The sequence below is a fragment of the Coregonus clupeaformis genome, chromosome 36, assembly GCF_020615455.1.
Source record: "Coregonus clupeaformis isolate EN_2021a chromosome 36, ASM2061545v1, whole genome shotgun sequence".
NCBI lineage: Eukaryota > Metazoa > Chordata > Actinopteri > Salmoniformes > Salmonidae > Coregonus > Coregonus clupeaformis.
In genome coordinates this window covers 36,216,465-36,288,553 of record NC_059227.1, presented here as the reverse complement: position 1 = coordinate 36,288,553, position 72,089 = coordinate 36,216,465, and the positions used below count along the sequence as shown (strand labels likewise).

The following is a 72,089-nucleotide window of genomic DNA, read 5'->3' as shown; positions in this document are numbered from 1 at the left end:
TGACATTTTCAACATGTCCCTGACTGAGTCTGTAATACCAACATGTTTCAAGCAGACCACCATAGTCCCCGTGCCCAAGGACTCTAAGATAACCTGCCTAAGTCTCATGAGTGGCGCAGTGGCGCAGTGGTCTAAGGCACTGCATCGCAGTGCTAACTGTGCCACTAGAGATCCTGGTTCGAATCCAGGCTCTGTCGCAGCCGGCCGCGACCGGGAGACTCATGGGCGGCGCACAATTGGCCCAGCGTCGTCCAGGGTAGGGGAGGGAATGGCCGGCAGGGATGTAGCTCAGTTGATAGAGCATGGCGTTTGCAACGCCAGGGTTGTGGGTTTGATTCCCACGGGGGGCCAGTATAAAAAAAATATGTATTCACTAACTGTAAGTCGCTCTGGATAATTTAGCTAAATGACTACCGACCCGTAGCCATGAAGTGCTTTGAAAGGCTGGTCATGGCTCACATCAACAGCATTATCCCAGAAACCCTAGACCCACTCCAATTTGCATACCGCCCCAACAGATCCACAGATGATGCAATCTCTATTGCACTCCACACTGCCCTTTCCCACCTGGACAAGAGGAACACCTACGTGAGAATGCTATTCATTGACTACAGCTCAGCATTCAATACCATAGTGCCCTCAAAGCTCATCACTAAGCTAAGGATCCTGGGACTAAACACCTCCCTCTGCAACTGGATCCTGGACTTCCTGACGGGCCGCCCCCAGGTGGTAAGGGTAGGTAACAACACATCTGCCACACTGATCCTCAACACGGGGGCCCCTCAGGGGTGCGTGCTCAGTCCCCTCCTGTACTCCCTGTTCACCAATGACTGCATAGCCAGGCACGACTCCAATACCATCATTAAGTTTGCCGACGACACAACAGTGGTAGGCCTGATCACCGACAACGATGAGACAGCCTATAGGGAGGAGGTCAGAGACCTGGCCGTTTGGTGCCAGGATAACAACCTCTCCCTCAACGTGACCAAGACAAAGGAGATGATTGTGGACTACAGTAAAAAAAAGAGGACTGAGCACGCCCCCATTCTCATCGACGGGGCTGTAGTGGAACAGGTTGAGAGCTTCAAGTGCCTTGGTGTCCACATCACCAACGAACTATCATGGTCCAAACACACCAAGACAGTCGTGAAGAGGGCACGACAAAGCCTATTCCCCCTCAGGAGACTGAAAAGATTTGGCATGGGTCCTCAGATCCTCAAAAAATTCTACAGCTGCACCATCGAGAGCATCCTGACTGGTTGCATCACTGCCTGGTATGGCAACTGCTTGGCCTCCGACCGCAAGGCACTACAGAGGGTAGTGTATACGGCCCAGTACATCACTGGGGCCAAGCTTCCTGCCATCCAGGACCTCTATACCAGGCGGTGTCAGAGGAAGGCCTCAAAATTGTCAAAGACTCCAGCCACCCTAGTAATAGACTGTTCTCTCTGCTACCGCACGGCAAGCGGTACCGGAGTGCCAAGTCTAGGTCCAAAAGACTTCTCAACAGCTTCTACCCCCAAGCCATAAGACTCCTGAACAGCTAATCATGGCTACCCGGACTATTTGCACTGCCCCCCCACCCCATCCTTTTACGCTGCTGCTACTCTGTTAATTATTTATGCATAGTCACAACTCTACCCACATGTACATATTACTTCAACTACCTCAACTAGCCGGTGCCCCCTCACATTGACTCTGCACCGGTACCCCCCTGTATATATAGCCTCCCTACTGTTATTTTATTTTACTTCTGCTCTTTTTTTCTCAACACTTTTTTTGTTGTTGTTTTATTTTTATTACTCTTTTGTTAAAAATAAATGCACTGTTGGTTAAGGGCTGTAAGTAAGCATTTCACTGTAATGTCTGCACTTGTTGTATTCGGCGCATGTGGCCAATACAATTTGATTTGATTTGATTTGATTGCTCGTGTTTCTTGGCCCAAGCAAGTCTCTTCTTCTTATTGGTGTCCTTTAGTAGTGGTTGCTTTGCAGCAATTTGACCATGAAGGCCTGATTCACACAGTCCCCTCTGAACAGTTGATGTTGAGATGTGTTTGTGACTTGAACTCTGTGAAGCATTTATTTGGGCTGCAATTTCTGAGGCTGGTAACTCTAATGAACTTATCCTCTGCAGCAGAGGTAACTCTGGGTCTTCCATTCCTGTGGCGGTCCACATGAGACAGTTTCATCATAGCGCTTTATGCTTTTAGCGACTTCACTTGAAGAAACTTTCAAAGTTCTTGAAATGTTCCGTATTGTCTGACCTTCATGTCTTAAAATACTGATGGACTGTCGTTTCTCTTTGCTTATTTGAGCTGTTCTTGCCATAATATGGACTTGGTCTTTTACCAAATAGGGCTATCTTCTGTATACCCCCCTACCTTGTCACAACACAAGAAAATCCACAAATTAACTTTTAAGAAGGCACACCAGTTAATTGAAATGCATTCCAGGTGACTACCTCATGAAGCTGGTTGAGAGAATGCCAACTTGCTATTAGCCACCCTTAGCGTCTTCACCATTGTCCGTGGCCTGCACTACCCACCAGCCAGCACAAGCTCTAGCCTGGACAATTTGTCGGCCAGTCTGCACAGCGTGCTATCGACCCAGAGCATATCGGATTTTCTGCCGAAATCACTGGACCCTAGCGCCGGATCATCGCAACTAGCTAGCTGTAACCGAATGGCTGTTGTCGTTGGCTAATTACCATTGCCCCTTAGCAAGCACCAGTTAGCCTTGAGCTAGCCTCGAGCCAGGCCCATCTCCCGGCTATCTACCTCTCTGTCAACCGGACGGGACCTCCTAGTGTTGACACGGAGCCCCGACGATCCAACACGACTGGTCTGCCGACGAAATCGTCTGATGTGGTTTCAACAGGCTTCCCGTTACGACGTCGACCACGAAGATCCATCTGCTAGCCCCGGCCCGCTAGCACACGCAAGCCGTGGCCTCTTGCTCGCCAGTGCTGTAGCAGCCACCGAACTACCTCCGAACTCTCCTATTGCTGTTCACCGGACCTTATGATAACTCAGCTATACAGCTGATGCCTGCTGAACTGTTCCTTTATACGGTACCGCATCCTGTTTATGTTTAGTCTCAGCCCAAACTTTGTCGCCATTACCAGCTGTTGTCTTAGCTCTCTCAAATAACACCTGTGATTGCTTTATGCCTCTCTCCCATGTCAATATGCCTTGCTTATTGCTGTTTCGGTTATTTCTTATTGTACTATTTCACTGTAGATCCCCCAGCCCAGCTCAACCTGCCTTAGATAGCTCCTTTGTCCCACCCCCCATACATGCGGAGACAGACTCAATCGGTGCCTCCAGTGATGCTATCTCTTTCATCGTTACCCAATGCTTAGGTTTACCTCCACTGTACTCATATCCTTCCATATCTTTGTCTGTACATGATACCCTGAATCTATTCTACAACGCCCGGAAATCTGCCCCTTTTTTTCTTTGTACCCAATGCACTAGAAGACCAGTTCTTAAAGCCTTTAGCCGTATCCTTATTCTACTCCTCCTCTGTTCCTCTGGTGATGTAGAGGTTAACCCAGGCCCCGTAGCCCCAGTATCAATCCTACTCCCCAGGCCTTATCATTTGTTGACTTCTGTAACCGTAAAAGCCTTGGTTTCTTGCACGTTAACATCCGAAGCCTCCTCCCTAAGTTTGAGTTATTCACTGCGTTAGCACACTCCGCCAACCTTGATGTTCTAGCAGTGTCTGAATCCTGGCTTAGGAAGGCCACCAAAAATGCAGAAATGTCCATCCCTAACTACAACATTTTCCGTCTCGATAGAACTGCCAAAGGGGGTGGGGTTGCAATCTACTGTAGAGATAGCCTGCAGAGCTCTATCATACTATCCAGTTCTGTGCCCAAACAGTTTGAGCTTCTACTTCTAAAAATCCGCCTTTCCAGAAATAAGTCTCTCACTGTTGCCGCTTGCTACAGACCCCCCCTCAGCCCGAGCTGTGCCCTGGACACCATATGTGAACTGATTGCCCCCCATCTATCCTCAGAGTTCGTACTGCTTGGTGACCTAAACTGGGATATGCTTAACACCCCGGCCAACCTACAATCTAAACTAGATGCCCTCAATCTCACACAAATTATCAACGAACCTACCAGGTACAACCCTAAATCTGTAAACATGGGCACCCTCATAGATATCAACCTGACAAATTTACCCTCTAAATACACCTCTGCTGTCTTCAACCATGATCTCAGTGATCACTGCCTTATGCCTGCGTCCGTAATGGGTCCGCGGTCAAATGACCACCTCTCATCACTGTCAAACGCTCCCTAAAACTCTTTAGCGAGCAGGCCTTTCTAATTGTCCTGGCCCGGGTATCCTGGATGGATATTGACCTCATTCCGTCAGTAGAGGATGCCTGGTTATTCTTTAAAAGTGCTTTCCTCTCAATCTTAAATAAGCATGCCCCATTCAAAAAATTCAGAACTAAGAACAGATATAGCCCCTGGTTCTCCTCAGACTTGACTGCCCTTGACCAGCACAAAAACATCCTGTGGAGTACTGCATTATCGTCGAATAGTATCTGCGCCCGTCGACAGTTATCTATAAACAGAAATGTATGGTTCACCTGGAGCCATGCTACAACCCAAATGGTACCCTATTCCCTTTATAGTGCACTATCCTAGTTGTGACCTTTAAGGTACCAGGGAAATCCTCTAGGACTTGGCCAATGAAAAGGCAATACAGAGACAAGTAGAGATGCGTGTGTGTGTGCGTGTGTGTGTGTGTGTGTGGGGGGGCTACTACATGGCATTTCGGTCACTTTAACCCTTGAGGTAAAGGACTAACTAAAGGACAAACTGGCTGGATAAAGCCTGGATATAACATGGATATAACCTGGATATAACCTGGACACAACCTTGGCCAGGATCTGGAGTCAGATGGGGATGTAGTAACAAAGTATTATACATCTACACATTCACCACACATTTTCAGTGAACCTTCCTGATCAAAACGAAGTGAGTGATTCATCATAAATGCACTTGCCAAGAGTAGAAGGCAAATTGTCAGATCTGACGGTCTATTAATGTTGTTTTTTGATTGTTTGCATGTCCTATCGTGGTAATTTTCTAAAACTGTAATAACAAAATACATTATTTCAATGTCAAAAACATAACAATCTGAGGAATCCAGTTTGTAAAATATCAAAACAAAATTGTACTTCATAATCAAGCTTTAGCTTTGAGCTCACACAGAAAGGCTGGCTATGTGAAACAAAATGTGAGATCAGGCTGGTTAAACTAGGCTAGACTAGCAGAGGACTGACATTTATACTGAACCTCTGCGATACAGGGAAGTTAACTGGCACGATTAAGGGTCTCTTAAAAGTTCATTGGATACCCCAGCCCAGCAGGCCTAGCTGTCTACATCACTAACAATGATCTGACAGATAAAGGGTAGCACTCTCAAAGGAGCAAAATTAACACACACTCCAGGGCTTTTATTTAGTCATAAAGCCTTGAGGGATTAACAAGAGCTGCCAGCTCAGAGTACCATGACACAACTGTATTTGAGGCTGTAGGCTATTTGAGGGAGAAGAACAAGTGAAAGTATTACAAATGTAAATGTGATTTCCACAGTTACAATCTTGTATTAAATCAGAGTTTAGACTACTTCCTTATATTATTATATACAGTGCCTTCAGAAAGTATTCATACCCCTTGACCTTTTACACATTTTGTTGTTACAAAGTGGGATTAAAATTGATTTAAGTTTCATTTTTTGTCAACGATCTACACAAAATACTCTGTAATGTCAAACTGAAAGAAACATTTGAACATTAGTCAAATATATATTTAAAATAAAATATTAATATATATATCTTGATTACAAACGTTTTCAACCCCATGAGTCGATACATTTTAGAATCACCTTTGGCAGTGATTATAGCTGTGAGTCTTTCTGGGTAAGTCTCTAAGAGCTTTCCACACCTGGATTGTGCAACATTTGCACATTACTCTTTAAAAAATCTTCAAGCTCTGTCAAATTGGTAGTTGATCATTGCTAGACAACCATTTTCAGGTCTTGCCATAGATTTTCAAGCAGATTTAAGTAAAAACTGTAACTCGGCCACTAAGGAACATTCACTGTCTTCTTGGTAAGCAACTCCAGTGTAGATTTGGCCTTGTGTTTTAGGTTATTGTCCTACTGAAAGGTGAATTCATCTCCCAGTGTCTGGTGGAAAGCAAACTGAACCAGGTTTTCCTCTAGGATTTTGCCTGTGCTTAGCTCCATTTCATGTCTTTTTTATCCTGAAAAAATCCCCAGTCCTTAACGATTACAAGCAAACACATAACATGATGCAGCCACCACTATGTTTAAAAATATGGAGAGTGGTAATCAGTAACATACCACGTTGTATTCAGGACCAAAAGTGAATTGCTTTGCCAGATTTTTCGCAGTATTACTTTACTGCCTTGTTGGAAACAGGATGCATGTTCTGGAATATTTGTATTCTGTACAGGCTTCCTTCTTTTCACTCTGTCAATTAGGTTAGTATTGTGGATTAACTACAATGTCGTGGATCCATCCTCAGTTTTCTCCTATCACAGCCATTAAACTCTGTAACTGTTTTAAAGTCACCATTGGCCTCATGGTGAAATCCCTGAGCGGTTTCCTTCCTCTCCGGCAACTGAGTTAGGAAGGATGCCTGTATCTTTGTAGTGACTGGGTGCATTGATACACCATCCAGAGTGTTATAAATAACTTCACCATGTTCAAAGGAATATTCTATGTCTGTTTTGTTTTTTTACCCATCTACCAAAGGTGCCCTTCTTTACGAGGCATTGGAAAACCTCCCTCGTCTTTGTGGTTGAATCCGTGTTTGAAATTCACTGCTCGACTGAGGGACCTTACAGATCATTGTATATGTAGGGTACAGAGATGAGGTAGTCATTTAAAAAATCATGTTAAACACTATTATTGCACACAGAGTCCATGCAACTTATTATGTCACTTCTTAAGCACATTTTTACTCCTGAACATAATTAGGCTTGCCATAACAAAGGGGTTGAATGCTTATTGACAAGACATTTCAGTTTACATTTTTTAAATTAATTTGTAAACATTTCTAAAAACAGTAACACAACAACATTTTGAAAAAGTAAAGGGGTGTGAATACTTGCTGAAGGCGCTGTATTCCAGGCTTTGCATCTGGTTACCTTGACATTCAGCCTCTTAGTGCAGCATCACCTGGCCGATGACTCCACCACAGAATTACAATGATAATATAATTAATTATATTTGTAAATTCTACAGACTCTACCTTCACTGCGGTTTGCTTTTGCCGTATTAACGGAAGAGAATGCCTCTGCACAAAGAGAGCGCCATAGAGATCATGCAGTTCAGTGTTCTATGTAATTCTATGAATTAGCTCAGCTGGTAGAGCACGGCGCTTGTAACGCCAAGGTAGTGGGTTCGATCCCCGGGACCACCCATACACAAAAAATGTATGCACGCATGACTGTAAGTCGCTTTGGATAAAAGCGTCTGCTAAATGGTATATTATGAAGAGTGTGGCCTAACAATGACGCAAGTAGCAACCGTGTACGTCTTTTGCCCATAGAGATGTGTTTTATCTTAGCGCCTTCGCTATTGCATGTACGTATGCAATGAGATATTTCTGCCTGCCTGCTTTATATTTCCCCCTTATATTTCTGTCTCCCTTTGAACTGAAACACATTAGATGTCTAGGCACGTAAAAGCTGTCGATTTTTTCTCTGCAGGCAGATCCTTCCTGGCCCTGCTAGCAACAGGATATGAAAGATGAGGCGATCACAGGCAGTGAGGCAGGCAGGGACACAGAGACAGAAACAATGGGAGTAATGCCTACCAGCAGAGCCAGGGCTTCTCAGAGAGCTAGTCATTATCCATGCACCGCCGCAAACTGCACCCTACTCCCTATATACTTTTGACAAGAGCCCTGGTAATGCACTATATAGGGAATACACTCTTAGAGAAAAAGGTGCTATCTAGGTTATTTGGCTTTCCCCATAGGAGAACCTTATGAAGAACCCCTGTTGGTTCCAATTAGAACCCTTTTGGTTCCAGGTAAAACCTTTTTGGAGTTCTACCCAAAATAGTTTTACCTGGAACCAAAAAGTGTTCTCCTATGGGGACAGCCGCAGAACCCTTTTGGAACAAGAGTGTAGGGTGCCATTTGGGATGCAAATGTATTAGGTTCTACAGCCATTTGGACTCATATCTCATGGCCATTAATTACACACATAACACAAATAAACTGGATTACAGCCGGGGAAAACATAGCAGAGCTGGCAGTCATCACAGGCAGTCTGCCTCGCCTCTCCTCCCGGCTATTTAGGAGAGGATAACAGACTGGGGAGGGTGATGCAGCACTCATTTAACCTGTTCAGTCTGTTAGGACATAGCCATCGCTGCTATAGAACGTGGCAGTAAATCAGACTTACTGTATTCCTCATATAGAACACTACAACAAGTCAGACTTACTGTATCGCTGCTCTAGAACATCACAGTAAGTCAGACTCTAATGTCACTGACAATCTCTGTACAATCATGTCTTAAATATCAGTACATATTTCTATAAACACTTCATCGATCAATCAAAGTCTACTAACTAAATATTTACATGGACTTGAATCAAGGATACAATCTGGAATATGAACATTTTGGGTTTCATTTCTTTTCAAATTCTTTTGTAAAAATGCTTCATTACATCTTGCTAATAGAATCAACAAATGAACATGTAAATGCATAAAAACCTTCTGTAAGATATTCCTGTAAATAGCTTCTCATACAGCACTCAGTATGTACATTCTACATCTACACAGTCTGTAAATAAAACTATTCTCATAAAAAATGCAATGCTTTCCATTGTGTTTCTAATGCCAGCCACAGCAGTCTATTTCACATTATAAACTGGGTGGTTCGAGCCCTGAATGCTGATTGGCTGAAAGCTGTGGTATATCAGACCTTATAACACAGGCATGACAAAACAATTATTTTTTTATTGTGCTCTAATTACCTTGGTAACCAATTTATAATTGTGACGAGTACTGAGGATACGAAGAGGCAGGACGCAGACGCAGGAATCAACAAGATAAATGTTTACTTAACAATGAGAAAGAGAATAACAAAGAGCGAGTAAATGACACGACGCTAACAATTACACAGTCCAGGGGTTTATAGTGGTGGTGATGAGATGATGAGGTGCAGGTGTGCTGGAGGTGATTAGGGTGCGTTGGGTTTCCATTCCGGTGTTGCCGAGGTGGTGCGCTCAGACCGGTGGCTCAGTAGACCGGCGAATCTGAGCGCTGGAGGGGAGCAACGGGAGGAGACGTGACAATAATAGCAGTAAGGCACCTTGGGCGTTTGTGATATATGGCCAATATACCACGGCTAAGGGCTGTATCCAGGCACTCCGTGTTGCGTCGTGCATAAGAACAGCCCTTAGCCTTGGTGTATTGGCCATATACAGTACCACACCCCCTCAGGCCTTTATGCTTCATTGCCACACTTTTTCCAACAAGAATAATGACAGGCTTTGGTTTAACACCACACTATTTATAGATTCTTGTTCTGAAGAGGTAGCCTACCTCAATGAATAACGCATTATGAATGGAGCCACCACCTCCTTCTCCAGTCTTGTTGTCCTGTCTTTTCAACCCTGCCATGTCAGTCAAATCCTCTTTGATTCTAACTGCACCAACTTCTGCAGCCCTTTGAAGTGGAAACAACCTGGAGGTGGAATTACACGCCTGTGTGGCCGTGGTGGCGCCATGCTCGTTCCTGGAACGTCAGTTTCAGGTATGGGTGGTGGTGTCGGAGGAGGAGGGGGTGAGGAGAGCCCCTATCCTCCACATGTAGAGGCTAAACAGGGGGAAGTCATCAGACAGGAGCAGGACGCTGTGTTCTAGGCTGCCCAGCAGGGCTCTCTGCTCCTGCATCCAGTGGTGACCTGGCCCCACTGTGGCCCCTGGAGGTCCATGTAGGAGCTGCTCTAGGAGCCAGAACAGCTAGAAGGAGCTCTCCTACTGGGACACCTCAAACAGGACAGACCCCTCGCTGCTCTCCCCCTGAAAAACACACATCACACAGGAAACTAACTGTCTGGAATAAAGAACAAGCTAACGGCATCTCACTCTTCATTGTTAATATTTGTACTCAACCTCCTCTCAAGGAAAGCTGCAATAAAATATACAGTAAGGCTATATAATTGTACAGGCTAGTAAAAAGGGTAATGAAATAATGATCTACTCAACTGAAGTTAGAGGGCAGAAAAACGATTGACTAAAAGTTAGACTCCAAAAAGTGAACTCCTAAAAGTGAGACTCCAAAAAGTTAGACTTATGCAAGACATAAAGCAAAAGTGTACTTTGAGGCGATAAGAAGTCACTGTGTGCATATGTTTGTGTGCGTGTGTGCTGTTTGTGTAGTTGTGTGTGTTTGTGAGTGCTATTTGTGTTTGTGCTGTTTCTGTATGTGACTGTCGGTGTGTGTGTGTGTCCGTGGTTAGCGTTTGCATGTGTGTGTGTTGACTGTCAGTGAATACATTAGCAGCCAGATGGCTGTCAGGTACGTCTCCAGGCGAGCAGCCTCCAGAGAGCTGACAGGATGTGGTATACTTTCTCCTTCCAGACTCACTCAGAGCCCATCAGGGTTAGATCACGTACATACACCTCCTCTCCCTAGGGTGCTAATGCTTTGTTCTCAATATTGCCGCCTCCATGACATCTCCTGTCACGTCGCAGGTGGATGTCCTACTGTTAAAGGTGCATTCCCAAACCACAACAACCTGGTAAAGTATAATCAAATGTCTACGGTATTCAAAACGCTTATAAATGTTTCACAACACAATCAATTCCCCTAATAGGTTGTATCATAGAAATCAAGATTGTACATTTGTCCATTAATATTACAGCAGGTTGGGAAATAAAATGTAGAGGAAGTCCTGGTATTTACTGCAACACCTCGATCAGTGGAGGTTCTTTACACTATTCTGTCGCTCCTCTCCCTCAGGAAGAAGTAACATTCTGCTACTGTTAGTAGGGCCTTGGATTGGTCTCCTGGTGCTTCTATAGAAGGAAGCGCCAGGAAACCTACCTCTCAACACAGCACTGTGAGGGGCCTTCAGTGTTGCACTGGATCCATCTGTCTGTCTACTCTACAGTAGGCTTGGGCGATATACCCTTAATAACATCTGGATATCGCCCAACCCTACTCTACAGGGATTCTCATCATTGTGTGCTGCAACCTTGATAGCATTATAGGATTGAGATAATGAAGTGGACCCTGAACGGAATTCAATTGGCTGTTTGATTAGACCTGGGGCTCGTTACCGTTAGGAGACTACATACTGTCCCTCTCTCTGATTGCAGAGCCAGCTATAACAATCTCAGCGAGAGAGAGAGAGAGAGAGAGAGAGAGAGAGAGAGAGAGAGAGAGAGAGAGAGAGAGAGAGAGAGAGAGAGAGAGAGAGAGAGAGAGAGAGAGAGAGAGAGAGAGAGAGAGAGAGAGAGAGAGAGAGAGAGAGAGAGAGAGAGAGAAAGAAAGAAAGAAAAAAGAATTGGTGAGAGAATGGGGAAGACAGAGAGAGCGAACAAGAGACAAATTGAGAGAGAAAGAGAGATTGAGACAGAAAGGGAGATAGATTGAGAGACAAAGAGAGATAGATTGAGAGAGAAAGGGAGATTGAGAGAGAAAGAGTGAGAGGAGGGGGCACAATAGAGCTGTGCTTTCAGGTCTAAAGGGTATAGAATGAGAAAATATATAAAAAAAGAAACGTCCTCTCACTGTCAACTGCGTTTATTTTCAGCAAACTTAACATGTGTAAATATTTGTATGAACATAACAAGATTCAACAACTGAGACATAAACTGAACAAGTTCCACAGACATGTGACTAACAGAAATTGAATAATGTGTCCCTGAACAAAGGGGGGGGGGGGGTCAAAATAAAAAATAACAGTCAGTAGCTGCATTAAGTACTGCAGTGCATCTCCTCCTCATGGACTGCACCAGATTTGCCAGTTCTTTCTGTGAGATGTTACCCCACTCTTCCACCAAGGCACCTGCAAGTTCCCAGACATTTCTGGGGGGATCCGGGCTCTTCGCTGGCCGTCGCAGAACACTGACATTCCTGTCTTGCAGGAAATCATGCACAGAACGAGCAGTATGGCTGGTGGCATTGTCATGCTGGAGGGTCATGTCAGGATGAGCCTGCAGGAAGGGTACCACATGAGGGAGGAGGATGTCTTCCCTGTAACATTGAGATTGCCTGCAGTGACAACAAGCTCAGTCCGATGATGCTGTGACACACCGCCCCAGACAATGACGGACCCTCCACCTCCAAATCGATCCCGCTCCAGAGTACATACCTCGGTGTAACGCTCATTCCTTCGACGATAAACGCAAATCCGACCATCACCCCTGGTGAGACAAAACGGCGACTCGTCAGTGAAGAGCACTTTTTGCCAGTCCTGTCTGGTCCAGCGATGGTGGGTTTGTGCCCATAGGTGACGTTGTTGCCGGTGATGTCTGGTGAGGTCCAGCCTCTCTCAGCCTAATGCGGACAGTCTGAGCACTGATGGAGGGATTGTGCGTTCCTGGTGTAACTCGGGCAGTTGTTGTTGCCATCCTGTAACTGTCCCGCAGGTGTGATGTTCGGATATACAGATCTTGTGCAGGTGTTGTTACACGTGCTCTGCCACTGCGAGGACGATCAGCTGTCCGTCCTGTCTCCCTGTAGCGCTGTCTAGGTGTCTCACAGTACGGACATTGCAATTTATTGCCCTGGCCACATCTGCAGTCCTCATGCCTCCTTGCAGCATGCCTAAGGCACGTTCACGCAGATGAGCAAGGACCCTGGGCATCTTTCTTTTGGAGTCAGTAGAAAGGCCTCTTTATTGTCCTAAGTTTTCATAACTGTGACCTTAATTGCCTACCATCTGTAAGCTGTTAGTGTCTTAACGACCGTTCCACAGGTGCATGTTCATTAATTGTTTATGGTTCATTGAACAAGCATGGGAAACAGTGTTTAAACCCTTTACAATGAAGATCTGTGAAGTTATTTGGATTTTTACGAATTATCTTTGAAAGACGGTCCTGAAAAAGGGACGTTTCTTTTTTTGCTGAGTTTACGTTGAACATTTGTGAAATTGCGAGAGTAGGCCTAATAAATAAATCATTTTTCTATGTAATTGTATTTCCATTGTGAATTCATGCAACATATCTTAACAGGCTATATATAATTTGACCACATCAGTGCATTTGTTACGATAATAATCCATATAAAGTACAGTCATTTGTTAAATTACAGGCCACGTGTTAAAGTGAAACCATTGTAGAAACTATAAAAGACTGAGATAATGGGACATTTAATGAGAGACGGCTGATCTTGCTCTGTTCGAAGATTTGGGGGGGGGGGGGTTCACTTTAAGTTGAATCTCTTCTCTGTTCTGTTCTCCCTCTGAATCTTTTTAATAGGCCACATTTAGGAGAACAATGGTTCCGGTGGTGCCCTGACTAACTTCAGTAGGCTACGCTGTCACTGGCACTGGCACTCACAAAACACAACCTTTCCAATTTCATGTGGCTATTCAAGATTTTGACTAGGCTATCATTACAAAATAATTGAATTGCTAGAGAAGGACAGAAAAGGTGATTGTTTGATGGTTAATATGGGCGATGGTAAAACAGCCTCCAATGTGGCCTGAACAGAATTAATATGCACTGTGGGTAGACCACGGACAATGTTAGTGATGCCTAGAATCTAATATTGAAAGTACTCTACGTCTAGTCAACTATGAATTAATGTAGAGACTATATGTAGTGTCTGTTTTGGCAGATGTACAATATACTCAGGTAGAGTTTGCTCATTTCAGAACAGAGCCAACAACACAAAAGCAAATAGACATTTGCTCATCAGAAACACTGTTAACTTTACTTAAGCACCAGATCATCAAAACGACAACGCTTGCTTCTGTGGCAGATTGGCTGTACAATCCAAAATGCTACAGAGTTCAAATCAAATGTCAAAACAAAACTTGCCAGCAGGCAGCATAATTGGAGGGTCGCTTTTCCAAACTTCTAAATCAGATTTTGAAAATTGAATAGCCTTTGGAGTCTGGGACATTTGGCTATCAAGAAAGAATGGGTGTTAGACTTACACTTAGCCTACAGCACCTTATCTCAGCAGCCAAGAGATAACCAGTACCCATTTCAAATCATTCAAAAAGTGAACTTTTGAACTCACATTTCAATCCATTTCTATTATGAACATTGTGTTACAATGTATTGTACTACACTGTATTGCAAACAATGTTATGCTCTGCTGTGAAAGTCACTCATTCGCATTATCAAGCAGATCAATGATCTTTGCAGCTATGAGGTGTGAATATGATCAAAAACATCTCCTGGACCATAAATCACGATAAGTTACAATAAATCTCTTTCAGCCGAAACAAAACAACAGCTGCCTAAAAATGGTTTCTTGCCAGGACAGTTGGTCCTGTCTTTACAATCCCATTTGATGTCATGAGGTCTGTGCAAACTGTGGAGAGCAGAGAAGAGCAGAGCAGATAGGCTTAGTGAATAAAATCCTTCCTGATAGCCATCTGATCTGACTGAGGCCTATTGTAGCGAGCACTACAGAGTTGGACAACACTAGCCCACACTGCCGTCATCACCTCAGCTCAAGACAAGGAATTGATTTCTCTTCTGCCTCAGAGACAGCCACTCGTTACAGTGTTTTTCATAGCGTCTCTTTCAAGGCGGTGAACTGACAATACAGTGATTTCTCTGACAGCTAATCGATCCCATCTCATCCGCGAGGGCATTCTCCGAGTTCTATCTGACTGCATCTTGACCGCTTCTAGTGTGAGAACATTTACTTTTGTTACAAGACCAAACAAACACTAAGTTCCTCAAGCTTGTCTCAAAATCAACACTATTAGAATCTAGGCTATTCTCTGTGGAAATATTTTGCAGTTCTTTAGGAAACAGTCTCTTGAGGTCTTGGCTCAGTCAGAACCGATGTGATGGAGTGAGTATCTAGACGCTGACTCACTGGCACATTCATTGCTACACTCATGATGAGTGTAACATCAACCTTCAGGGGGATTTATTACAACTTCACCTGGGTTGAACTGCAATATTCAATATTCCATCCATTTCCCCAAGAAATTGTGTATTGACAGATAGATACCCCACAGGCTACAGCCCCCTCTGCCCACCTGCCTGCCTGCCTTGGGCCTGAACTCCACAGTGAGTCCAGTCCACCTTCTCCTCCGTCACCTCTCTCCCCAGCCTGTCCTTACCCAGGCTCCTCTGCTCTATTTACCAGGTCTGTTTATTCCTAATAGCCCAGAGCAGTCAGTCTGTCTGCCCTCAACATGTCAGTCCTGCGGTTCAGTTCCCAGTCAGCCAGCAAGGGTCAGGACAGGACAGGACAGGACAGGACACAGAGCAACCTGAACCCTGACTCATGTACCCAGAACCACCAAACAGATGACATATAGATCACACCAAACACTAAAAATGGGACCGGATGGCTCTCTGCACTCAGCATTAAGGAGATGGATTGGGGGTAAAGCCCTGCGACTGACTAGCATCCTGTCCAGGGCTGTACTTGTAGTCTAGACACTTCTGTGTTGTGAGATGGCACATAGGAGACCACCAGAGAAGAGTGTATGGTAATTCTCCACAGATCAGCCCTCTCTGTCCTTCAGCTTAGCACGTAGCAGCAGCTCTGTGCCATCAGCATTGACCTACACACAGAGGCACTGGAGATTAAGAAAATAAAGTAAGCCTTATCTGAGCCAGAACGCCCCACAGGGCAGAAGTCCATCTCCTGTTTCTGTAGTGTGAGGCAGATTGATGTTGCTAGATTCTCCTGAAGAGCAAGCAAGCACAGAGAAAAACACTCTGTCTACCATGATAATAAATTGTCAGCTTACCTAGCTCTTTTCTTTAGTTTTCAATGACAGATCTGTTTGGAAAATGGAATGCAAACTTTGAAATAGAAATGGCCATGTTATTTAACATGGCTCTCAGTAAAGACACAGAAGTAGGAAATCACTTCAGGGTCCATGACTGTGCTTCTATATATTCTCTGCAGTCTGCCTAGCGAGGCTGTCACATTTGTTTGCTCTAGTGCTCATCAGCAGAGAGTGTGAGTGTGTCTATCTAGGGCTGTCGAAGGGGGAGGCAATTTACCGGCACACCGGTGACTCCGGGCTTTGTCTCCTCATAACATGACTTTGATCAAACAGCTTGATTTTCCCCCTCGTTAGAGCTCTAATGAGATCTCTGCTGCTTTGAGGGGCTGAGGACGACTTTGATCCCGGCTATTTAATGGTCCAGCAATCCCTCTGCTGCTACTCCTAATCTGATCGTTCTTCAAACCTGTCACTGGCCTGGGCGGAAAAGCACTAGGCAGGACGCACCAACTGTGTAGAATAAGAGAGAGAGAGAGGGAGAGAGGGAGAGAGAGAGGGAGAGAGGGAGAGAGAGAGATTGGCGGCAGTTTGTTATAGCCTACACACACAACATCTCATAAACGTACGAGGCAGAAATGTATAATGAGAGACATAGCTCAGTCAGAAGTGCCAGGGTTATAATGACCATGCTGGGAGCCATAAGTCACGTTCCCTAGCAGCCTCGTAGGCTTGCTGGATAGCAGGGGTCCCCAATTACATTCAGCTGTGGGCTGCTTACAGGGTAAGGAAACCAATATGCTTCAGATACGTAGGCTTGCTGGATACAATATACGGGGCTTCAGCTCAGTGCATGTCAGCTGGGAACATAAACAATGCCAAAATAACATGACTTTTATGCAGAGACATGCATGCACGCAAACACGTACATGTAAGCATGCTTACACACTCTCACAAGGTTGCTCGGAGATATGAACAAACACACAGTTTATAAATTGGCAGAGGACGGCGTTTTCCCTCAGGTGCACTGCACACCATGCATTACTAGGCTATAATAGTTTGATATCCTCATGAACAGTCTACCCTTGTCAGTTTTTCTTTCACTTTTTCTCCCCAGAGCAGATAAAATAACTATTCCTTACAGATGTAGGATCTTAATTTTATCACTCTTTTGTTGCTGCAAACTTTCCTGCACAGCACGAAATGCAAACTTGTAGTGTATTCAAGGTTTAAAAAGGCTTCTAAAGTTTGTAATTTCCACTTTTAAAATGTCAGACTTGATTTGCCCTAACAAAAAATGTGCATGACTGGTGCGGAAGCTGTTCTTAAACAAAGGTGTCTTTCTTCACTTATCACACTACCGCTGACTCAGACCTGCTGGAAATCACTGACCTCACTGTCCCTTTTATGAGTTTTACAGTGGGTGAAAAGCTAAAATGATGACCAATTGTTTTAGTACAAAAGGACTCATTCGTTTTTTTCTGGTATAATAATGCACATACAAAGATGAGTTCTTTGTCTTTATATAAATGTGCCGTCTTGCGGGAAACCCTCTGAGAGAGTTTGTGTGTGTGTGTTCGTGCGCATGTTTGAGAGAGAGGAATATTTGTCCTGACAAGGCTCGTTGCAGTGAACCCAGGGCAGAGGCAGGGTTTTGTGTCCCTCAGAGAGTGGCTGTATTTATATCCTGATGCACTGAGGGTACGGCATGTCCTAAGCAGGGTTCTGATTCTACCACTAACTAATGGAGGAAGGATGTGTGTGTGTGTGTGTGGCTGGAGTCTGAGCTGTTGACTCTGTCGTGGTATGGCAGGCAGTGTCCCTCACATGAGCCTTCAGGCTGCCATGGCGACATGTACAGGATGTTATGATGAGGTACTTTGCATCAGAAAGAGTCATTGAGAAATGTAAGGGGAAGTGGGCTGCTCTTACAGTGAGGGAAAAAAGTATTTGATCCCCTGCTGATTTTGTACCTTTGCCCACTGACAAAGAAATGATCAGTCTATAATTTTAATGGTAGGTTTATTTGAACAGTGAGAGACAGAATAACAACAAAAAAATGCAGAAAAACGCATGTTAAAAATGTTATAAATTGATTTGCATTTTAATGAGGGAAATAAGTATTTGACCCCCTCTCAATCAGAAAGATTTCTGGCTCCCAGGTGTCTTTTATACAGGTAACGAGCTGAGATTAGGAGCACACTCTTAAAGGGAGTGCTCCTAATCTCAGTTTGTAACCTGTATAAAAGACACCTGTCCACAGAAGCAATCAATCATTCAGATTCCAAACTCTCCACCATGGCCAAGACCAAAGAGCTCTCCAAGGATGTCAGGGACAAGATTGTAGACCTACACAAGGCTGGAATGGGCTACAAGACCATTGCCAAGCAGCTTGGTGAGAAGGTGACAACAGTTTGTGTGAATAAACACAAAATACCTGTCAATCTCCCTCGGCCTGGGGCTCCATGCAAGATCTCACCTCGTGGAGTTGCAATGATAATGAGAACAGTGAGGAATCAGCCCAGAACTACACTGGAGGATCTTGTCAATGATTTCAAGGAAGCTGGGACCATAATCATCAAGAAAACAATTGGTAACACACTACGTCGCGAAGGACTGAAATCCTGCAGCGCCCGCAAGGTCCCCCTGCTCAAAAAAGCACATATACAGGCCCGTCTGAAGTTTGCCAATGAACATCTGAATGATTCAGAGGAGAACTGGGTGAAAGTGTTGTGGTCAGATGAGACCAAAATCGAGCTCTTTGGCATCAACTCAACTCGCCGTGTTTGGAGGAGGAGGAATGCTGCCTATGACCCCAAGAACACCATCCCCACCATCAAACATGGAGGTGGAAACATTATGCTTTGGGGGTTTTTTCTGCTAAGGGGACAGGACAACTTCACCGCATCAAAGGGACGATGGACGGGGCCATGTATCGTCAAATCTTGGGTGAGAACCTCCTTCCCTCAGCCAGGGCATTGAAAATGGGTCGTGGATGGGCATTCCAGCATGACAATGACTCAAAACACACGGCCAAGGCAACAAAGGAGTGGCTCAAGAAGAAGCACATTAAGGTCCTGGAGTGGCCTAGCCAGTCTCCAGACCTTAATCCCATAGAAAATCTGTGGAGGGATCAGAAGGTTCGAGTTGCCAAACGTCAGCCTCGAAACCTTAATGACTTGGAGAAGATCTGCAAAGAGGAGTGGGACAAAATACCTCCTGAGATGTGTGCAAACCTGGTGGCCAACTACAAGAAATGTCTGACCTCTGTGATTGCCAACAAGGGTTTTGCCACCAAGTACTAAGTCATGTTTTGCAGAGGGGTCAAATACTTATTTCCCTCATTAAAATGCAAATCAATTTATAACATTTTTGACATGCGTTTTTCTGAAATTTTTTGTTGTTATTCTGTCTCTCACAGTTCAAATAAACCTACCATTAAAATGATAGACTGATCATGTCTTTGTCAGTGGGCAAACGTACAAAATCAGCAGGGGATCAAATACTTTTTTCCCTCACTGTAAGTATATAAGACTGTCTCTAAATAACACGTCTCAAACTGACAATGATGACATATAATTACGCTCTCAACTTTCCGAGATTGGGGCAGTTTGAATCCTCCCCAACTCCGGGAAGATTATCCTACTTTAAACTTTCTTTGGTCATCCTCCCCAACTCAGGCAAGATTAGCCTACTCTATCCCAGTAATGAAAGGGAAAGCGGATTATTGTGTGGGCTTTTAGGCTTTGGTTAAAAAATGTGTTTGAAGTACAGATAGCGCGCTGGTGACATTTAGGGGTGAAAATGAAGAGGTCTGCTTACTGTAGATGGACAGTGTAAATCCGGAGTGGAAATGTTCCCCTGAGCATTACACTGAAGTTTTCTGGAGCCAAATATAACCGTTTTTAGCTGCCATTGCTTTGCCCTTTACAAGAACAAGCTCTGACGCTCATTTCCAGCTCTTTGCCTGACGACTCAAACTGAATTTTTCCGCTGCTCTATCGCTCATTACATACTTCAGTTTGAGACTGCCATCATTGAAGTAATTTGCGGTGATGTCAAAATGAGGGGTGTTGTACAAAACAAAGTCATCAACAATTGGATCATCTCTAACCAATCAGAGAATCAAAGCCAATGCCGAATTTTCAAAACACCGCTTTATCCACCGGTCAGTGTTTCCGTTAGCCGGTATTAGTCAGCTTTTGGCTGATAAAAAAATGTAAAGCTGATAAATAAAACTGGCGCTAGCCAATTGTCCGAAAAAAAAGAAGATGTAATTGCAAAATAATGCTTTTTAGCCTATTCATTGATGGAATACCAGTCGATGGAAATACATTTGACCAGTCATGCTTATCGGTCTACAGGTTAATTTGCATAATTTAGTGGAATAAATTGGTTCATGTGCATTTTTGTTTGTCGTTATGTTTACCACATGCGCACCGCATACAGGAAATCTGTCAGACAGCACGAGAGCTGCTGCTACAGCTTCTCAAACAGCTCATTCGTTGCTGCTGGATTGAAACGTGCTTTTATAAACCCAATCATTGCGTGACAATTCTAAATGTAATCGCGTGTTAAAAACACGATTAAAAAGAGCTAACATTTTCTCTAGGCCTACTGTTTTTTTCAAATGAATTTGGGATATATCGTCCCACAGTCTGTTTGGAGTAGGCAATTTATTTATTGCACAGAACACCAAGCTGACCAATAGAATAGGTCAAGGTTTTTTTTGTGTGTTTTTTTTTTGTCATTTAGCAGACGCTCTTATCCAGAGCGATTTATAGGAGCAATTAGGGTTAAGTGCCTTTCTCAAGGGCACACCGACAGATTTTTCACCTAGTTGGCTCGGGGATTAGAACCAGCGACCTTTCGGTTACTGGCACAACGCTCTTAACCACTAAGCTACCTGCCGTTTCTACTATGGGGGATATTAGCTTGACGTAGGCTAGTGATTTTGCTCTTCGTTACTCGTCTTTTTGGCTGAGGAAAAGTAAATGTAGCAGTTATTGTAACATCTTCAAAGTGCGCATCAGAATTCGGTAAGGAGGTACGCCGTTGCATCCTCGAGTTGTATGTTCTGTTAAGATGAATAAAAATATTTTAAATGTGATTTCTGTCATTTTGAGCACCGTGGATGGACACCCTAATCAGGTTACGCACCCAAGGCATATGGCTCTGGTAAATTTCTCAAATGTCCGTTAAATTAAAATGCTGCTGGTCAAATGTCCGGCACCACATTTTCCTAACTGAAACCCTGCCATGAGGGTTCTGGCTCTGGCCAAACCCATTGGTTTCTGGGACCAATCAGAATGATTCTGGACATCCCGGACAATTTGTTCCCTTTCCAGACTTAAGACTGGGCTAGCTAGCACTCTAATTAGACTAGGGCTGTCCCCAACAAAAAAAAGTTGTCTGTTCTTTCGACCAATCAATTGTGACTGATTGCTCTACTAAAGAAATCTCAGTCGACCAAACAATCGACCAGTCGACTAAATGGGGTCAGCCCTAAATTAGGCAATCAAATACAGAGGTTTGCAGCTTGGACCCGAGTCTGATAGATCATTTTCAGGCTATGGGGTCTGTCCTTGGCGTAACCCCTGTTTTAGTAAGAGGAAAAAGACAACCATCAGTAAATAGCAGGGCCATATATCTAAATACATGGCTCTGGTAAATACTGTTTGTACTAATTACAAAATGACAAGGCCAGCAACAGAACAACCATGATTTAAACTTTACATAAAGCACAGTCCGACCCCCTGTGCAGCACAACAGGACAACAGAGGGTGCACACACAGTTATGCCTACACTCAGTGTTATAGTGCTATTGGAGAAGTGAATGAGTGTTTGTACTGTTTGTCCTATGGGCTGTGGGTATTCTGTACTGTGTGTGACTGCCATGGTCTGTGACCTGTGACAAAGCAACACGGGTCCCAGATGGCTGGGCTTATTTGTATGCTGCACTGGTCGAAGGGCAGTGGCAGCCGGCCGGCCCGCCCGCCACCGTGGGGGCGCACTTGGGGCTCACGTCCGACAGACAGCCCTCCACAGCGCTCTGCCTGCTGCCTGCAAACTGGAGCCTGGCTGGGCCAAAATATGTGATGGAACAGCCCTACTCCCTTTTTAAAGCTGCCGATGAAATAATAATGTCAAAGAAAATACTGCTGAAGTAATCATTCTTTAATTGATTCTCATCACTAGAGACCTGAGGCGACACCACTCTTTGGTTCAGTATAAGGCTACATATAGTAGCCTACAGCACATCTTTGTAGAAAAACCCATTAGAAACGCAATCATTCTCATAGTAATCATAATTACAATGTCCATCGGGCAACAAAACAATTATCCCAAAATTGTATCCCAAATTATTTATTCTCAGAGTACAAGCAGATCAAATAGAGCTCCGACTCATCGTTGAAACAATTTGAAACATAATTGAGTGTCATCTCCCTGCTGTCCTGAGAACTATGTTGTAATTAGGTGTTTCTAGACAGCTACATTAACAGAGAAGCAGGATGCAACTAGTGACATGATTGATACACCCCTTCTCAAAAAACCAACACTCGATCCCTCTGATGTCAACAACTACAGACCAGTATCCCTTCTTTCTTTTCTCTCCAAAACTAATGAGCGTGCCGTCTTTAGCCAACTCTCTTGCTATCTCTCTCAGAATGACCTTCTTGATCCAAACCAGTCAGGTTTCAAGACTGGTCATTCAACTGAGACTGCTCTTCTCTGTGTCACGGAGGCTCTACGCACTGCTAAAGCTAACTCTCTCTCCTCTGCTCTTGTCCTTCTAGACCTGTCTGCTGCCTTTGATACTGTGAACCATCAGATCCTCCTCTCCACCCTCTCCGAGCTGGGCATCTCCGGCGCGGCTCACTCTTGGATTGCGTCCTACCTGACCGGTCGCTCCTACCAAGTGGCGTGGCGAGAAGCTGTCTCCGCACCACGTGCTCTCACCACTGGTGTCCCCCAGGGCTCAGTTCTAGGCCCTCTCCTATTCTCGCTATACACCAAGTCACTTGGCTCTGTCATATCCTCACATGGCCTCTCCTATCATTGCTACGCAGACGACACACAACTAATCTTCTCCTTTCCCCCTTCTGATAACCAGGTGGCGAATCGCATCTCTGCATGTCTGGCACACATATCAGTATGGATGACGGATCACCACCTCAAGCTGAACCTTGGCAAGACGGAGCTGCTCTTCCTCCCGGGGAAGGACTGCCCGTTCCATGATCTCGCCATCACGGTTGACAACTCCGTTGTGTCCTCCTCCCAGAGTGCGAAGAGCCTTGGCGTGACCCTGGACAACACCCTGTCGTTCTCCGCTAACATCAAGGCGGTGACCCGATCCTGTAGGTTCATGCTCTACAACATTCGGAGAGTACGACCCTGCCTTACACAGGAAGCGGCACAGGTCCTAATCCAGGCACTTGTCATCTCCAGTCTGGATTACTGCAACTCGCTGTTGGCTGGGCTCCCTGCCTGTGCCATTAAACCCCTACAACTCATCCAGAATGCCGCAGCCCATCTGGTGTTCAACCTTCCCAAGTTCTCTCACGTCACCCCGCTCCTCCGCACACTACACTGGCTTCCAGTTGAAGCTCGCATCTGCTACAAGACCATGGTGCTTGCCTACGGAGCTGTGAGGGGAACGGCACCTCCGTACCTTCAGGCTCTGATCAGTCCCTACACCCAAACGAGGGCATTGCGTTCATCCCAATGGTGGAACAAGCTCCCACACGACGCCAGGACAGCAGAGTCACTCACCACCTTCCGGAGACATTTGAAACCCCACCTCTTTAAGGAACACCTGGGATAGGATAAAGTAATCCTTCTAAATCACGTAAATGTAAATGTAAATGTAATACAAGCAATGTTAGGCCCATACAGTGAGGGAAAAAAGTATTTGATCCCCTGCTGATTTTGTACGTTTGCCCACTGACAAAGACATGATCAGTCTATAATTTTAATGGTAGGTTTATTTGAACAGTGAGAGACAGAATAACAACAAAAAAATCCAGAAAAACGCATGTCAAAAATGTTATAAATTGATTTGCATTTTAATGTGGGAAATAAGTATTTGACCCCTCTGCAAAACATGACTTAGTACTTGGTGGCAAAACCCTTGTTGGCAATCACAGAGGTCAGACGTTTCTTGTAGTTGGCCACCAGGTTTGCACACATCTCAGGAGGGATTTTGTTCCACTCCTCTTTGCAGATCCTCTCCAAGTCATTAAGGTTTCGAGGCTGACGTTTGGCAACTCGAACCTTCAGCTCCCTCTACAGATTTTCTATGGGATTAAGGTCTGGAGAATGGCTAGGCCACTCCAGGACCTTAATGTGCTTCTTCTTGAGCCACTCCTTTGTTGCTTTGGCCGTGTGTTTTGGGTCATTGTCATGCTGGAATACCCATCCACGACCCATTTTCAATGCCCTGGCTGAAGGAAGGAGGTTCTCACCCAAGATTTGACGGTACATGGCCCCGTCCATCATCCCTTTGATGCGGTGAAGTTGTCCTGTCCCCTTAGCAGAAAAACACCCCCAAAAAATAATTTTTCCACCTCCATGTTTGACGGTGGGGATGGTGTTCTTGGGGTCATAGGCAGCATTCCTCCTCCTCCAAACACGGCGAGTTGAGTTGATGCCAAAGAGCTCCATTTTGGTCTCATCTGACCACAACACTTTCACCCAGTTCTCCTCTGAATCATTCAGATGCTCATTGGCAAACTTCAGACGGCCCTGTATATGTGCTTTCTTGAGCAGGGGGACCTTGCGGGCGCTGCAGGATTTCAGTCCTTCACGGCGTAGTGTGTTACCAATTGTTTTCTTGGAGACTATGGTCCCAGCTGCCTTGAGATCATTGACAAGATCCTCCCGTGTAGTTCTGGGCTGATTCCTCACCGTTCTCATGATCATTGCAACTCCACGAGGTGAGATCTTGCATGGAGCCCCAGGCCGAGGGAGATTGAAAGTTATTTTGTGTTTCTTCCATTTGCGAATAATCGCACCAACTGTTGTCACCTTCTCACCAAGTTGCTTGGCGATGGTCTTGTAGCCCATTCCAGCCTTGTGTAGGTCTACAATCTTGTCCCTGACATCCTTGGAGAGCTCTTTGGTCTTGGCCATGGTGGAGAGTTTGGAAACTGATTGATTGATTGCTTCTGTGGACAGGTGTCTTTATACTGGTAACAAGCAGAGATTAGGAGCACTCCCTTTAAGAGTGTGCTCCTAATCTCAGCTCGTTACCTGTATAAAAGACACATGGGAGCCAGAAATCTTTCTGATTGAGAGGGGGTCAAATACTTATTTCCCTCATTAAAATGCAAATCAATTTATAACATTTTTGACATGCATTTTTCTGGATTTTTTTGTTGTTATTCTGTCTCTCTGTCACGCCCTGGCTATGGGGACTCTTTTATGTTGAGCCAGGGTGTGTAGGTTCTATGTTATAGTTTTCTATGTTTTGTTTGCTATGGTTTTCGTTCTAGATCGGTTAGATCTATGTTGGCCAGGGTGGTTCCCAATCAGAGGCAGCTGTAGCTCGTTGTCTCTGATTGGGGACCATACTTAGGCAGCCTGTTTTCACTAGTCATTGTGGGATCTTGTTCCGAAAGGTTTGTGTTAACCTAGGACTTCACGTTTCGTTTGTTGTTTTGTTCGTGTGGTGTACTTCAATAAAAGATGTACGTTTATCACGCTGCGCCTTGGTCCGCTTCATCTGTCGACGATCGTGACAGAAGATCCCACCACGACTGGATCAAGCAGCGTGAAGAGGAGAGAGGATGGACTTGGGAGGAGAGAAAGTCTGGCGAGAGGCATGGAGGCCATGTTCACAGGGGAGAGACAAGCCCAAAAAAATGTTAGGGGGGGGCTCACGCCGTGGACGACGAGGCAGCAGGAGGCCGCGATAGAGCGGTTCAGCCGGTTAGTAGAGGAGGCCGCCAGGTTACGGGGGCTATTGGTCACGAGGGAGAAGGAGAGTGTGGAGGCACGGCGAGAGGAACTGGTTAGGCAGCAGAGGGAGCGGAGGTTTATGAGGAAACCCAGTCCCGCTCCTCGCACCAAGCAAGTGGTGTGTGTCACCAGTCCGGTCCGGCCCGTTCCTGATTCCCGCACAAGACCAGTGGTGTGTGTTCCCAGTACGGTCAGGCCCGTTCCTGCTCCCCGCACCAAGCCAGTGGTGCGCGTCGTCAGCCCGGTCCGGCCCGTTCCTGCTCCCCGCACCAAGCCAGTGGTGCGCGTCGCCAGCCCGGTCGGCCCGTTCCTGCTCCCCGCACCAAGCTAATGGTGCGGCGTCGTCAGCCCGGTCCGGCCCGTTCCTGCTCCCCGCACCAAGCCAGTGGTGCGGCGTCGTCAGCCGGTCTGGCCGTTCCTGCTCCCCGCACCAAGCCAGTGGTGCGGCGTCGCCAGCCCGGTCCGGCCCGTTCCTGCTCCCCGCACCAAGCCAATGGTGCGCGTCGTCAGCCCGGTCCGGCCCGTTCCTGCTCCCCGCACCAAGCCAGTGGTGCGCGTCGTCAGCCCGGTCCGGCCCGTTCCTGCTCCCCGCACCAAGCCAGTGGTGCGCGTCATCAGTCCGGCACGGCCCGTGCCTGTTCCACCGGTGCCTGGTCCGGCACCGGTCAGCTGCTCCACTCCGGAGCCAGAGCAATCCGCTCCACCGGTGTCCAGTCCAGCTCCGGCCAGCGGGGCCAGACCAGACCAGGGGCGCTACGGGGGGGTAGAAAGAGAGTGGTGGTCACGCCCGGAGCCGGATCCGCCTCCGAGGCGGAATGCCCACCCGGCCCCTCCCCTGTTGGTTTTGGTTGGCGCGGTCACAGTCCGCGCCTTTGGGGGGGGGGTACTGTCACGCCCTGGCTCTGGGGACTCTTTTATGTTGAGCCAGGGTGTGTAGGTTCTATGTTATAGTTTTCTATGTTTTGTTTGCTATGGTTTTCGTTCTAGATCGGTTAGATCTATGTTGGCCAGGGTGGTTCCCAATCAGAGGCAGCTGTAGCTCGTTGTCTCTGATTGGGGACCATACTTAGGCAGCCTGTTTTCACTAGTCATTGTGGGATCTTGTTCCGAAAGGTTTGTGTTAACCTAGGACTTCACGTTTCGTTTGTTGTTTTGTTCGTGTGGTGTACTTCAATAAAATATGTACGTTTATCACGCTGCGCCTTGGTCCGCTTCATCTGTCAACGATCGTGACACTCTCGCTGTTCAAATAAACCTACCATTAAAATTATAGACTAATCATTTCTTTGTCAGTGGACAAACGTACAAAGTCAGCAGGGGATCAAATACTTTTTTCCCTCACTGTAGCTATTGTCCCTGTACAACCTTTACCCAGCCCTGCCTGTTCCCATGCGAAGGGTCTAGCCTAACAGACAGATGGGGATGCCTTGCCTACTTCCCATTTCTAGTGGCCGGGGCATAGTGCATTCACTGAAAAAAAAACAAAAAAAGCCAACTTAACCAATTGCTTAATCAGCGTTATTCTGTGAGTTGGCTTAAAAAAGGACAAGAATTGGAGCTAATCTGTTAAAGTTTGTTTACTCAACAAACTGCTCGAAGTGAGCTGAATTTGAAAAGGCTTGTTTAGTAAAATTCCAAATTCATGTTTGCCTTTGAAGGTAACAATGTAAAAATGCCAATTTAACCCATGGCTTAAATCAGCGTTATTATGTGAGTTGAGTGGACTTCAAAAGGCCTAGAATTTGAGCTAATATGTTAAAGTTTGTAAATTACAAATGTTTGCTCAACCATGCCCAACATTATCATATTTCCCAGCATGCTCTATTGCAGGTATATTTTTCAGAATTGTTTGTTTCAATACTTGTGTTTTTGCATGTACATTGATTGGTAGATTTTTTATCTTATGCTACAAAAACAGATAACATACATTTTTCTAAAGCAATCCAATCTGTTAGTTGGACATTTTGCAGCCGTTAATGAGATGGCTGTTCCAGTTTATATGATTTAGGTAGTCTCAATAATCAATGTTCCCTAGTCCAAAACTGGCTCAAATTCGAAATCAAATCAATGAAACATATATATATATATATATTTTATATATTTGCCACAAGCGCCGAATCCCAACAATGCAGAGTTAAAAAGTAAGAAAAATTATAGTAACACAATAAAATAACAATAACGAGACTATATACAAGGAGTACCGGTACTAAGTCAACGTGCAGGTGTGTGAGGTAATTGAGGTATGTAGGTAGGGGTAAAAGTGAGTAGGCAAGGTATAAAAGTAATCCTTCTACCCCCCCTCCCCATCCCCCCCATAAAAAATATAAATAATAATAATAATAATAATATTGGGTGGTTGTCCCACTAGCTATCATAAGTTGAATGCACCAATTTGTAAGTCGCTCTGGATAAGAGCGTCTGCTAAATGACTTAAATGTAAATGTAAATGCAATCAGGATAGATAATAAACAGAGTAGCAGCAGTGTATGTGAAGAGTGTGAAAGTGTGTCTATGTGTGAGTGTGTGTGTGTGGCGTCAATATACATGTGTGCGTGGGTTTTGTGTGTGTAAGAATATGTAGTGTGTGTATGTGTGTGTTGGAGTGTCAGTGTAGTATGTGTGGGTAGAGTCCAGTGAGTGTGCATCGAGCCAGTGCAAGAGAGTCAGTGCAAAAAAGGGGGTCAATGCAAATAGTCTGGGTAGCCATTTGATTAACTGATCAGCAGTCTTATGGCTTGGGGGTAGAAGCTGTTCAGGAGCCTTTTGGTCCCAGACCAAGATCCTACATCTGTAGATATTCATATAAACACAAACTGCCCAACTACATTGAGAGGCAAGGTGCAGTAACGGAGGCTTGATGTGTTATGCAATCCCCTCACTGTGTTCTGAAGTGCAAATCCGGAAGCCCAGCTCTCAACATACTGGCCTCTTCTCCGCGACATTTGTGTATTATTGCATAGAGAGCATATTCCAAGCCTCTTAATCAACCCACAAGAGGCCTGTCCTTGGGTTATGTCTCCATTTTCATGCAAACGTTCACAACAAATGAAGCCTGTTGTAGTTGTAATGTACCACAGTGCTAATGCAAGCCAACAGCCCATTCAAGGTCTTCTGTTGAGCGCACCTCAGCCCTCTCAACCCCATTACAGGGTCTGTGTTCCAAATGGCACCCTATTCCCTACATAGTGCACTACTTTTAACCAGAGCCCAATGGGCCCTGGTCAAAAGTGGTACAATATAAAGGTAATAGGGTGCCGTTTGGGACTCAGGCATAGAATTCCATACTCCCAGGGGGATGTACTAATTAGCCAGTCTGATGGCTAAACGGCTGAGGCACAGCAATAGTGAATGCTGGCAGGGAGTACTTAGAACCTTTGAACGTATTTTGCAAACCGAATGTGCACCAATTTTACATGTAGAATCGTGTGAACAACGACGGCAGTCAGGCATCTACAGCAGGTGGTCCCTAAAACACAGCGGTGTTGAATGATCGGCAGATGAACGCTAGATCCACATCCTTCAGCGCGCTGTTTTAGGGACCACCCGCTGTAGATGCCTGACTGGCGACATTTTTCATGCGATTCTACATGTAAAATCAGTGAGGACTCGGTTCGCAAATTCCATTCAGAGGTGCTAAGTATTCTGGGCCAGCAAACACTATTGGTCTGCCTGAGTCCTCAGTCTTCAAACGGTAGAAGTCTTCACAAGCAATTTATGCCTCTCTTTATTTTGCATTGACAGCAGGGGGTCAAGTGCTTACAATTATCCAAGGGCACAATGGCTTTAAAGTGATTTGAAGTATCAAGACATCAATGTTAGAGGGCTCCGAGGCAAGGCAACAATACCGTAAATTAAGTGAGCAATTACAGGTAATCTGAACACATTATCATTAGACCAAATAACAGAGGTTTGTTCCTTATCAGGAAGTTCAGTTTGCAGATTAATTCTTCAGTGTATTCCATAAATGTTCTCCTATACCTCAGTCCTGCTACCGCTATAGTAGCAGCCAGTGTACTTAAATAACCCAACATCAATATTCTCGGCAGAGAAACTGTCCTTTTTATAAACAAATGTCTTTGCTTCCAGACAAAATGAGGTGACAGAAAATATATTTCCTCATTCACTTGATGCAACAGCAGTGTGTGTTCTGCTTTTGTTCAGGGCTGCTTCAATAAGGGCTGTTCTGAATGGGGTGTAGGAAAGACACACAAACATGCAAGACTGACTGTCTCTCTACAGTGGGAGTAAAGCGACAAGGGAAGGGAGAATAATCTGCTTTCCTTTCCCTATTCACACATTCAAATTTCCCAGGACCGCTGGCGGCTGGGCTGTCTGTATACACTGGCTTTCACCATTAAGGCTAGGAGATTCAAATCAAATCAAATCAAATGTTATCTGTCACATGCGCCGAATACAACAGGTGTAGACCTTATTGTGAAATGCTTATTTACAAGCCCTTAACCAACAATGCAGTTTTAATAAAAATAAGAGTTAAGAAAATACTTACTAAATAAACTAAAGTAAAAAAATACTAAAGTAACAATAACGAGGCTATATACAGTGGGTAACGGTACCGAGTCAGTCAGATTCAGTCTGAGATCAGCGCTATGGGGACCACTGACAACTTTTTCCTCAACATTTACTTAAAGGAACTTACCTTTGTGTGTGTGTGTGTTTCTGTGTGTGTATGTGTGTGTGTGTGTGTGTGTGTGTGTGTGAGTGTGAGAGAGAGACAGAGACAGAGAGAGAGTGTGTGTACTCTACATGTACATAATAAACAGTACTATAAACAGCATCAAAGTCAATGATTTGACTCATCCTATACGCCTGTAACATCCTTTCCTGAGGATGGCTCACCCTTCACAGTTTTGGGGGATTTCAACCTCCCTACGTCTACATTTGACTCATTTCTCTCTGCCTCCTTCTTTCCACTCCTCTCCTCTTTTGACCTCACCCTCTCACCGTCCCCCCCTACTCACAAGGCAGGCAATACGCTTGACTTCATCTTTACTAGATGTTGCTCTTCTACTAATCTCACTGCAACTCCCCTCCATGTCTCCGACCACTACTTTGTATCCTTTTCTCTCTCGCTCTCCTCCAACACTACTCACTCTGCCCCTACACAGATGGTAACGCGCCGCCGCAACCTTCGCTCTCTCTCTCCCACTACTCTCTCCTCTTCCATCCTATCATCTCTTCCCTCTGCTCAATCCTTCTCCCTCCAATCTCCTGATTCTGCCTCCTCAACCCTCCTCTCCTCCCTTTCTGCATCCTTTGACTCCCTGTGTCCCCTATCCTCCCGGCCGGCTCGGTCCTCCCCTCAAGCTCCGTGGCTTGACGACTCATTGCGAGCTCACAGAACAGAGCTCCGGGCAGCTGAGCGGAAATGGAAGAAAACTAAACTCCCTGCCGACCTGGCATCTTTTCACTCCCTCCTCTCTACATTTTCTTCATCTGTTTCTGCTGCTAAGGCCACTTTCTACCACTCTAAATTCCAAGCATCTGCCTCTAACCCTAGGAAGCTCTTTGCCACATTCTCCTCACTGCTGAATCCTCCCCCCACCCCCCCCCCCCCTCCTCCCTCTCTGTGGATGACTTCGTCAACCACTTTGAAAAGAAGGTTGACGACATCCGATCCTCGTTTGTTAAGTCTAATGACACTGCTGGTCCTGCTCACACTGCCCTACCCTATGCTTTGACTTCTTTCTCCCTCTCTCTCCAGATAAAATCTTGCGACTAGTGACTGCAGGCCGCCCAACAACCTGCCCGCTTGACCCCATCCCCTCCTCTCTTCTCCAGACCATCTCCGGTGACCTTCTCCCCTACCTCACCTCGCTGATCAACTCATCCTTGACCGCTGGCTATGTCCCTTCCGTCTTCAAGAGAGCGAGAGTTGCACCCCTTCTCAAAAAACCAACACTCGATCCCACTGATGTCAACAACTACAGACCAGTATCCCTTCTTTCTTTTCTTTCCAAAACTATTGAGCGTGCTGTCTTTAGCCAACTCTCTTGCTATCTCTCTCAGAATGACCTTCTTGATCCAAACCAGTCAGGTTTCAGGACTGGTCATTCAACTGAGACTGCTCTTCTCTGTGTCACGGAGGCTCTCCGCACTGCTAAAGCTAACTCTCTCTCCTCTGCTCTTGTCCTTCTAGACCTGTCTGCTGCCTTTGATACTGTGAACCATCAGATCCTCCTCTCCACCCTCTCCAAGCTGGGCATCTCCGGCGCGGCTCACTCCTGGATTGCGTCCTACCTGACCGGTCGCTCCTACCAAGTGGCGTGGCGAGAAGCTGTCTCCGCACCACGTGCTCTCACCACTGGTGTCCCCCAGGGCTCAGTTCTAGGCCCTCTCCTTTTCTCCCTATACACCAAGTCACTTGGCTCTGTCATATCCTCACATGGCCTCTCCTATCATTGCTACGCTGACGATACACAACTAATCTTCTCCTTTCCCCCTTCTGATAACCAGGTGGCGAATCGCATCTCTGCATGTCTGGCAGACATATCAGTATGGATGACGGATCACCACCTCAAGCTGAACCCTGGCAAGACGGAGCTGCTCTTCCTCCCGGGGAAGGACTGCCCGTTCCATGATCTCGCCATCACGGTTGACAACTCCGTTGTGTCCTCCTCCCAGAGTGCGAAGAGCCTTGGCGTGACCCTGGACAACACCCTGTCGTTCTCCGCTAACATCAAGGCGGTGACCCGATCCTGCAGGTTCATGCTCTACAACATTCGGAGAGTACGACCCTGCCTTACACAGGAAGCGGCACAGGTCCTAATCCAGGCACTTGTCATCTCCCGTCTGGATTACTGCAACTCGCTGTTGGCTGGGCTCCCTGCCTGTGCCATTAAACCCCTACAACTCATCCAGAATGCCGCAGCCCATCTGGTGTTCAACCTTCCCAAGTTCTCTCACGTCACCCCCCTCCTCCGCACACTCCACTGGCTTCCAGTTGAAGCTCGCATCCGTTACAAGACCATGGTGCTTGCCTATGGAGCAGTGAGGGGAACGGCACCTCCGTACCTTCAGGCTCTGATCAGTCCCTACACCCAAACGAGGGCATTGCGTTCATCCACCTCTGGCCTGCTGGCTCCCCTTCCTCTGCGGAAGCATAGTTCCCGCTCAGCCCAGTCAAAACTGTTCGCTGCTCTGGCACCCCAATGGTGGAACCACCTCCCTCACGACGCCAGGACAGCGGAGTCACTCACCACCTTCCGGAGACATTTGAAACCCCACCTCTTTAGGGAATACCTGGGATAGGATAAAGTAATCCTTCTACCCCCCCCAAAAAAAAATAATAAATAAAAATAAATAATAATAATTTGGAAAGTGGTTGTCCCACTGGCTATGGGGTGAATGCACCAATTTGTAAGTCGCTCTGGATAAGAGCGTATGCTAAATGACGTAAATGTGCCCTTGAGCAAGGCACTTAACCCTAATTGCTCCTGTAAGTCGCTCTGGATAAGAGCGTCTGCTAAATGACTAAAATGTAAAATGTAAAATGATCCTCCCCCCTGTGTGTGTGTCCTGGTCCTTACCTGGCAGGTGATCCAGAGGTGCTTTGCAAGCCGGTTGATCTCAGACAGGACATGACGGATGAGCAGGGACCTCAGCAAGCTGCTCCCTCCCAGCAGGATCAAACACTCTGTCAGCCTCTCCTCAACCTGGAACTGACAGAGGCCAAAGGGACACACTTAAACACAAGACACAGTAACACTCACACCACCACATACCCCATCACTCAACCTGGAAACAGACAGAGGACACACGTTAACACAGGACACACACGTTAACACCCCCCATCATATCCGATCACTCAACCTGGCCACTGTGCTGATCCACACATGGTTACAAAGACCTAAACGCCTGTCAGGTCAGTGGATTTACTTGTGTCAGCTGTCACCTACAGTTTGAGTCAAACCAAAGAGCAGTTTCTTTGGTTTGGCCTTAGAGAGGGGGTGAGATGATGTATTAGATGATGTTTTGGGAGATGCCATCACCTTTTCATTTTTGAACTAAGGCCTGTAGGGATTACATTTTGTTTGGAAAAACACAGACATGTAGTAGCATGAGGTGGGAGCAGAGACTACAGTAAACAAGATTGCATTGATCAACCCAGAGAGTTGCACCATCACTGCTTGCTAGCTCTATTACAGAGTGTAGGATCAGGGCGGGAGGCTGTGGGACTGATGGCAGAGAGATGAGGATTGGGCTAAATTAGACAGGACAAAAAAGCTTGGATATTGTTTGTTCGCTACATCCGCCTGTCATTTGTCTGTCCATTTGCCTTTTATGTTGGATCAATGATCAGTGAGCACACAAGGTACTGTATATAGGCTCCTAACCAATTGTAATATTATGTGTGTTTTTTCACGTTATTTGTAAATTATTTTGTACATAATGTTTCTGGCACCATCTCTTATGACCGAAAAGAGCTTCTGGATATCAGGACAGCGATTACTCACCTCATACTGGACAAAGATTTTTTCTTCAACGAGTCAGAAGCGAAGGATTTAATTCAGACACCCGACAAGGCCCAAATCCAGGTCATTCACAGGAGAAAGAGACAGAGATATTGGGGATGTGGGTCGGGATGCCTTGTAAGGATCCGACGGCGAGTAGGTAATCTGCCTCTTCCATCAGTCCTATTAGCCAACGTACAATCATTGGATAACAAAATTAACGAGCTACGATCACAAATATCAACGGGACATTAAAACCTGTAACATCTTATGTTTCACCGAGTCGTGGCTGAACGACGACACGGATAATATAGAGCTAGCTGGGTTTTCTGTGCATCGGCAGGACAGAACAGCTACGTCTAGTAAGACGAGGGGTGGGGGTGTGTATCTATTTGTCAATAACAGCTGGTGCGTGATGTCTAATATTAAAGAAGTCTCGAGGTATCGCTCGCCTGAGGTAGAGTATCTCAAGATAAGCTGTAGACCACACTATTTACCAAGAGAGTTTTCATCTATCTTTTTCGTAGCTGTCTATTTACCACCACATACCGATGCTGGCACTAAGACCGCACTCAATGAGCTGTATAAGGCCATAAGCAAACAGGAAAACACTCATCCAGAGGTGGCACTCCTAGTGGCCGGGGACTTTAATGCAGTGAAATGTGCAACCAGAAGGGAAAAAAACTCTAGATCAAATCTGACCATAATTCTATCCTCCTGATTCCTACTTACAAGCAAAAACTAAAGCAGGACGCACCAGTGACTCGGTCAATAAAGAAGTGGTCAGATGATGCAGATGCTAAGCTACAGGACTGTTTTGCTAGCACAGACTGGAATATGTTACGGGATTCATCCGATGGCATTGAGGAGTTTACCACATCAGTCACTGGCTTCATCAATAAGTGCATCAAAGAAGTCGTCCCCACAGTGACCGTACGTACATACCCCAACCAGAAGCCATGGATTACAGGCAACATCCGCACTGAGCTAAAGGGTAGAGCTGCCGCTTTCAAGGAGCAGGACTCTAACCTGGACGCTTATAAGAAATCCCGCTATACCCTCAGACGAACCATCAAACAGGCAAAGTGACAATACAGGACTAAGATCGAATCCTACTACACCGTCTCCGACGCTCGTCGGGTGTGGCAGGGCTTGCAAACTATTACAGACTACAAAGGTGGTCCTCTGTAGCTCAGCTGGTAGAGCACGGCGCTTGTAACGCCAAGGTAGTGGGTTCGATCCCCGGGACCACCCATACACAAAAATGTATGCACGCATGACTGTAAGTCGCTTTGGATAAAAGCGTCTGCTAAATGGCATATTAAAGGGAAGCACAGCCGCAAGCTGCCCAGTGACACAAGCCTACCAGTGACACAAGCCTATGCTCGCTTTGAGGCAAGCAACACTGAAGTATGCATGAGAGCATCAGCTGTTCCGGACGACTGTGTGATCACGCTCTCCGTAGTCGATGTGAGTAAGACCTTTAAAACAGGTCAACATGCAGGGCCAGACAGATTACCAGGACGTGTACTCCGAGCATGCGCTGACCAACTGGCAAGTGTCTTCACTGACATTTTCAACATGTCCCTGACTGAGTCTGTAATGCCAACATGTTTCAAGCAGACCACCATAGTCCCTGTGCCCAATAACACTAAGGTAACCTGCCTAAATGAATACAGACCCGTAGCACTCCGTCTGTAGCCATGAAGTGCTTTGAAAGGCTGGTCATGGCTCACATCAACACCATTATCCCAGAAAACCTCGACCCACTCTAATTTGCATACCGCCCCAACAGATCCACAGATGATGCAATTTCTATTGCACTCTACACTGCCCTTTCCCACCTGGACAAAAGGAACACCTACGTGAGAATGCTGTTCATTGACTACAGCTCAGCGTTCAACACCATAGTGCCCTCAAAGCTCATCACTAAGCTAAGGACCCTGAGACTAAACACCTCCCTCTGCAACTGAATCCTGGACTTCCTGACGGGCCGCCCCCAGGTGGTAAGGGTAGGTAACAACACATCTGCCACGCTGATCCTCAACACAGGGGCCCCTCAGGGGTGCATGCTCAGTCCCCTCCTGTAGTCCCTGTTCACCCATGACTGCATGGCCAGGCACGACTCCAACACCATCATTAAGTTTGCAGATGACACACCAGTGGTAGGCCTGATCACCGACAACGAGGAGACAGTCTATAGGGAGGAGGTCAGAGACCTGGCCGTATGGTGCCAGGATAACAACCGCTCCCTCAACGTGATCAAGACAAAGGAGATGATTGTGGACTACAGGAAAATAAGGACCGAGCACACCCCATTCTCATCGACGGGGCTGTAGTGGAGCAGGTTGAGAGCTTCAAGTTCCTTGGTGTCCACATCACCAACAAACTATCATGGTCCAAACACACCAAGACAGTCGTGAAGAGGGCACGACAAAGCCTATTCCCCCTCAGGAGACTGAAAACATTTGGCATGGGTCCTCAGATCCTCAAAAAGTTATACAGCTGCACCATCGAGAGCATCCTGACTGGTTGGATCACTGCCTGGTATGGCAACTGCTCGGCCTCCGACCGCAAGGCACTACAGAGGGTAGTGTATACGGCCGTGTACATCACTGGGGCCAAGCTTACTGCCATCCATGACCTCTATACCAGGCGGTGTCAGAGGAAGGCCCTAAAAATTGTCAAAGACTCCAGCCACCCTAGTCATAGACTGTTCTCTCTTCTACTGCACGGCAAGCAGTACCGGAGCGCCAAGTCTTGGTCCAAAAGGCTTCTTAACAGCTTCTACCTCCAAGCCATAAGACTCCTGAACAGCTAATCAAATGGCTACCCGGACTATTTGCATTATTCTTTGGTGGATGCCCTAATGTTACCAGACACTCAAATCTTTTACAAGCACCCCCCCCCCCCACCTAAAAAAAAGAAAAGAATTATGAAGATAAATCACAGAAAACACTGTACCCCACTCTGCTTTCAGCACTGTAGTGTTGAGATGCTCTCTCCCAGAGCTGACACACACACACACACACACATAAACAAATACATCTGTAGGCTACTGAGGATTTGTTTGGAACAGCAGAGATGAGAACGGTGATAGTATAATGTCATCTCTACACAGTGTGGATGCTATACAATAAGCTACCTTAAACACTATGATACAAGACATATTCAGATTTCAGACTATAGGCCTAAGGTTTTTCGATATCGCCAAGAGAATAAGCTAGACATAATGTAAGCCTTCACATGAGAGAGACGGCCAATAACTGAGCTCCCTCAGAGAAAAGGGGGCATGATGAAACAATAGAAGTGAGACTAGTATGTGACCAGACAGAAAACCAAGCTGTGTGCTATTCTGATTGAACTGAAACACAGTCATGAAATAAAGCTAGTATTGCTATGAGAGTGACATTTGACTGACGCCTCTGGGGAGTCAAGATATGCAATTTCATTGTCTGGGCGCTTCACTTCGGCTTCACCTCCCCGACTAGAGTAGACTGGCCTGTCTCAGGTACTCACCCATAGACAGCTGTGGAGCCATTACAGACAGACAGAGTGGCAAGGAATCCATTCAGACACAAGAGCCCCAGCATTGCTATGATCATCACCAAGGCTGGGGGCTGCAGTCAGTGTAAACGATATATAGGCTACCTGATTCACTTTGGAGTAGCCGGAGCAAATGAATGTTACCTATTGAGAGAGGCCTCTATAACCTCATTTCATCATCATGATGGCAACTGTCCATCTGTATTTCCATGGACAGAGAACACATTGTTTATTCAAAGACAAGGTAGAGATTTGATAAAAATAGCAGGCAGATTCTCCGAGGCAGAAAAGGAAGATAACGTCCTCAACTCTAAACCCTCTTGTGTAAATCAATAAAAAGGGTGCTTGGAACCAAAAATCTATCACATGACAAATTCAAATTCTTAGAGGCCTAAAGCGCAATTTAGAACAGGAATAGTAACACAACATACATTTCAATTAAGGATTTCCTCCATCCATGCCTCATGTGAAGATGCTGATGAACATGAATACTTTTGTTAGTTGGGTCATTCCACTAAATTAGTGCCTTTTGCATCCCTTTGATATTTTGTGCACAAATATTGAATTTTAAAAGCCTGTTATATTAAATGAAGTGCCCTTTAATATAGACCACATGGACAATTCAATAATTCAGCATTTTGACATGTCCCTCTGTTCATCCTCTGTGACTTCTAGGAAGATTTTAACGCACTTGACCCCAACATTTCTCCAAGTTTTCACCATCATTGTAAAGTTATTTTGTTGCATTGACAAAGTCATTTCTGAAGATTATTATTTATTTCATGTTATTAGTGATTGATTCTATGAAGAAAAAAACAACAACCTGTCCCTCAATTTAAGGTCAGCCCTGTTATGTGAACTGAACTCTCGTTTGAATATGGTGAAACTAGCCTATTACTATCAAAATAATATATATTAAAAAGAGACATCTAATAGTCAAATCATAGTGTAAGAGCAGATGAGATGGTTGTAGTCATTTTGCCCATTTTCTGATGTTTTGTGGTGAAAAACTGAGCGGATCGAGCATAACACGGCAACCCTGTTACCCATAGATAAAGTGCATTCTGAAAGTATTCAGACCCCTTGACTTTTTCCACATTTTGTTACGTTACAGCCTTATTCTAAAATGTATTAAATTGTTTTTTTCCCTCATCAATCTACACACAATACCCCATAATGACCAAGCAAAAACAGGTTTAGACATTTTTGCTAATATATTAAAAATAAAAGACTGAAATATCACATTTACATAAGTATTCAGACCCTTTACTCAGTACTTTGTTGAAGCACCTTTAGCAGCAAATACAGCTTCAAGTCTTCTTGGGTATGACGCTACATGCTTGGCACACCTGTATTTGGGGAGTTTCTCCCATTCTTCTCTGCAGATCCTCTCAAGGTCTGAGAGTCCTTTGTGTGCCTTTTGCCAAACTCCAAGAGGGCTGTCATGTGCCTTTAACTGAGGAGTGGCTTCCGTCTGGCCACTCTACCATAAAGGCTTGATTGGTGGAGTGCTGCAGAGATGGTTGTCCTTCTGGAACGTTCTCCCATCTCCACAGAGGAACTCTGGAGCTCTGTCAGAGTGACCATCGGGTTCTTGGTCACCTCCCTGACCAAGGCCCTTCTCCCCCGATTGCTCAGTTTGGCCGGGTGGCCAGCTCTAGGAAGAGTCTTGCTGGTTCCAAACTTCTTCCATTTAAGAATGTTGGAGGCCACTGTGTTCTTCGGGACCTTCAATGCTGCAGAAATGTTTTGGTACCCTTCCCCAGATCTGTGCCTCGACACAATCCTGTCTCTATGGACAATTCCTTCGACCTCATGGCTTGGTGTTTGCTCTGACAGGCACTGTCAACTGTAGGACCTTATATAGACAGGTGTGTGCCTTTCCAAATCATGTCCAATCAATTGAATTTACCACAGGTGGACTACAATCAAGTTGTAGAAACATCAAGGATGATCAATGGAAACAGGATGCACCTGAGCTCAATTTCGAGTCTCATAGCAAAGGGTCTGTATACTTCTGTAAAAAATATACTTCTGTTTTTTATTTTTAATACATTTGCAAAAATGTCTAAAAAACGTTTTTTGCTTCGTCATTATAGGGTATTGTGTGTAGATTGATGAGGAAAAAACGTTACTTAATCAATTTTAGAATAAGGCTGTAACGTAACAAAATGTGGGAAAAGGGAAGTGGTCTGAATACTTTCTGAATACACTGTAGATAGGCTAGATTTTTTTTAGGGGGGATTTATGGCTGATTTAAGATTAAGTCGTCAACCTTGTTACGGCAACCCTGTTACTTTATTTGGCACTTAATATAGTCATTTTTATTTTTTACATTACTTAAAGGACACCTAATTGGTGGATCGACCCAGTTGTTACAAAACCACCATTCCCTAACATGGTAAACACATAGTTAACCAGCAGAATGGCAAAGCTACTGTACAATGTGCTCTAGCCAGCAATGGGACTGGATCTGGCGTAATTTCCCGGGGGGGGGGGGTAATTTAAATTAATCAACTTTAATTAAATGAGGGGTAAAAAATTAAAAGTCACACAGCACTGATGGATCCCGCTACTTCCACACCCACAACTGCAAATGACATCAACAAGCCCCAGTAGCAGCAGCAGCTATTACGCTAATTACAGGATGGAGCTGGAAATCACTCCTACGGTATCTACGACTCCTCCATCTCCAAAAATAATACTCAGCAGCAGTGATACTCCTCCGGCATACAGCCTATTCTAGCGCCACCTAGAATCTACTGTAACAGGACGGAACTATGAGGCACCCTCCATCTGTGCCCACATCTCCACTCTTCCACATACAAAAAAGAATACTCAGCAGTGATACTCCTGCTAAATCGACATCAAGCCTACCCTAATGTCATCACTATGTGGCCACTAGAATGGCCCATAACAGCCTGGGACAGAACTATCTGGCACCCTCCATATGTGCCCAGTGAGGTCAAGGAAGATGTTGGCATCGTAACAGTGCTGCAACAAAACTGTTAGCAGTGACTAAAACAATTACCCTTCCTCAGTCAATCAAAGAAACTGTGACTGAGCCGCCTTCTTGAGCAGTGAGCAGACTTCATTTGCATGGAAATGACCGAAAGGCAGACTGCTGTTTGGCTGATACCTGGGAAATGACCTGGCTAATGACTTTATTCACTGACAGTACCAGTCAGACATGAGCTGAATATGAGGTGAATATAATTGTTTTTCATCCCAAACACAATCAAGGATGTCTGGAGTGAGGTGATGACAACGCACCAAAACCAGCAGTCTGTAGGCAGGACCCGTGGGTTAAGTAGGCCTACTCCAATTTGAGGCATTTCTCTGGCTGCGTCCCAAATGGCACCCTATGGACCCAGGTTAAAAGTAGTGTGTTCTATTGGGAACTGGGTGCCATACGGGATGCAGCCTCTGTCATTATGCTGCTGATTCCACAGTCCTACAGACAGAACAGGGCTGAGGAGCTTAGTCCATGTCACTGTAGAGGACACTGCATCTTGTCCCAAAACTACAGCCCTGTGATTCATACACAAAGAGGCCTCATGGTCCAGAAGGACCGCCCTGGTCCCACTCATTCACTGCCCTGTTAATGGCATGTCATGTAAAAGAGAGTTACTGCGTTATCGTATACGTGTATGCGTGCCCTCCTCCGAACAAGCCGCTTAAGTTCGGACTTTCTTAAGCTCGTATTTTACACCAGACATTATTGGACACAAGGATCGTCTTCATAATGGCATTGTACCCGCTTGGGGTGAGCTGTGAGTTTCAGCCTTTACTAAAATTGGTTTCCTGTGGACACTTGTTTGTCCTATTTTCCATTTTAAGTGACTTAACAATCGATGTATTATGCACTCCTTAATTGCAGGTCCAATCAACCATGCAGCACCACTGACTTCACAAGGCAAAAATATGTTCCGAGACAATTTGACACTATCACCATCAATCAAAGCTAGCTTTCCTCCATTATTGAATGAGGTTTTAAAAGCCATGGTATAATGACAAACATATTACAGCAAATGTTCATCCTATTTGTCATTAAGCTCCTTACACTTTGCCAACACTCAATCGAACACAGATCAGTATACAATGGAAATGAAATTCTTCTCAGAAACTTCGTGTGAGGAGAGTCTTCGGCAAACAAACAAATCCCTATCCAAACTTTGATTTGATTAAGAGACATTGATTGATTGAGTTTATTCATAATAATCCACTATGGGGTTGTCTTCTACTTCCTTGATGTCAACTCTTTCGGCATCATTACTACCCTGACTCTTCAACAACAGGCTCTCATGCATATCTGTATTGTCTTGAACAATCAGTTTGAATGGCAGTGCACTATGAATACTTGAGTCTGAGAAGAATTAGGAATGCTCTCCAAATTCCCTGCGAAAGTCATTATTGAGTAGTTTGCATTTGAGAATAAACTGTCCCAGACTGCCTCAAACTGTGTTGTGTACCGTGAATAAGGGTGATGCAGAAACCTAAGCAAGGATTTAGGCTACTGCACTCTAAAATACTGGCAGCAGGTGCAGGAATTGTGTGGCAGCTCTGAGGGTTTTGTACACACTGTATTACCTTTGGGAAAACATTTGGTACTGTCTAGAATAGAGCAGTGACTGTTCCATCTTCCTTGAGAATGACATTAAGCTGAATCGTAGTTTATGTCTTGACTCTTGACTGGTCATCTATCTCCTGTCCCTCTAAATAACAGTAACCTTGAGGACATGCTGAAGATGCAAAGACCCTTGTCCAGTAAGAGGCTTCTGAGGCTTGGTAAATATAGGAACTTCAGCCAGCCATCTTTTCAAACTAGGATGGGTCCAATGAAAGTCCTGCATTTTATTTACACCCATCGCAATGACCTAGCCTATACGAGGGAAAAATACAGCATATTTGGGGCTAATGGAAATGCTTTGGCACATTAGTCTCTGGTGACAGACTGTTGGCCAGCGAACAGAGCACGCAAGATTTGGTTCTGGGTTCCTGCCCAGATTAATGGAACATGCAAACGGCTGGCCATTCATATGATTTGGTACCAAAACAACCATGCTTCAGCATTTCAGAGCCTATGAAGCAATGGTCCAATTACTGGAAGTTTTTTGGAACCACATAATCAATGCTTCAGCAGCAGGTAAGAATCTCTAAAGCAGTTTTTCAGGAAATCCAGAGTGACTTGTGGCTCAGATTAGTGACAACAATTGGCCTGACAGCAACATACAGTGCTCTCCATTATTGGGACAGTGACCATTTTTGTTGTTGTTTTGGCTCTGTACTCCAGCACTTTGGATTTGAAATGATACAATGACTATGAGGTTAAAGCACAGACTGTCAGCTATAATTTGAGGGTATTTTCATGGTACCAAATCATTGGATGCTACCATGATTACAGATAGTCCTGAATAAATCATAAATAATGATGAGTGAGAATGTTACAGACCCACAAATATCATACCCTCCCAAAAATGCTAACCTGTCTTGGGGGTATGAAATTGGTGCGTCTGTAACTTTCTCACTCATCATTATTCACGATTCATTCAGGCCTATCTGTAATCATGGTAGCATCCACATTAATGTAGAAGTGTTTAAAAACATACAGTACCAGTCAAAAGTTTGGGCACCTACTCATTCAACGGTTTTTCTTTATTTTTTACTATTTTCTACATTGTAGAATAATAGTGAAGACATCAAAACTATGAAATAACACATATGGAATCATGTAGTAAACAAAATCACACAAATACAAATCAAAATATATTTTATATTTGAGATTCTTCAAAGTAGCCACCCTTTGCCTTGATGACAGCTTTGCACACTCTTGGCATTCTCTCAACCAGCTTCATGAGGTAGTCACCTGGAATGCATTTCAATTAACAGGTGTGCCTTGTTAAAAGTTAATTAGTGGAATGTACAGTGAGGAAAAAAAGTATTTGATCCCCTGCTGATTTCCTACGTTTGCCCACTGACAAAGACATGATCAGTCTATAATTTTAATGGTAGGTTTATTTGAACAGTGAGAGACAGAATAACAACAAAATAATCCAGAAAAACGCATGTCAAAAATGTTATAAATTGATTTGCATTTTAATGAGGGAAATAGGTATTTGACCCCTCTGCAAAACATGACTTAGTACTTGATGGCAAAACCCCTTTTTAGTATTCACAGAGGTCAGACGTTTCTTGTAGTTGGCCACCAGGTTTGCACACATCTGAGGAGGGATTTTTTGTCCCACTCCTCTTTGCAGATCTTCTCCAAGATATTAAGGTTTCGAGGCTGACGTTTGGCAACTCGAACCTTCAGCTCCCTCCACAGATTTTCTACGGGATTAAGGTCTGGAGACTGGCTAGGCCACTCCAGGACCTTAATGTGCTTCTTCTTGAGCCACTCCTTTGTTGCCTTGGCCGTGTGTTTTGGGTCATTGTCATGCTGGAATACCCATCCACGACCCATTTTCAATGCCCTGGCTGAGGGAAGGAGGTTCTCACCCAAGATTTGACGGTAAATGGCCCCGTCCATCGTCCCTTTGATGCGGTGAAGTTGTCCTGTCCCCTTGGCAGAAAAACACCCCCAAAGCATAATGTTTCCACCTCCATGTTTGACGGTGGGGATGGTGTTCTTGGGGTCATAGGCAGCATTCCTCCTCCTCCAAACACGGCGAGTTGAGTTGATGCCAAAGAGCTCGATTTTGGTCTCATCTGACCACAACACTTTCACCCAGTTCTCCTCTGAATCATTCAGATGTTCATTGGAAAACTTCAGACGGGCCTCTATATGTGCTTTCTTGAGCAGGGGGACCTTGCGGGCGCTGCAGGATTTCAGTCCTTCACGGCGTAGTGTGTTACCAATTGTTTTCTTGGTGACTATGGTCCCAGCTGCCTTGAGATCATTGACAAGATCCTCCCGTGTAGTTCTGGGCTGATTCCTCACCGTTCTCATGATCATTGCAACTCCACGAGGTGAGATCTTGCATGGAGCTCCAGGCCGAGGGAGATTGACAGGTCTTTTGTGTTTCTTCCATTTGCGAATAATCACACCAACTGTTGTCACCTTCTCACCAAGCAGCTTGGCGATGGTCTTGTAGCCCATTCCAGCCTTGTGTAGGTCTACAATCTTGTCCCTGACATCCTTGGAGAGCTCTTTGGTCTTGGCCATGGTGGAGAGTTTGGAATCTGATTGATTGATTGCTTCTGTGGACAGGTGTCTTTTATACAGGTAACAAGCTGAGATTGGGAGCACTCCCTTTAAGAGTGTGCTCCTAATTTCAGCTCGTTACCTGTATAAAAGACACCTGGGAGCCAGAAATCTTTCTGATTGAGATGGGGTCAAATACTTATTTCCCTCATTAAAATGCAAATCAATTCATAACATTTTTGACATGCGTTTTTCTGGATTTTTTGTTGTTATTCTGTCTCTTACTGTTCAAATAAACCTACCATTAAAATCATAGACTGATCATTTCTTTGTCAGTGGTCAAACGTACAAAATCAGCAGGGGATCAAATACTTTTTTCCCTCACTGTATTTCCTTCTTAAGGCATTTGCTTAATGCATTTGAGCCAATTAGTTGTATTGTGACAAGGTAGGCGTGGTATACAGAAGATAGCCCTATTTGGTAAAATACCAAGTCCATATTACGGTAAGAACAGCTCAAATAAGCAAAGAGAAACGACAGTCCATCATTACTTTAAGACATGAAGGTCAGTCAATCTGGAAAATGTCAAGAACTTTGAAAGCTTCTTCAAGTGCAGTCGCAAAAACCATTAAGCGCTATGATGAAACTGGCTCTCATGAGGACCGCCACAGGAAAGGAAAACCCAGAGTTACCTCTGCTGCAGAGGATAGGTCCAGCCTCAGAAATCGGCAATTAACTGCACCTCAGATTGCAACCCAAATAAATGCAGAGTAGGTGAACGGATGATCTCTGCATGTGTGGTTCCCACCGTGAAGCATGGAGGAGGTGTGATGGTGCTTTGCTGGTGACACTGTCTGTGATTTATTTAGAATTCAAGGCACACTTAACCAGCATGGCTCCCACACCATTCTGCAGCGATACGCCATCCCATCTGGTTTGCGCTTAGTGGGACTATCATTTGTTTTTCAACAGGACAATGACCCAAAACACACCACCAGGCTGTGTAAGGGCTATTTGACCAAGAAGGAGAGTGATGGAGTGCTGCATCAGATGACCTGGCCTCCACAATCACCCAACCTCAACCCAATTGAGATGGTATGGGATGAGTTGGACCGCAGAGTGAAGGAAAAGCAGCCAACAAGTGCTCAGCATATGTGGGAACTCCTTCAAGACTGTTGGAAAAGCATTCCTCATGAAGCTGGTTGACAGAATGCCAAGAGTGTGCAAAGTTGTCATCAAGGCAAAGGGTGGCTACTTTGAAGAATCTAAAATAGAAAATATATTTTGATTTGCTTAATACTTTTTTTGGTTACTACATGATTCCATGTGTTATTTCATAGTTTTGATGTCTTCACTATTATTCTACAATGTAGAAAATATAAAAAATAAAGAAAAACCCTTGAATGAGTAGGTATGTCCAAACTTTGACTGGTACAGTATTTTATTCTTATTTACAATAACAGTGACTCCAAAATGACACAATACATTATTTACCATTCATTTCTACTAGCCACAAAATAATCTGGAACACAACCAAAACAAACAGCAAATGCATCATTGCGTGCTAGAAATATGGGACCAAATACTACACTTTTGACTACACATATAAGTGAATTTATCCCAATAATTTTGGTCCCCTAAAATGGGGGGACTATGTACAAAAAGTGCTGTAATTTCTAAATGGTTCACCAGATATGGATGAATACCCTCAAATTAAAGCTGACAGTCTGCACTTTAACCTCATAATCATTGCATCATTTCAAATCCAAAGTGCTGGAGTACAGAGCCAAAACAAAACAGAAAATGGTCACTGTCCCAATAATTACGGAGGGCACTATATATCCTCCCACCTATTAATCTTCATTTAGAAAGGGACAACACGCCCTTCACAACTCAAGTGTGACAGCCTTTATTTAAGCCTGTTGACACTAAGGTGATTGTCTGTCCCCTCAGAAGCTAATAAGTATTGGTACTGCCAGTCATAACGCATGAGTCATTACACACAGCGGGTGGGGTGGGGTGCTGTTTAAAATGCCAGGCCTGTTCCCCATTTATTATCTCATATCTCACTTGTTCTCCATGTACTTCTTTACTTCCTCCTACATTATCACCAGTCTGGGAGGAGTTATACATTACTGTTATGTCAAAATAGAAAAATGCATTTATCTTATAAACTTATATAAAGAATGAATATCAGAGGCATTCTACCAACCTCACCATTCTCCCCTCAATATCCCAGTGGGCCAAATTATGGCTGTCTATAAACTGTGTGTGGATCATTAGATTTTAGTGTCCTGGGTCAAAGCAAAGGCCATTTCATCAGTTACAGCCTCAGTTGGCTTTGAATGAAGGTTAACAGCTGGCGATATAAGCACCTATAAACTTCAATGCCACTTGATGACCGTCATTTCTCTCTGAGGGTAATGATACATATTGGCTCTGATTCTGGACTGAATTTATCAATCTCAGGTCAACTTGATGTTACATTTCGTCATTCAATGATCATCCACATTGAGATTAAAATGATTTGGAATAGAAACAATATAGGCCTACAGTTTTAGAATATGAATAATGCATTTCAAACACCTACACACATACTGTATCACACTATAACATATATTCTCATGAATTCACTATGATATGCTATGCACTATGTTTTCTTACTCTGTTGAGCTGGTCATTGCGTACTATCATCTCAGTGAGCTCTTTCAGGGCATCTTCCATGTGTGCCACAAACTGCAGGGAGGGCTGTCTGTGGGAGGCCCAGTGGTCCATTGCCTGAGCTGCCTGCAGGAGCAGTGAGTGAGCGGGCAGGGGCCTGGCGTCCCTACTAGCTGCCACCATACAGGACAGTAGCTGGCACACTGAGTCTGCCACCACCAACCTGTCCCCGTCCCTGTCCAGGCTAAGCCCTCCAGCCTCTGCTCCCATCGCCTCCCCCTCCACCCTGTTCGCCCCACACAGGCTTTGGAAGAACTGCATGAGGAGCAGCATGGCCTTTCCCAGAGGGCCTGACTTACACAGACTGGAGAATGGGATCTGGGGAGCCGTGGTGGTGACAGGTGGAAAGGCTAGCTGGGCACTGGGTGGTTCTGCAGAGTCTTGAGCGGGTCGCAGTGTCTCTTTGTTGTTTTCTGTCCCACAGCCGGAGTCTATATCTGAGTTGAGCTGGTCTTTCAACGAGCCTGGCTCCACGAGGTCCTGAGAGCAGGCCCATGAAACCATCTCCTGCAGGTTGCACCAAGTCAGACAGACATGATCTTATTAGGATCATTGTCAGCCTCATTATATTCTGTGACACTGAATGAAGCATTGTATCTACAACATTATTGGTTGTCACCCAATTAGCTTTGTTATTAAACCTCATTCAATCATGTCTCTCTCACCTTTATAGCAATCCACTGTCACCTTGTGTAATTTCATAGCACGTCAAAGGACGAGGGGCCTTCTTTCCAAAACAACCTTGTGTGTCCATAACCTCATTAGTGAGCTAGATACATTAGCCACAATGCTCCTTCAGTTCAATAATACACCCGGCTAATAGCTAGGCTCTGAAAACAGCAGCTTCTCCACTCCTCATGTAGACATTGTAATCCAATTACCATCCATGCAGAGCAGTCCTTTACTAACTGAAAATGAGCTACATTTAATGAGCATGAATCAGGCTGTTCATCAATTGAACAAAATAATAAACTGGAGGGAGGCTATTTACCGTGGCAGTACACGGCTGTAGAGCCACTGTGGCTCTGGGCCTATCCAGCAGCTCTAAAGTACAGTGGGCCTACTGTATTGTATATGTGATTGACCAATCTTGGTGACACATTCTTTTAATATTATGAGGTGTACTATAAGTCACACTTGGGGGAGAGGTGGTTAGCTAGCAGGGGGAGAGGATGGATGAATGAGACCCACCAGCACCTGCTCCACTGGTGTTCTTTGAGAGCATCTGGGTGAGTAGGAACTCTTGTCGCAGTCTAAGCACTTCCTCCTGAAGGCCCTGGGCTTTGGTTTTCCAGGCCTCATCCTGGCTCCTCAGTTTACTGGCCAAATGTTCCGGTTGCTGTCGACCACTTCTCCCGGGAGGTTTACTCTTCATTAGTACAACAGCCACTGCATGTTGAGCTTTCCTAACACCCCATTCAACGATGTCTATTCCTGAAAGCAACCGAAAACAATAATCTTGTCAAAGTAGCTATGTGATGTTGTTCTGTTAGCTAGCTAGCTAGCTATCTCCTAATCTTATTCACTACTAGACACTTCCCCCTATACTAGCTAGTCAATTAGCATTACATTTACATTTACATTTTAGTCATTTAGCAGACGCTCTTATCCAGAGCGATATACTGGCTCCCCGTGGGAAACGAACCCACATCCCTGCCGGCCAAACCCTCCCCTACCTTGGACGACGCTTGACCAATTGTGCGCCGCCCATGGGTCTCCCGGTTGCGGCCGGCTGCGACAGAGCCTGAACTCTAACCAGGATCTCTAGTGGCACAGCTAGCACTGCGATGCAGTGCCTTAGACCACTGCGCCACTCGGGAGCATTGGCCCCAGGCTGTGACGAGATTAGCCATCTTCGAGCTAGCAACTGTTAGCCCAACGTTTGCAAGAAATCGGCTAGCTAACGTTAGCTAGCCCAGCAATGTCACGATGATTTGCTGCATAACCCTGGAGATTGTAAACAAACCTTGGTTAAAACAAACAACAAGCGTCATGCTACAAACTAGCTAGCCAAACGCGTTAGCTAGCTCACCATCGGTAACGTTAGCAGGAGGACTTTGCTCCAGTTTGTGATCCATCAAGCCGAGTTCATCGTCACCTGATGAGGGGCGGAATTTCACAACGGTCATTTTAGCTAGCTAACCTTAACCATGTTATGTGGAAAATATCAGATATTGACTCCTGGACCGTCCGTCTGTAGGAGCACGTTAGCTGGCTAGCTAGATAGGCCATTGGTAGTTGGTTAGCCTCTCGCGCATGATGATAGCAGTCAATCATTTCAGAGCGCGCACATATGGTAATGATCTTAACTGCAATGGTTTTTACTACTGAACATATCCACTACTTTAAACTCCTTAGCTGACGTGTTTAGACTAGAATAAAATGTGGTAGACTTGACCTGCTCTTGCGGATGCCCTTGCCAATTTATTGAGATGCATGAATACACCACACCAAAAGCTTGATTTTATGTACCAAAAGCTTGATTTTATGTCTGTTTTAAAACGAATTTCCTGCAATTCTACGTAGTAATGATTTATGTTCACTACTTGGTCAATTGATTTGATGATTAAATATATGCAAATAAATGATATGAATTGATAGTTCAGCCCTGTGTTTCCTTTTATTATTTATTCTGTAATAGGTACACTATATATACAAAAGTGTGTGGACACGCCTTAAAATTAGTGGATTCGGTTATTTCAGCCTCACCCGTTGTTGACAGGTGTATAAAATCGAGCACACAGCCATCTCCAAACATTGGCAGTAGAATGGCCTTACTGAAGAGCTCAGTGACTTTTAACATGGCACTGTCATAGGATGCCACCTTTCCAACAAGTCAGTTCGTCACATTTCTGCCCTGCTATAGTTGCCCCGGTCAACTGTAACTGCTTTTATTGTGAAGTGGAAACGTCTAGGAGCAACAACGGCTCAGTAGCGAAGTGGTAGGCCACACAAGCTCACAGAATGGGACCGCCGAGTGCTGAAGCACGCAGCGGGTAAAAATCGTCTGTCCTCGGTTCCAACACTCACTTTCGAGTTCCAAACTGCCTCTGGAAGCAACGTCAGCACAATAACTGTTCGTCTGGAGCTTCATGAAATGGGTTTCCATGGCCGAGCAGCCGCACACAAGCCTAAGATCGCCATGCGCAATGCCAAGCGTATGTTGGAGTGGTGTAAAGCTTGCCGCCATTGGACTCTGGAGCAGTGGAAACACGCTCTCTGGAATGATGAATCACGCTTCACCATCTGGCAGTCCGACGGACAAATCTGGGTTTGGTGGATGCCAGGAGAACACTACCTGCCCGAATGCATAGTGCCAACTGTAAAGTTTGGTGGAGGAGGAATAATGGTCTGGGGCTGTTTTTCATTGTTCGGCCTAGGCCCCTTAGTTCCAGTGAAGGGAAATCTTAACGCTACAGCATACAATGACATTCTAGAGGATTCTGTGCTTCCAACTTTGTGGCAAACGTTTTGGGAAGGCCCTTTCCTGTTTCAGTATGACAATGCCCCCATGCACAAAGCGAGATCCATATAGAAATTGTTTGTCGAGATCGGTGTGGAAGACCTTGACTGGCCTGCACAGAGCCCTGACCTCAACCCCATTGAACACCTTTGGGATTAATTAGAACACCGACTGCGAGCTAGGCCTAATCGCCCAACATCAGTGCCCGACCTCACTAAAGTACCTGTAGAAATGTTCCAACATCTAGTGGAAAGCCTTCCCAGAAGAGTGGAGGTTGTTATAGCAGCAAAGGGTGGGGACCAATTCCATATTAATGCCCATGATTTTGGAATGAGATGTTCGACGAGCAGGTGTCCACATACCTTTGGTCATTTAGTGTATATTGTAACCATGTGTTCAAGCTAATCAAATCAAAGTTTATTTAGTGCTGTCCTTTTAGAACCACGAAGGGCGCTCTAATCGTTTAAAATAACACTCATCAAGATATGTTGCCTACACCTAATAGTCCTACTCATCATTTATTATTATTATTACAAATAGAAGATTATCACTTCCCACAATGGTGCTCGTTTAGTAAAGTTAGATCAAAGCTGAATCAATGTCTTGCAAGATCACATAACGATTAAGTAGTATTTTACATAACAGAACCGAATAGCATAGCAGGCCTATAACATTACTGCTACACCAAAAACACCTAGTTTTTAATGAGATTTTAGAATGGTTAGCTGAAGCTGAATAGTCAGAAATATATATACTGTATAATGCGCCAAAACTCAGAGCCACTATGCAGGATATATGCTTTGATTGAAACACAATAGAAGAAAGGCTAATAGTTTGTTAACATCATCTGCTCTAATTCGCTCACGAAACAGTAATTCAAGAAGATCTAAATGCATAGGCTATTCCCATGAAACTGATTGAGATCAATCAAATGATTGGCATGCAGATGCAGTGTTCACTGGTAAAACGTGAATAATTATAATTCCCGATTGACAGTGATGATGGCCTATTTTGAACGTAGGTATGCCTAACTTGGTGTTTGAAGGTATTAAAAATAGAACAATAGCACTACACCACTGCAAGTCAGATCTGTGGTAGGTCTGTAGCCGTGGTGTCTGTGTGCTGCATGTCTTCCCCGCTGGCTTCATCCATCTGAGCAGAAGCCAAAATGAAACCGTCCCGTGCTCATTATGAACAGGGTAAATAAAGGACCTTGAATGACAGCACCATGGACCACTCCTATGTTCACCCTGAGACTTAGTGCCACTGTTTTGATCTGCCCTGACCACGTTTTAGCCTTCTTCTCCATTTATATACATTGCGTCATAGCCTACACTTGGATTAGCCTACACTGTAATTCATTCAACTGGACTGGATTATTTTCCTGCACCAGCATTGCAATCCAATGCATGTACGATTTATGCAATAAACTGAGATGTATTGGGGCGCTGTAAATGTTTTGGGGCTGTGCTACAGAAGGCTATATCAGTCTGCTAATACAGGACTAGTAAAGGCCCAGAGTACTACTTTTGTGAAATTTTGTTTTTTAATAAATAAAAAAAATCCTATTTTTCAGGGGGTGCTGCAGCACCCCTACGTCCCGCGGCTATGCTCAAGGCCATCTCTTGACTCACAGTGACAGAGTTGTGACAAAGGAAAGCAGCAAGGAAACTGTCACTGTCATACCAGTCATGATGGAACAAGACCTTGGCCAGCGTCAGGTAGACGTACAGTCAAATACTTTAACATAGTAAACAAGTGATCAAAGAAGGCCTTCTCAGTTACAACAGAGAGTGGGGAGAAATTGTGTCCCAGTCATAAAATTGATTAGACTCTAAATTGACCTGATTTAAAGAAACTCATTGATTTGACAACATGAATTAACCCATGCTATTCAGGATTCTCATCATAAAGAATGATTCTAGCATCCAATCTACGTTCGATAAATAGGCTAGTTATGATAAACATCCTCTATTAATTACATTTAATTGGTTTACACATTGACATTATTAGGACTATTAGTTCAATATGTGAAGATGTTAGTCGTAATCTACAAGGACCCAGACCTGGGGGCAATATCCAAGTCACTATACATCAATCCCCACTGGGCACACAGACGTCAGTTCAACGTCTAGTTCTGATTTATATTTGGTTGAGTTGTCAACTAACGTGAAATCCACAAAAAAATTCACCATCATTGGATTTAGGTTAAAGGTTGTGTGAAAAAATATGAAATTCCCTTAAATTGATGACTTTTTGCAAATCCAATCAGTTTTCCACATTGATTCAACTTCATCACATTGAATTATTTTGTTGAAATTACATGTAAATGTTGACTCAACCAGTTGTTGCCCAGTGGGTCATGATTAGCATTTAAGCTCTCCTCCCAGATGCAGATGCAAATTCCACAAGATTGCAGAAAGTGTCTCTGTCAATGGAAATCCAATAAGCAACTGCTTGACCTCATTTTTCTCACAATCAGATGAGGATGATTATGATCCATTCTCTAAAGCTTGACTCTGTGCAACACCTGGGTGGGGAAAGAGAATGAACACCATCATCAAATTGTATTGAAAATTACAGCCTAATAAAGATTCATAATGCCCCACTTAAAAGTGAAGTTTAAGAAGAGTGAAGGCAGAACATGGAGCTAGACATAAAATATCCACTTGATAGGCTATAGAGACTTATTGGCTTCAACATCTTTACTCGAAAGGGAACAATATTTTTGTCAATATGCAGTGCACAATTGATTTCCTCTATGATAGAGTGACTTGAGGGATTGTGAGGATATAACTAATTCAAACGCTAATAGAGGTTGGCTTCCCTTTATATTTGCACCAACATATTAATAATTTACAAAGTTAATCACGAAGTTCACAAAACCCATCTGTCTCAACTCTCAATTTTCAACTTGTGGAGATACAAAAAGACTGGCTATATGCCATACAAAAAGACAGGCAGACAGGCTATGCCAGGGTTCCCCAACTGGCGGCCTGCATGTGATTGATTTTAGTTGGCCCCTCAAATGTTCTGAACAAAAATAACTTTACCATCTCCTCAAGAAAAAATTGGCTAGCAGCTGAATCTAGTTGATGATCCCTGGGCTACACCATTGTGGTTTTACATTGATTCAGCATATAAATAGGCCTGCCCTACAGCATTAACTTATGAGCCCTGTTGGTCTGACTGGAGGACTGTCATTTTTTGTAGGCTATAGTGCAGAGAGGTTGCCACATTGTCATTCATTTATACAGCCTACAACGTCTGTATGTTTTATTTATTGAGAGAACAGAGCACAACCAGTATTGTATAGTCTAAATACACTATAATGATATCACCAACAACATAATAAGTAGAATCATCACAAATCGTGACTTTCCCTGTTAAACTAATTACATTGTAAGGAACCTTCGAAGAGGAGCCTTCTGCAGACCGCCAGAGTGGAGCTATCCAAGGTTCTGATTTACAGTTTTCTGGCGATGCACTGTATCTCAATGCTATGTGGCCGAGTGCATTGTAAATGTACGATTTATTTTTGAAGATGTTAGTTAGGCCTATTGCAGATATCCTACCATAACAATATCTGCATGTCAAATAGTTTTTCTTGCTACGATGTATAAACCCAAGGGCATTAAGACCTGGTGGATGAAACCACTTGCTCAGCCTGGAGAGAGAGAGAGAGAGAGAGAGAGAGAGAGAGAGAGAGAGAGAGAGAGAGAGAGAGAGAGAGAGATCGATGATATCTGTAGGGTTCTGCCAGCGCGAGCGTTCTCTATAAAACCACGCGTGAAGCCTCGCCAGCGCCCAACTTCTGAAGTGCAGCAGATCCAACACAGTGCCTTTGAGAGCAGATAAACAGACTCAAAGAACAACGAATAAAGAACGCAAACTGCTACAGATCATTATCTGCACATTATCTGCACGTTTAATTGTGCAAACTAAGGACAATCAATATTGGATATAATGGAATTGCTCTTCTCATAATTATATTTAATTGAAAAGCTAAATATACAACCAACAGTAAAGTAAATAAATGGGAAGTCAAGACAATAAGGATATTTCAAGAAGAAGGGTTCACATTTTCTCCCTGTGATTGTTATATAATCAACGTGCCTCTGATGGACACCGATGGGGATTGAGCTGCGTTTAACCTGGAAAAGTGTAAAGGAATGCAACTTTTAAGTTGGGTAAGCAGTCCTAGTGCACCCTTTTTGAAGGGTTTTCTTCAACGCTCGATGAAGTGTCAAAAAAGTGTCGAGGAATGGAGCGCGCCAGTCAGTTGAAGCCAACGTCTTTTATTTATGTAGAGTTCTGGAATATGTCAACCAATGATACCAATGTCAATTTAACGACAAGAGTGGAGGAGAAGGATAGTTTGACTTTCCAAGCTGGTTTAGCAGTTACATTATCCCTGATTACTTTTGCAACAACATTATCAAATGCATTTGTTATTGCTACTATTTATCAATCCAGAAAACTGCATACGCCTGCAAACTTTCTGATAGCATCGCTCGCCCTGACAGACCTTCTGGTGTCGGTATTGGTGATGCCAATCAGCGCGCTATACACGGTGAGTCAAACATGGACTTTGGGCCAAGTTATGTGCGACATATGGTTGTCTTCAGACATTACGTGCTGTACCGCATCCATTCTTCATCTGTGCATAATTGCTCTGGACCGTTACTGGGCAATAACAGACGCGGTTGAGTACACCAAGAAGCGCACACCAGCGCGCGCTGCGGGGATGATCGTCACTGCCTGGGTGATTGCCATCTCCATCTCACTGCCGCCCTTCTTTTGGCGTCAGGTGAAAGCGGAGGAAGTTACCACTTGCAATGTGAACACTGATCACATTTTCTACACAATTTATTCCACTTTTGGAGCCTTCTATATTCCCACGTTGTTACTCATAGCCCTTTACGGTAGGATCTACGTGGAAGCCCGAAAGAGGATCTTGAAACAGTCGTCTAATAATAAACCGGGGAAAAGACTCACCTCTGCCCATTTGATAACAAACTCGCCAGGTACAAACTCTGTGGCATCCACCGCCTCTCTAAATTACGGGACGAACGAAATATCTTCTTGTGACGCTAATAGCTCACCTGCCAATGTAAACCATGTGAAAGTCACTGTATCCGACGCGCTCCTGGAGAAGAAGAGGATCTCAGCTGCCAGGGAAAGAAAGGCGACTAAAACGTTAGGGATCATTCTTGGAGCTTACATCATATGCTGGCTACCGTTTTTCATTTACACCTTAGTGGTTTCAGTCTGTGCCTCATGTTTATATCCAGAATTATTTGACATATTTACTTGGTTGGGTTACCTTAACTCTTTAATAAACCCCATCATATACACCATGTCCAATGAGGATTTCAAAAAGGCTTTCCACAAACTAATACGCTTTAGATATTGCAGGTCCTGAAAATAGGCTACCAGACAAAAAAGGCTGCCAAAACCATTACATTTTGTTCAGCTATGTCAAACTGCACCTCGCCAATAATTGCAACATGTTAACTCTCATTCATCATCAACCTGTAAACAGCAGTATTGTATCTTGCATGATTTCGAAACGCCTAGCAACAGTATTATTTTAATTACATTATAGCCTTCAGAGGCATACAGTACATGGCCTGCAGTCATATTCTGGAAACTTGATTATTTAGCAAAACAAGAATGTATTGATCTATCACTGCTAGCGACATTATTATACTAAATATATTATAGCCTACTTCATAGGCATACAGTACACGGCCTGCAGTCATATTCTGGAAACGTTATTATTTTGCAAAACAAGAATGTATTGATCTATCACTGCCATTATTGAACAATCTATCCAGAAACCATAGACTATAATCTCTGATGCCTTCCTTATGATTGGCAGTCATGAGATTAACACCCACCCTAAACAATTAATATTCCAACCTAAACCAACATTTCGATACATTTTTTTCCATTATTGATATGAAAGGTTAATATTAAGGAGTATGTGTTGGAAATCAGTAGACTTTGCCATGGAATCATGTAGCTTGTTCTGGGGGGCAGAATGTCTGAACAGACACAGTGGGAATAGAGAGGCTTGATATAACGTTTAATATTTAAACATGGATGGAAAGCCTGCTGTATGACCAACGCTGTATGACACACAGAGTTACTGTAGGCTAACTGGTATGAGGAAATTATAAGCACAAGGTTCTGAGCCCTCTAGGAGGGCCCCTCCCCCTTAGAAAGAAATAGGGTATGTCCCAATAAGAACTCCTTTCTCCTGAAGTGTACACTCATTCATCCCACGGGGGGCCAGTATGAAAAATGTATGCACTCTCTAACTGTAAGTCGCTCTGGATAAGAGCGTCTGCTAAATGACTAAAATGTAAAATGTAAATGTAATTCACTACTCCCCACATCTCTAAAATCATTGGATTGTTGTAGTCAATCATTCCACCATGTGTCTTATACCAGTCATTACCTTTCTTACACCAGTCATTTCCCTGCATACTTTGAGAGGAAGGAGATAAAATTGGGACACAGCCTACAGAGACCTTTTCCGTTCCATTTCTTGTATGTTTTCTACTGGTTCGACTCCTAAATGAGATCAGCATGGATTTTATGATAAAAGAACATCACTAATTTCATCTCATGGTCAATGTAAATAATCGTTACTCTATTACTTTATTGTGGGTAATATTGTTTACTTCAGACTGGACTATAATCTGACCTCTTGTTGTTAAACAAGCCACAATCAATGTATTTATATCCGTATGCATTGTAACATATATGTATGTGTGTATGTATGTATGTGTGTAAATGTATTTATTTATGTCATTTTCGTTATATTTTGCTATGAAGCTGCTTAAATTGCCTGCGAGTGTTCACTCTGCTGCAACCTGATTATGGGTATTAGCCTACAGATTACTGTTGGTAGATTTATACCAATCAAACTCAAATATGACAGACAAGAATACAGACAACTAACACATTTCTTCACCTACAGTACCATTACTCATAATGATCATGTTTCCAAGATGTCTCAGCTTGCTTTCCCTTTACATTCCATGCAAGGCTGCATGTGTTAAGTGCAAGATCAAATAGCAGAATTTACAGAGATAATAAGCTGTTGAAAAGCCATTCAGATTTGATTGGTAAACATCACTTTTTGACGAATACAACCACAGTAAACTACAGAGATGCAGTAGTAACAGCCAAGAAGATAAACGACAAAGCAGCCACACACAGATATACCATATTGATCTACAGTACTTGCTTTATAATGGCAAACTATGTTCATGAGTTATACTATTGCAGTATTCATGTAATAGAAATTCTATACTGAACAAAAATATAAACGCAACATGCAACAATTTCAAAAATTTTACTGAGTTACAGTTCATATAAGGAAATCAGTCAATTGAAATATATAAATTAGGACATGGAATTCACATGGATGGGCCTGGGAGGGCATAGGCCCACCCACTTGGGAGCCAGACCCAGCTAATCAGAATGAGTTTTTCCCCACAAAAGGGCTTTATTACAGACAGAAATACTCCTCAATTTCATCAGCTGTCCGGGTGGATGGTCTCAGACGATCCCGCAGGTGAAGAAGCCAGATGTGGAGGTCCAGGGCTGGCGTGGTTACACGTGGTCTGCAGTTGTGAGACCGGTTGAATGTACTGCCAAAATCTCTAAAACGACGTTGGAGGTGGCTTATGGTAGAGAAATGAACATTCAATTATCTGGCAACAGCTCTGGTGGACATTCCTGCAGTCAGCATGCCAATTGCACGCACCCTCAAAACTTGAGACATCTGTGGCATTGTGTTGTGTGACAAAACTGCACATTTTAGAGTGGCCTTTTATTGTCCCCAGCACAAGGTGCAGCTGTGTAATGATCATACTGTTTAATCAGCTTCTTGACATGCCACACCTGTCAGGTGGATGGATTATCTTGGCAAAGGAGAAATTCTCACTAACAGGGATGTAAACTAATTTGTGCACAACATTTTAGAGAAATAAGCTTTTTGTGCATATGGAACATTTATTGGATCTTTTATTTCAGCTCATGAAACATGTTGCGTTTATATTTTTGTTCAGTATATTTCATCCAAATTAGCTACTGCTGTACAATAAAGCTTCTCTGATCATAAGCAATGCACAGTTTTTGCCTTGACTCTGTGGGTAAAGGTATATCCCATTGGAATACAAATCACTGCTGCTATTGTGAAATACAATAAATAAAAATTTTTATGGAATCTAAGGGTACGGCCATTTTCCTTGGCGAAAACAAGATGGTAAAAGAAGGGTAATAATGAGTTCGCACTTCAAACAGCTGGAAGTGCAATTAAAAAGCCAACATTATTAGACAACAGCAGGTTATAATTCAGAACAGACTGTGTTACAAATTGTGATTCGGGTCAACTGCTATATTCCAGCAAAAAGCTTGTAGAGGTGTGATATTGTTAAATCATGATGTGAAAATAGTTATAACATTTGTTTGCTGTATCATTTTCTCATCATTGTGAAGAGGAGATAAAGTCATCTTCTGAATGCTAATAAATTTGAAGGGCTAGTAGAGTGTGTTATGGCATATGTCAGGTGTGAACATTCTCCTTGAACACTGAACAGCCATTTTATTGGAATGCTACTGAGTTAATAATTGAACACGACTTTAAAGACCATTTGAATTATTGAACATCATTGTTGAAAATGCTTTTGATAGCAAGATAAATATAATGAGGCTATCAGTGGTGCTTTTAAATTATTCCTATTTCTCATTCTTCAAGGCACTTCTCACAGCTCAGTGTTGCAAATCTTACTTAGTATAGGCTATTATTATTTCATGTGAAATTCAGAGACCGGATGTGTGGATGATGGTGTAGCTTATTGTTTTGGCAGAAGCCACCCACTGTGTATACAATAATTAACAGATGCTGTGGGCACCTTCTAAATTTACCCATTTAGAATCATACTGGGATTATAGAGGCAGGGTGTCTTTTGTACCTCCGATTCAGTTGACTCATACTATGTTATGATATGAAAAATGTACATGGGTGGCAGGTAGCCTACCGGTTAAGAGTGTTGGCCAGTAATTGAAAGGTCATTGGTTTGAATCCCAGAGCCGACTAGGTGAAAAATCTGTCTATGTGCCCTCCTATTTTCTGCCTTTGTACTGAGCTCTATGTTCTCTGCTAAGTGATGCGTGCTGACAGTCATCTAACCTGAATACTATACCGCCTGTGTTGTCCAAAGCTTCTATTTCAGCTGTTGGTATGTAAACTGTTGTGGTGCATGTACAATATCTACAACATCCCCTTTGTCCTTGTTCTATGCTCATGGGAGTGTATGTTATAGAGACATAATTATAGACATCACTTTATAACCCAACCCATCCGAAAGACATACATACATACATACACAGTGGCGGCTCCTCAGGAGAGGAAGTAGAGGACCATCCTCCTCAGTGAATTAGATAAAACTATACTAAATATATTCACGTCACCAAATAATTGATTAAAACACACTGTTTTACAATAAAGGTCAGTAGCCTCAGCAGCACTCTGTAGGGTAGCACCATGGCGTAGCAGGAGGATAGCTAGCTTCTGTCCTCCTCTGGGTACAGTGACTTCAATACAAAACCTAGGAGGCTCATGGTTCTCACCCCGTTCCATAGACTTACACAGTAATTATGACAACTTCTGGAGGATGTCCTTCAACCTATCAGAGCTCCTGAACTGACATGTTGTCCACCCAATTAAAGGACCAGAGAATGAATCTAGTACTGTAAGCATAAGCTACAGCTATCTAGCACTGCAGTACATAAAATGTGGTGAGTAGTTGACTCAAAAAGAGAGAAAGACAATAGTTGAACAGTTTTGAACAAATTAATTTCTTCCAAAATTAAGGAGAAGAAAGAGATAGCTAGCTATATTTGGCTGTATTTTTTTACTTTCACTTACCAAAAAAATGCAGCTAGCTAGTTTAGCTTACTCAAACACCCGGCTCAAACAGAGAGGGATGCTATGTTAGCTAATTGTCTATGGCTAGCCAACACTGGAACTCTTCCAAGTCAAGGTAAGCTTTTGGTTTTATTAATTTATTGCCACCGGGCCTGCCGGTGTAACTGCTAAATTGCTTTCTGACTGTACACAGTACTGCATGATTGTAGCGGGTTTACTAATGCATTAGTTCTAGTAGTTCTAGTTGACTATGACGTGACAACAATGTAGGCTGTGTGTCGCGATTAGCGGTCATGATATGAAGGTTTGGCTTGGAAAGGTTTTTTCGCCTGTTCACAGACAGCTGATGTGTTGTGCACTGAAGTCCTCAAGCGAAGGGAAAAGGTGAGAGGAGGAGAGCGCCTAGATAGTTGCAGAAGGAATTATACATACAATGTGATCATACTGTTTTTATGTGGCTGCTATGAAAGTGAACTGTTTGCGTGTGATCAGGGGTGTATTCATTCCACCAATTCTGTTGAAAAACTTTTAATAAACGGAAGCAAACAGAACGAAACAGGGATAAACATACCTGAATTGGCCAATAGAAACTCTCATTTGCAACTGTTGGACTAATGATTAGACCCTAGATCAGCTAGATGCAGGCAAGAGTGTGCAAGGCAGTATTGTTGGTCACCTTGATTACTCAAAATTCTCTCGGCCTGTGCACCTACGTTGTAAACTTTCATTCATAGGCTAGGTTGAAGCAACCTCATTATGGTTACAGGGAAAGTTTGAGTATCATATAGTAGCATAAACATTGAGCTGGGTGAATGGAATATGAATGACAGTCATCCAATGTGCTGTAATAGAAATAAGGCCATGCTCATAAAAAATAAATCCTCCCTCATCATAAATGGCACATACATATTAAGTGCCTTGCTCAAGGGCACAACAGCAGGCAATGGAATCTAGGACTTGATACCAGCAATCCCCTAGTTGCCAGCGCATTTCCCTTCGGACCGGGGATTCGAACCGGCAACCCTCTGGCTCACCTCTCTAACCGCTAGGCTACCTGCTGCCCCATAGCTTGTGTCTCATATAATTTATAAGTCAGAGGGGGAAAGGGAAGCTCCAAATGCATTTTTATTTATCTTAACATCTGTCATGTGAATTTAGAGTAGCTAAACTATTCCTCCTTTGAGGATTCAAAAAGTTATAATTACAAAGCAAAATAAACTAATTTAAATGTTTCCCATGGTGGCGTGCAATGACAAAATGTATTGAGATATTGAAGGTTTCTTATTTGATCTAAAGTTGATATGAACAGGGTGAGATGAATTGAAACGAATTGCTGGTTGCATACTGTATTTGATCTGAAGTTGATATGAAGAGGGTGAAATGAGTTGCTGCTCCAGATTCGAACCTTGCCAGGAAGCTATCAGTCTCTGCCTTTAGTGCCTACTTCCCCTGCATGGCCTGCAAATGACTCAGTTAAGTGAGCTGTGATAGGGGTGAATGGTTGCTTGAGAGGTGTAGTTTCCAGCTCTGTAGCTCGCTGATTGAATGGGAGGGAGACTGCCTCTGTATCAAACAAACAACCCAGCTAGGCCGAAATCATTTTGGAGAGCTCACCTATTCAATTCGCCTTTTAGTCACTGCCAAGATAGAGAGACAGAAAAAAAACAGAACAAGTCCAACTGAGAAAACTCACAAACTTTCAGTGAGACTTTTCAGATTGAAGTAACTTTGATGTTGAGGATAATCTACAGTAGGATCCATCTAGTGAGGGAAATAGGCCTGCTGTTTTCCGAACTGCCTAGTTTGTCAAGAACAAATAAATGACAGATACACTGCAACAGACACACTGACTAAGTGACTGATGAAACTTGCGTTCCACAGCACAGCAGATTAAGACGTGAAAATGGCTTGATGTACTGTAGCTACTTTACGTGTGTTAACACGTCCCACTCCATAATATCCCCCACAATTACATAACTCCTCCATTCATCTGTCACAGCAGATTATTCTGTAAGAAATGGACCAGTAATCTCAGTGGTGTGATGATTTATCTAGACCACTTGCCGAGCCTCTTCTGGTGTAATGACAGCTATGAGCTAGCAGTCAAACCAAGTTAATGACACCAGTCACAGGAGCCCATCTATCATGTGTGATGAGCTCTGTCTCTTCAGCTCCGCTGTCATCCAGCACTCAGGAGGAGATCTTGTAGGAGATCTTCTTTATCCTTTCCCCTCCTGCCTAGTGGCATTGGGATGCTCAGATCAGCAGAGTCATGCTAACCACTTAGATCAGTGGTCACCAATCTTTTCTGAGTCAAGATCACTTTGAGTCAAAATGCAAGCCGAGATCTACCACTCAGATTTGTAAAAAACATGACTTAAAAAACGAAAGCCTATGCAACATTAACCAATTACAATCAAGTAGGCTATAGGTCCAATACATTATCACTGCGTATTAGCTATGCTTGAATTGCCCTGCCAATGTTGTTCTCCTTAGACCGTTTTGAAATTGTATTTAAAAAATGTAGGTACAGTGCCATGCATCCTGTTTGCAACAAGGCACTAAAGTAATACCGCAAAAAATTTGGCAAAGCAATACACTTTTTGTCCTGAATACAAAGTGTTTGGGGCAAATCCAATTCAACACATTACTGAGTGCCACTCTCCATATTTTCAAGCATAGTGGTGGCTGCATCATGTTATGGGCATGCTTGTAATCGTTAAGTTCTAAAGGATAAAAAATTAATTGAATGGAGCTAAGCACAGGCAAATTCCTAGAGGAAAACCTGGTTCAGTCTGCTTTCCACCAGATACTGAGAGATTAATTAACCTTTCAGCAGGACAATAACCTAAAACACAAGGCCAAATCTACACTGGAGTTGCTTACCAAGAAGACAGTGAATGTTCCTGAGTGGCCAAGTTACAGTTTTGACTTACATCTACTTGAAAATCTATGGCAAGACCTGAAAATTGTTGTCTGGCAATGATTAACAACCAATTTGACAGAGTTTGAAGAATGTTTTAAAGAATAATGGGCAAATGTTGCACAATCCAATTGTGGAAAGCTTTGGAGACTTACCCAGAAAGACTCACAGCTGTAATCACTGCCAAAGGTGCTTCTACAAAGTATTGACTCAGGGGTGTGAATAATTATGTAAATTAGATATTTCTGTATTTAATTTTCAATAAATTAGCAAACATTTCTAAAAACATGTTTTCACTTTGTCATTATGGGGTATTGTGTATAGATGGGCGATACAAAAAATCTGTTTAATCCATTTTGAATTCAGGCTGTAACACAACAAAATGTGGAATAAGTCAAGGGGTATGAATAATTTCTGAAGGCACTGTATATAATCACACTGGTAATAGATCATTTGTTGTATTACTTGTGAGGCACAGCTGAGTGAGCATAATCATTAGCTTTTTTTACTGGACTGATGGCCTGCTTCTGATGGTCAGTCTGAGGGGAGGGAGGGAGCAGCTGTGAGGCTGGCTCTCAACTGGACTCACGTCCCTCCGCTCTACCTCCGTCCGCTGAGAAAAGGGGACACAGTCTTCCAGCTGAGGGCGAAACTCAAGTCGCATTATTTCTGCCTCATGCACCAATTCATGTTGTTACTCCTATGACCAGAGAAAGTGAAATATTCCTTGATATTAGAAAATAGACAAGCCGCTAATAATAACAACGCAAGCTTATTGGATCACTTTGCTATAGTCATTAATTTCAGCTGCAGTGCTGATTGTAGTGTGAGTGGAAGTAGGGAGAACGCGCATTTTATGGCTTATAAATATGTTGAACAAAGTGTTGACAGTGCTGAATAACAACTTAGGCCTAAACATGAACTTACTCATAAAAACAGCAGCTCTTTGCTCTATTCATTGAGTCTCTCTCTAGTCATGGTTTTAAAAGTTTTGAAATTTCACAGTATCAATTTTGGGTTCTTATTTTTTTTGCTGTGCTTTCGAGGCTTCTTTTTACAAACTGTGCAGACATGGTGATCTGAGCTATCTGATTGGCCAGCGGTTATAGGTGCACTTGATTTGCTCTCTGGGCCTGCAGGGTAGGCAGAGTTCTACATTCAGAAACATGAAATGGGGGGGGGGGAAATGGGAACACTTTGCCTTCCCGGCGCTAGGGCTGCTGAATCAAGTGCACCTACCCCCAACAGCGCGAAATGAATTAAAAAAATAGTAATGCAAGGCTTTATTGTTAGGTTTTTTGAGAAGGGCAGCCAGCTACCCATACTTTTTCTACTAGGAATGCCTTGGAGATCGAACAGTAGATCGCGATTGACCGGTTGGTGACTACTGACATAGGTCATCAACTCCACTTTGCTATAGTAGGTTAGCCTATATCAACATCCATTAGCAACACACCACCTCTACTGTCTGTATTTATTTACACAACATGTTTGTTTACCATACAGCAGCGTTTTCCCCCCAACACATCACAAGTTTTAATTGCAACTCTATACAGACAACCATAAGAACCAGGGAAATAACCATCTGACAGAGCAACAACACCTGCCCACTCTGCCTCTCCATCCTGGGCTCTGAGTCACCACGCAGGTGCACTGCTGGCTCACAGCACACAAAACCTCTCCTCTCTCCACTTGAGTGTTTCTCTGCCACTGCTGCGCTGCATTGTGGACAGGGCTATTTTCTGCCACAACACAAACAATAGTGTGCTGATGAAGCCAGGGAGGAGGTGGCTGAAGGGAGAAGGGCGAGGAGGGGATGAGGTAGAGAGAGTGTGCTGGGCTGGCAGGATGCTGAGTGGATTTCTCTCCTCAGATCCCCACGCCTGCTTTGTCTTAGGAGGGCCCCCGGGTTGTTGTATTGAGACACTGGCCAGCAGCGTCGTGTCGATCCATCTGGCCCAATGCCCTTCTATATCTGGCACCACCACTCAGCATTCGCTGTGTCCTAAATGGCACCCTATTCCCTATTACAGTGCACTTCTTTTGACTAGGGCTTGGTCAAAGTAAGTGCACTATATAGGGAATAGGGTGCCATTTTGGACGCAGCCTCTCTGTGTTCCACACTGCCTCTCTGATGCTTGGATCAGCTAGAAGTGGCTGCCAACCCCCCATAATTTCTCACAATTTAAAAGTACTGCTGGGAGTGTTGTAATGACATTAAAGGGACGAATCCCCTGATGTAAAGTCTTAATGAAGCCTGTTCTTTTATGGAGTTGACAAAAGGAAAAAAAGCACGTTCGGGCTGAGGGTAAAAGCAAGGACAATGTGATGGTTTATTTACATCCTGCAGCATATTGCTTATTCCCAGATATGCCAGGCAGTAGCGTAGTGTAGCTGGCTGGATGGCAGCCTGATGGAGGAACATTGGTTGCATCACAAATAGCACCCTATTTCATATACCGTGCACTACATTGGACCCGAGCCCTATGGGGCCTGTCAGGGTTCTATAGGCCCTGGTGAAAAGGAGTACACTATATAGAGAATAGGGTGCCTTTTGGGACTCAGACATTGCCCTTGTGTGATCATAGAGCTCATGACCTCTATTTAAGTCTAATGCGCATGGCCTGAGTCTGACTTAAATGTGACAGGCCTCAATGGGAGGGAACTCAATCTCTACTGGGTACATTGGGCCTGGGTTCAACTGGAAACTAAAAGCCCATTAGCCTATATGTTCATATTGCTCCATCCAACAACACACACAAGAGAACATAACCCATAACAGTATCCAAATTGATAGAGTTAGCATTACTTATACCACGGCATTGTTGAATACTCATTTCTGATTGGCTTGAAGGGTATTCTAGAGCGTGCATTATTTAAGTGATAATGCCAGAGAAGCCGGTGTTTGGAGGATATATTGGCACGGGTGTTGTTAGGCCCAAGATGAAGTTGAGGGCCAGCAAACCCTGCCAATATATCCTCCAAACACCAGCTTCGAGGGCATTATGACTTTATACAACGGGTTACCAACATATTCAAATAATGATTGACATATTTTCATTAAAAACGTTATTTTGATGAATTTATTCATACTATTTCATCCCTCCACAACATGTAGTCCCGACACAAATCTAGGGGTTGCTACCCAAGCCGGCTGGTCGTGCGTTCTATCGGTTCGGTTGCTAGAGGCCCAGTCGTTCAGTCTTTTTGTTCTGTGTCTATGGACGCGACCCAGTCGTTCATTCTAAATGTTCTATTGCCATACTGATTCATCCATAACAATGAGCTAATGAGGCGCGATTTTGCCTGGCATAGAAAATGTGCTCACTCGTCAGGACACTGTTGTTCAGAGCAACTAACCAACAACACAGCTAACACAATCACTTCAAACTGAAGCTGGAAACTAGCAGCACTTTGTTTTGTTTTACCTTTTTTCAATTGACATTTCTTTGTATATATCCATAAAAATTATGCCAGCTGATTCATGATTTCGACTGGCTGAGAAACGCTGCCTGTCTGTCTTGTCCCGACTCAACAGTTCATTACTATGGGACAGCTGGAGATTGAATTTGAATATTGAATTTTTTTTGCAAATGTGGGAGAGACAGACAGCAAGGTTTATACAAATCTACACTGTTGAAAACTAAACGTTAGTCTTGAAGAAATGTGAGATAATATCTAGATGCTTTTTATAGTGGATATCAAGTTTATAAAGTGCCTGGCTGGGCTGATGAGACAGTGGATTGGCAGTCAGATGTAACAGAGTAAATAGGCATTTTAATGTCATAGCTGGTCTAGAGTTTTTTTTCCCTCTGGTTGCACATGTGACATGCTGGTAGAAATTAAGTAAAACGGATTTAAGTTTGCCTGCATTAAACTTTGCCTGCGCCGCTTCTGGATTAGCATTTTCTTGCTTATGGCCTTATACAGCTCTTTGAGTGCGGTCTTAGTTCCAGCATCTCCCGAGTGGCGCAGTGGTCTAAGGCACTGCATCGCAGTGCTAGCTGTGCCACTAGAGATCCTGGTTCGAATCCAGGCTCTGTCGTAGCCGGCCGCGACCGGGAGACCCATGGGGCGGCGCACAATTGGCCCAGCGTCGTCCAGGGTATTGGAGGGAATGGCCGGCAGGGATGTAGCACTGTTGGTAGAGCATGGCGTTTGCAACGCCAGGGTTGTGGGTTCGTTTCCCACGGGGGGCCAGTATGAAAAAATAATAATGTATGCACTCACTAACTGTAAGTCGCTGTGGATAAGAGCGTCTGGTAAATGTATGGTGGTAATTAGACGGCTATGAATAATATAGATGAAAACTCTCTTGGTAGATACAGTGAGGGAAAAAAGTATTTGATCCCCTGCTGATTTTGTAGATTTGCCCACTGACAAAGACATGATCAGTCTATCATTTTAATGGTAGGTTTATTTGAACAGTGAGAGACAGAATAACAACAAAAAAATCCAGAAAAACGCATGTCAAAAATGTTATAAATTGATTTGCATTTTAATGAGGGAAATAAGTATTTGGCCCCTCTGCAAAACATGACTTAGTACTTGGTGGCAAAACCCTTGTTGGCAATCACAGAGGTCAGACGTTTCTTGTAGTTGGCCACCAGGTTTGCACACATCTCAGGAGGGATTTTGTACCACTCCTCTTTGCAGATCTTCTCCAAGTCATTAAGGTTTCCAGCCTGACGTTTGGCACAGATTTTCTATGGGATTAAGGTCTGGAGACTGGCTAGGCCACTCCAGGACCTTAATGTGCTTCTTCTTGAGCCACTCCTTTGTTGCCTTGGGCGTGTGTTTTGGGTCATTGTCATGCTGGAATACCCATCCACGACCCATTTTCAATGCCCTGGCTGAGGGAAGGAGGTTCTCACCCAAGATTTGACAATACATGGCGCCGTCCATCGTCCCTTTGATGCGGTGAAGTTGTCCTGTCCCCTTAGCAGAAAAACACCCCCAAAGCATAATGTTTCCACCTCCATGTTTGACGGTGGGGATGGTGTTCTTGGGGTCATAGTCAGCATTCCTCCTCCTCCAAACACAGCGAGTTGAGTTGATGCCAAAGAGCTTGATTTTGGTCTCATCTGACCATAACACTTTCACCCAGTTCTCCTCTGAATCATTCAGATGTTCATTGGCAAACTTCAGACGGGCCTGTAAATGTGGTTTCTTGAGCAGGGGGACCTTGCGGGCGTTGCAGGATTTCAGTCCTTCACGGCGTAGTGTGTTACCAATTGTTTTCTTGGTGACTATGGTCCCAGCTGCCTTGAGATCATTGACAAGATCCTCCCGTGTAGTTCTGGGCTGATTTCTCACCGTTCTCATGATCATTGCAACTCCACAAGGTGAGATCTTGTATGGAGCCCCAGGCCGAGGGAGATTGATAGTTATTTTGTGTTTCTTCCATTTGCGAATAATCGCACCAACTGTTGTCACCTTCTCACCAAGCTGCTTGGCGATGGTCTTGTAGCCCATTCCAGCCTTGTGTAGGTCCACAATCTTGTCCCTGACATCCTTGGAGAGCTCTTTGGTCTTGGCCATGGTGGAGAGTTTGAAATCTGATTGTTTGATTGCTTCTGTGGACAGGTGTCTTTTGTACAGGTAACAAACTGAGATTTAGGAGTACTCCCTTTAAGAGTGTGCTCCTAATCTCAGCTCGTTACATGTATAAAAGAAAGCTGGGAGCCAGAAATCTTTCTGATTGAGAGGGGGTCAAATACTTATTTCCCTCATTAAAATGCAAATCAATTTATAACATTTCTGACATGCGTTTTTCTGGATTTTGTTGTTGTTATTCTGTCTCTCACTGTTCAAATAAACCTACCATTAAAATTATAGACTGATCATTTCTTTGTCAGTGGGCAAACGTACAAAATCAGCAGGGGATCAAATACTTTTTTCCCTCACTGTAGTGTGGTCTACAGTTTATCATGAGGTACTCTACCTCAGGCGAGCAATACCTCGAGACTTCTTTAATATTAGACATCATGCACCAGCTGTTATTGACAAATAGACACACACCCCCACCCTTCGTCTTACTAGATGTAGGTGTTCTGTCCTGCCGATGCACGGAAAACCCAGCCAGCTCTTTATTATCCATGTCGTCGTTCAGCCACGACTCGGTGAAACATAATGTCCCGTTGGTAGGATAATCTCGAACGGAGATCATCCAGTTTATTTCCAGTGATTGCATGTTGGCCAATAGATCGGATGGTAGAGGCGGGTTACCCACTCAATGACGAATTCTCACAAGGCAACCTGATCTCTGAATTTCCATATTTTCTTCAAGCGAATAACGAGGATTTGGGCCTGCTCTCGAGGAAGCAGTATATCCTTCGTGTAGGACTCATTAAATAAAAATCTTTGTCCAGTTCTATGTTTGAGCTGCTTCTGAAAGCAAAGCTGTATTTCTCCAGCATCAGGCCGGCGCCACTGGAGCGGGAGAAGGTATCCGTCCTCGTTTCCTGCCTTTGTGGGAGAGTCCTGGAGTGGGCCAACGCGGTGTGGAATGAGGGAGGTGCCGCGTTGGAGGACTACAGGGAGTTTGCTCACCTCTTTCGGGCCGTTTTCGATCACCCGTCTGAGGGTCGAGAGGCGGGCCAACGACTGGTCCATCTGAGGCAGGAGACGAGGACCGCACAGGACTACGCGCTGGAGTTCCGGACGCTGGCAGCGGGGTCCGGGTGGAATGAGCGGGCCCTGATTGACCATTTCCGGTGCCACCTAAGGGAGGACGTCCGACGGGAGCTAGCCTGCCGTGATGCCATGCTATCGTTCTCCCAACTGGTGGACATGGACAGGGCATTTGCACACCGTCAAGGCATTTCATTGGTTCCCCTATCCATTCTACTCCCCATCAGAACACTTGATAGTCGACCATTAGGGTCCGGGTTGGTTAAGGAGGTTACTGTACCAGTCACCATGATAACACAGGAGACACATGTTGAGCAGATCACTTTTTTGATTATTGAGTCTCCTGCTTACCCTGTAGTCTTAGGTATTCCGTGGTTAGCCCTTCACAACCCCACTTTTTCATGGCAGCAGAGGGTTCTTACAGGGTGGTCGCGTGAGTGTCCATGATCTGGTGCTCGCATTTTCCAAGACGCAAGCGACTAAATTACCACCTCATCAGGAGGGGGATTGCGCGATAAACCTTCAGGTAGATGCTGTACCTCCCAGGAGTCATGTGTATCACCTGTCGCAGACTGAAACGGAGGCTATGGAAACATACGTCACCGAGTCCCTGCGCCAGGGGTATATATGTCCCTCCACTTCACCTTTACGCCCGTGCATTGATTATCGACCACTGAATAAGGTGACGGTACGATTTAGTTATCCTCTTCCCCTCATTCCTTCAGTGATTGAGTCAATGCATGGGGCCCATTTTTTCACCAAATTAGACCTCAGGAGTGCCTACAACCTGGTGCGTATTCAGGAAGGGGATGAGTGGAAAACCGCATTCATCACAACCTCGGGGCATTATGAATACCTGGCGATGCCCTACGGTTTGATGAATGCTCCATCCGTTTTCCAGTCCTTTGTGAACGAGGTGTTTCGGGACATGCTTGGTCGCGCTGTGGTGGTCTACATCGATGACATCCTGGTGTATTCCGCTACGCGCGCTGTGCATGTGTCCCTGGTTTGCAAGGTACTGGTCCGACTGCTGGAGAATGATCTTTATGCCAAGGCAGAGAAGTGTGAGTTTTTCCAGCAGTCAATCTCCTTCCTCGGATACCGAATTACTACCACAGGTGTGGAGATGGAGGGAGATCGCATTTCAGCCGTGCGTAATTGGCCGACTCCAACCACGGTGAAGGAGGTGCAGCGCTTCCTTGGCTTTGCCAACTACTATCGGAGGTTTATTCTGGGCTTTGGCAAGGTTGCAGCTCCCATTACCTCCTTGTTGAAGGGTGGGCCGTCCCGGCTCCGCTGGTCTGCTGAGGCTGATTTGGCCTTCAGTAGATT

At 44.3% G+C, this 72,089-nt stretch overlaps 2 protein-coding genes across 2 annotated transcripts; one reads left to right on the top strand and one right to left on the bottom strand.

The window, feature by feature from the left end:
• Positions 1-15,719: 15,719 nt before the first annotated feature.
• Positions 15,720-50,193, bottom strand: LOC121552624 (meiosis-specific protein MEI4-like). The gene is made up of 6 exons (XM_045211210.1): positions 49,822-50,193; positions 48,951-49,223; positions 47,713-48,328; positions 37,898-37,907; positions 33,455-33,586; positions 15,720-15,779 (listed from the first exon to the last, which is right to left on the bottom strand). The coding sequence occupies exons 1-6, from the start codon at positions 49,916-49,918 to the stop codon at positions 15,720-15,722; spliced, it is 1,188 nt and encodes a 395-aa protein (XP_045067145.1). The 5' UTR covers positions 49,919-50,193.
• Positions 50,194-55,087: 4,894 nt separating this feature from the next.
• On the top strand, positions 55,088-57,558 carry LOC121552491 (5-hydroxytryptamine receptor 1B-like). The gene has a single exon (XM_045211203.1). The coding sequence runs from the start codon at positions 55,517-55,519 to the stop codon at positions 56,675-56,677; it is 1,161 nt and encodes a 386-aa protein (XP_045067138.1). The 5' UTR covers positions 55,088-55,516; the 3' UTR covers positions 56,678-57,558.
• Positions 57,559-72,089: the final 14,531 nt, after the last annotated feature.

What these genes read in the sequence shown, in the direction of transcription:
- LOC121552491 (XM_045211203.1), top strand. Translation starts at nt 55,517, where the DNA reads ATGGAGCGCGCCAGTCAGTTGAAGCCAACGTCTTTTATTTATGTAGAG.
- LOC121552624 (XM_045211210.1), bottom strand. Translation starts at nt 49,918, where the DNA reads ATGACCGTTGTGAAATTCCGCCCCTCATCAGGTGACGATGAACTCGGC. An exon ending in TCCTGCTAACGTTACCGATG is followed by an intron (nt 49,224 to 49,821) that starts GTGAGCTAGCTA and finishes GGTTGCTTTCAG; the next exon opens with GAATAGACATCGTTGAATGG. An exon ending in TTCATCCATCCTCTCCCCCT is followed by an intron (nt 48,329 to 48,950) that starts GCTAGCTAACCA and finishes GATCCTAATAAG; the next exon opens with ATCATGTCTGTCTGACTTGG.